We start from the raw sequence: 72,089 nt of genomic DNA, 5'->3' as shown, positions 1-72,089 counted from the left end.
GAGATTGTCTTTATGCATTGCCTGGCAGGCATCTAATGAAGAGGGAGATGAGTAGTTGAATGAATGGTAGTTGATTGAAGGAATTGCGTTAAATTGAATGGGGGATATGAAATGCATAAGGAAAAAGATTCTCCTCCTCCTTTACTCTTTCTTTGGTCTAATCACTCATCTGGCTTTATATATGCACTTTTTCCAATTTTCAATGCCGGTCATTTTCTTATGCTTTATTAGGTGGACTCTACACATTTTCTGCTTCCTAACCTAACGCAAACCTTGGATCATATGAAACATGTTTCATACTTTGACAAAAACATGTCCTTTTTCACAATTGAGATCGAGGAAAAGACGACTGTGATGAACTTTAGATGGTCCTTTCCCTTCGTGACTTCATATTTCTCCATTGTTTGTTCAAATACCATCACTAAAATGCCTTCATTTACTTGACTTTTATTTGCGACTTTCAAACGTTTCTCGAATCACATCTCAAGAGCTCGCGAATGTCATTTCAAAGACTTTTCGGATGTTTGACATGGGACCTTTTTGTGCCCACTAAATTTTGATATATTTATTCTACATATTTAGATAGCCCTTGACATGAAGCAACATCAATCTACATGGATCTCGAGAGGACTTAGTAGGGTTACTCTCATCACTCAGTAAATGTCGACATGGGCACTACATGCACACTGCTAAAACAAAACAAAAAAATGCTAAACTTCAAAAAACCAAAAACAAATGCGCACTGTTTCTTTTACAATAGCCCCCTATTATTAGATACCTTGATCCCCATTGTTTTGGAGCTTGGAAGGCCGATGACATACTTGTCAGTAAAAAAGAAATCCTTTAATTTAATCATAAATGATGCTAACTAAGTTGGATTATTATCAACATTAATTTTTTTTACAAGAAATAACAGAGTGGTGTTCCATCAATCATCACAAATAAATATAATGGGAACATTACTTTATTGACCAATAAATTGATCTAGAGTGATTTTGCACAATTAAACAGAGTAAACACCTAAATAATTACCACAAGCTCAAGCATACAATAACCACTAATAATGACATGTCACAATAAACAATAGACGCAACATAGTTATACTGGAAGAAACTTGAGTCCAAATGAAATTGTAGTTGATTAGGTAACTGAAAAGGCTACGTAGACACGAGTGGTGTGATCTCCCACTCCCACCAATGAGAAAAATAATTCAACAACTTAGTTGAGAGCTTTAGAAAAGATGCTAAAAGCAAGGGCCATCCATATTGTCAATAAAAAAGTGAAAATTATTTGTGAGTGTAGAATCCAATGACGACCTAATGGAACTGCTTAAGAATCTTCTGAAGTGTTGGAAAATAGCAGCAGCAGCAGCTGAGGGTCAAAAGAAATGATCATCCGTGTAATGATGAAGGGAGGGAAGCAAAGAACATTTGACACTTTTATGAGTGGTCTGCTCTGAAACTTCATCACCTCTCGACCAATGGCCGGCCATAGTATTCTCATTATGTTTCAGAAAGACTACTGACATTGATTTCAGGTCGTTGGCTGCCAGCAAAACTGTGTCAAACAGAAAATGTTTTCAGAAGTGTCCGAGGTGGATAGTGCTACTATGTCCGTTCACTATTTTTTATTTATTGAAAACATCATTTTAATCCTCGGTAAAGATGAATTTTTGATTAAAACCATGAGTAAGATCAAAATCTAATTTTAGTCCCTTGATACATTAATAATCTCATTTACTAATTATATTTTGATGTTTTAATTATTTATCTTTTTCTTTCTAATTTTTAATGTATTAATTTCATTTCATTATAATTTTTATTTTCATTTCATTCATCGTAATATATTTTGTTGTAAACATTTAGATAAACTAATTTTTGTTATACAATATAGTTCGATATACTTTATCTTCTTCATTTAGGTATATTAAATTTATTATAATACATTTCGGTGCATACATTTAGGTACACACATTTCGGTACATGCATTTCGATACAAACATTTTCGGTACTAACATTTCGGTGCATACATTTCGGTACACATATTTAGGTAAATTTAATATTAATACATTTCGGTGCATATATTTAGGTACATATGACACACCCCGACCCAGAAAGTCCACTTGGACCCTGAATCGAGCTGTGTTGGTCGACGCCTGAAAGGTGACGAAACCATAAAATGCGAGAGTGTAGAAAAATGTGAATAATTTGAACCTAAAATTTTTAAATACCAGAGTGCGTTGTGAGCAGGAGCGAATCCATTTCGCACACGACGTCAGAGCATAAGTAAGGTACAGTGTGGGTAAGAATCATACCCTCAAAAGTATCCATCAATACTAAGATTCGCCACAGATCCTTGTCGATACAAACTCAGCAGCCAAAACCTGAAGGGCACCAAACAGAGAGTGTGAGTGAGCAATAAAATCAAGCTTCCCAAAGTTATTACCTCTCTAAAAGTAATGCCCCTCAATGTAAAACCCATATCGTTTTCCATAAGACAATACAACATATATATACATATATCCAAACCATACTAAAAAATGGCCAAAACCACGGTTTGCTATGTCCATCAACATCACCATGCATTAATAAGTAGGCCAAATGAACTTAATCAATACAAAATGATATATCAGTCGGAGTCATCTAATGTGACCTATACGACTGCACCCATATCTCATCAATCAATGCTAGCACATAAGTCGGAGTCACCTCTAGTGACCTGTACGACTTATTCATATCTCATCAATCATGGCTAGCATATAAGTCAGAGTCACCTATAGTGACCTGTACGACTTATCCATATCTCATCAATCATGGCTAGCATATAAGTCGGAGTCACATATAATGACCTGTATGATTTATCCATATCTCATCACATATCTCATCAATCATGGCTAGCATATAAGTCGGAGTCACCTATTGTAACCTGTACGACTTATCCATATCTCATCACATATCTCATCAATCATGCTAGCTAATAGCTCAATAACATGCTAGCCAATAGCTCAATAAGTATACCTGCACACGAGTCGGAACCACCTAAAGTGGTCTGTACGACAAGACTGGGTGTAAATAAATACGCTCAAGTGCTACGATCACGTGAAGACTGTGCGAATAATCGCTTGTCACCTACGAGTCGGAACCACGTAAAGTGGTTTGTACGACAGGACTGTGCACCTACCTTGGATCCATGGTGAGTGTAAGGTGCGGGAGGTGAACATCACGTAAAGGACTGTGCCCTGGCCACGAGCGGGAGCACTAACACCGGGGTGTAGGTTTATAAGCTATAATATATCTCAACACAATCATACTCACTACCATCACTATCATTAACATGTACTCACCTGAAGCTTACCTGGGCGTCTGCGACGTCATTTAGCACTTCAAAGCATTCATAATAGTTAGGTTCAGGTAATATCCATATGAATATGCCATGATGCAATCTAAACCCAAACATTTCATGATATTCCCAAAATATATAATACGGCGTAACATGTGCAATTAATAACACCCCACTCCCAAACTATTTAATTTTGAGAGTAATCATCAGTGATAAGCCCAATTAGACACTAGTTAAATTAACTATCATTACTTACCTTTCCTTACTTCAATTTCTTGATTCTTCACACAGTGATTTATGATCAACATTTAATCACCAAATCATAAAGCTAAATCTCACACTTCCCATCAATGTCCCTCACATTGCTGAATTCACTAAACAAGGCTATTATCTCAATTATTTAATCTCATTTATTATACGTACCCTAAACAGGGATCAAGCCATTCGTAATTCGTAATGATTAATTGTAGGTAACAAGAATATATCACTTTAGAAGTGCTTGTGGAACTATCAATTATATGCCTATGAAAGAAAAGGATCCACTCACCTGGAGTCCACGCTATGATTATCTTGCACGCACATCTAGACATCACGATCTATCATCGCCTGTGACCAATTATCAAATCACGTCTCAAAGTTCTTACTAATAGAATACATAATTTACATAAAACATATCCTTAAGGACCTTCAAGAATAATTTGAGACCCATTAACCAAAAGTTAACCATCGATCTTTGATCGACGGTAGGGTCTACAACCCTGTATAACTTGATTCGGAAGATCCGCATATCAGATTTCCAATCCGTAACTTCGAAAGATCCAAATTATGCTTCTAGAATAACATACTAAATTTTTATTACGATCCAACGGGTGAATCCTCACCAATTCCCAAAATTGATTAGCGGTTAACATTTTATTTTATGAACTTACAAATCCAATTCGGAAAGATCTGTACATCGGATTCCCAATCCGTAAGTTCCTACATTCTTCAAATATTATGTACTACAATGTAACAAAGTTTGGTGACGATCCAACGGTTGAATCGTCAATTCACATAAATACCTATTAACGTATCGTAGAGAATTTAGATTCCAACGATCAACCTACATCATTCAAATATCAAGACTAAATTCAAGACATTTAACATAGCCAAAAATAGCATTGGCGGCCTACTGGCCATGCGCCACCGTGGGTGGCGGTCGACCGCCCCGACTCGTCAGAAAATCCAACTATTTCCAAAAATTACCAAAATTTACAGGAATGAAGACCTCAAAGAGAGGAACAACTTTCATACTTGCCACAAAGTCCAAAAGTGGACGAAAGGGGGTCAATTTTGCCCACAAAGCTGACAGGTGCCTAAAACTTCCCGATGTCGATTTGTCGTCTACGGTGGTCCAACGGGGTCAAGGTTGGTTCGGATTTTCTCCTGGGATGATGGGCTACAAAGCTCAAGTGGTGGCATCGGCCATCACTTTGCCAATTTGCCAGAAATTTGAAAAAGGTGGTTAGAGTACTATTGATTTTCATTGACTTTCGTGGCCTCAAATCGCCACATACCGTGGTTAATCAAGATGGTTCATAGGTGGGTTTTGTAGAGGGGAATGAGAGCTTCAAGATGGTGGTGGTGGCGTCGAAAATCTCCACCGAAATTGGCCGAAATCGGCCTTGGAAAATGGGAGCTCGTGGTGGGTATGGGTCGACGGGAAGGCTACTCCCTTTTTTTTTTTTTTTTTTTTTTTTTTTTTTTTTCTGATTTCTCATTGGTCCTCTTTCCCTTTTAATTTGATTGGTCCTTTTTTCTCTTTACTTAAGGCTGATTAGTTAGTCTTCCCACAAGGTGGGAGTTCAAATAATTTAACTAACTTTAAATAACCAACTTCAAACGTCCGTAATTATATCGTTATAATTCAGACTCACAAACGGCTTTCGCTTATGCGTTTGTAGTGGCAAGTACTACGAGGATATGCTAAAAGAATAAGTCATACGTCACTCTAACCGATGATCAACGGAAGTCAAAGTCCTTGCCTCTAGGACATTTTCGTAAATTCATGCTTCTAAAATTAATAAAAACGTAAAATTTGGGATGGGTTGTCACACATACATTGTGGTACTAACATTTAAATATGTTAGTTCAATATAATATATTTCGGTACTAACATTTAGGTACATTAATTGAGTCTTTCAAGTTTGAAGAATGTTAAATAAAATTAATAAATTAAAAAACTCTTTGTCGGTCAAAAAATAAATTAAAATTTGTGTATTAATAAATTTAAAATTTTAATGGGAGACATTAAATAAAATACACATTAATTATTTTGAATTAAGGACACATTAGGGACTAAAATCAATATTCAATCTAACACCAGGTTTTTTTTTTTAAAATTTTAATCTTCTTAAAGGATTAAAGTTCAAAAACCCCGTTTTTTTTTTTCACTCACATTATATTGTTTCGTCATTCATATTTTGTTAAGTGAGTGAAAAAGATGACATTTGATGGACCATAATACATCGTTTTTTTCATCAAAAAGCTAGTAGAAGACAAAGGAAAAATGGGCTATGTGGTTTATTTGATGATGAAGGCGTTTGGCATGAGGACAAGAGAGGCATGGAATCCATTATCGTCTCTTATTTTCACCAAACATTTTCCTTCCCAGGGGCATGAGGAGGCATCTGTGGTGCTTGACTTGTGGAGCCTAAAGTAACGCCAAATATGAACAGGGAACTCCTTGCACCATTTTTGAATGAGAAGATTTAATCGGCACTGTTTCAAATGCATCCTACCAAGGCTCCTGGTTTCGATGGTATGTCTCCCGGATTCTACCAAAAGCATTGGATGATTGTTGGTGAGGATGTATGTGATGGGGTTCGGTCTCTTCTAACTTCCGGAAATATGTTACGGAAGATTTGTTGGACTTTTTAAGGTATTTCAAAATACAAATCAATTTACTTCCTAAAAATTATGGTTGTTAATATTATCAATTTGGTTGGTATCCATCACTACTAATGTGCGTTACTTTCATACCTCGTGTTTTAAACATTTTAATGTCATACCTTAACTTACGAATTTGTAGAAATGTCAGACCTCTGTCAACTTTTCTGTAAATTTTTCTATTAAATGCGTACGTGACAAGTGCAAGAGTCTGAGACCCACCCCTCGCCCAACTGGATTGAGAAATTAATTAAATATTAGTAAATTAACTATTTTTTGTAGAACAAAATTAAAATTAATGAAAAACTCCCTCTTCCTATTCCTAGAATCCCAATTCCCTTTTCCCACCACCACCATTTTCATCGTCTTCTCCTTCCTCCAACTCATCTTCACTATGTTCCCTGCTATTTTTCTTATTGTTTTGCACATACCTAATACACAATGAAGCTAAAACCACAGTGGCAGTCATTAAACCGATAATAATGCCACCAATTGCCCCGAGACTCTACGCAAAGCTTTCACTGCAACTTTTCAAAAGTGCCCTACGAAGTCTAAGGCTGTTGTGGAGCCTAAAATAATTCCAAAAATTCTAGAGGTGACACATGGACTTTTACTCAAGAAAGACACGATTGCCCTCATCAAATGGGCAGGCTCCTCAGACACTCCTACGAGCAGTTCAACACCCCTGAAGGTTCATGCAGCTGAATACGACTGCCCACAGCTCACCTGCCCTGGGCAAGGAAAAGTCAAAGAATCAAAGATAAGGATTAATTACCCAAATCCTATCTTTAATTACATTTCCAATTGAAGCTTGACTCCATTTAAGTAAGTAATCCCTATTTAAACCAATTAGGAATATTTACTCCATTATCTTAAGATATTATTTCCTATTTAATATCTTGAGAGTATTTCTCCATAAAACCTTCACCAATAGGATGTCGCCATGTGTAGGGTAAAACCCTAACACCATGGCCGGCCACTCCCCTATATATACCCCCAATTCTACCAAATTTTGGTAAGTTTTTACAACCCTAACAAGCCTTAAACACTTATTATTTTTTAGAGAAACAAACTTAGGCATTAGAGATTCATTAGCCTAGCCCCCCACCTCATGGGCGCGTGAGGCTTAGGTCCTTGATCAAAGGTGTTGATTGTTTTATAGGTGCATTTTCGTCAAAGCTAGAGACGGCAGAAATTTGCATTGACAGCTATTACCCTGAAAAGCTTCCACTCCAAACTTTGATCCCCCAAAAACATGCAACAACCCACAAAAATTATTATGGAAAGGTTCAATTTTTTAGGTTTACCTGTGCTAAACCCTCATAAATCGGTCCCGAAAACATGTTACTCCCAATATCAAGCCCTTTAAGCCCACCAAACTAGGTTACGTATTTTGGGAAATTCCTAGAAAACTTGTTCCTGCCAAAATCAAGACATTATAAATTCTTGCAACTTGAGTTTCACAATGCATGTTTAGGAATTGCCACGGATAGGGAATTCTAATGAACCCGAAGCGAAACTAGATTATAACACAAGTTCCAAATCGACGACGGTAAAACCTTGTTCAACAAATTGCCTCTAAAATCAATGTTAGAATTGTACCCAAGATCCAATGCGACGATGCCATTGAGGAAATTGATACCCACAACGGATGATGATCTCAACTGTTAGATGATACCCATAACAGCACATACAAGAATATGAGTGTAGGGCCCACGACAACCACTAAAGATGAAGATGCCAAGTCATGACAGATTAGTTAGTATAGTCAGCCAATCATTTAGTTCATGTGTCTGTAATTAGTTAGTTTGTTATAGTTGTTATGTAAATAGCTTTGGCTATATATATCAGAATAATGTGTAATTATTTTATTGATTAAATGAGAAAAGGAATATTCAGAGAAACAAGATTATTTAGTTTATTCATGGTACCATCGCCAACTGCTTCATAGCTTATTCAACCTTCATTTCTTTCGCTTCGATTCTTTAGCTCTGAAATCGCAAATTGCATCTGTCTGTAAGAAATTGATTGGATTTCTTCTCCATTCTTGATTCTTGATCTTTTGGAGGAAATGCCAAAGAAAGATAAGAGAGAGAGAGAGAGCGCTATGGGTGACCCCCAAGGGGGGCTTGCGTAAAAGTGATATGAAACCCTAGTATTTATATGCTAAATGGGGATGCAGTTGATTGTAAGGTGATGCCAACCATTAAGCCAACGTTTTGAACGTTTTTCCTTATTTGGCTCCTCCAAATCAGGCTAGATAATCCAATTCCTTTCCCATTCTACTCTTCGTCTCCTAACCAGCCATATTCGCTTTGGATTCTTTATTTGGGCTTCAAAATAGGCCATTAAACTTCTTTCCACGTTTGAATAAGGGTCAACCCTAAAAATGGCACGTTTTCACTTCTTTTGCCTTCAAATTGATCCTATAGTACATGTAACTGCACATTAACACAAAATAAGGTAAAATGAAACTAGTTTAACTCAAAAAGTCACAAAGGGACTAGAAATGGATGGTATAAATGCATGAAATATATGAGTTATCAAAGATTAATAGTGAAGGAGATGTCGGGTCTAGTGCATTGAGCGAAGTACTATAAAGCACCAATTGCACTTAGGTATGGAACTTCAAGCTCCAAAGTCTCATCCTCATCCTCCTTGGAATGGAAGAGATCTCGTTTAGTATCTAGAGTCCGAACGACCATAGGAGTACTCGAAGGATTCGCTTTATCTTCATTAAAATGTCGTAACACCTTTTGGGAGTAGTTTAATTGATGTACTAGGATTCCATCCGAACAATGCTTGATCTTCAGGCTGAGACAATATCGAGGTTTTCCAAGATCCTTCATCTCAAATTCTGATTTCAAGTGAACGGCAATTTCCTCAAGCTTTGCAGGAGTTTCGATGAGGTTCATGTCGTCGACATGAACTGCAATGATAGCAAATCCGGAATGTGACTTCTTGATGAATATGCATAGGCATATTTCATTGTTCACATAACCCTGACTTGTCAAATATTCACTCACACAGTTATATCACATCCACTCGGATTATTTCAATCCGTAGAGTGATCTCCTCAATCTAATAGAGAGTATTTCGTGGTCTAGAACTATTTGAACTAGTCAATGGAAGTCTTTCTGGAACTTTCATGTAGATTTTCGTATCTAGATCACCATAGAGATATGCGGTTACCACGTCCATAAGCTGCATATTTAGTTTTTCGGAAACTACAAAACTGTTAAAGTAGCAAAACGTTATGACGTCCATTACAGGGGAATACATCTCCTCGTAATCAATCCCAGAGCGTTGAGAGAAGCCTTGCGCTACGAGGCGTGCTTTGTATTGCATTATTTCATTCTTCTCATTACGCTTCCTCACGAAGACCTACTTGTAACCCATGGGCTTCATATGTGGTGGAGTAGGAGCTACATGCCCAAACACCTTACGTTTCGTAAGTGAATCGAGTTCAACCTGGATTGCTTGTTTCCAATTTGACTAATCCGCTCTACGTTGACATTCATCAACAATATGTGGTTCAATGTCATCGTTAATCATAATGTCGGAAGCAATTGTATACATGAATTCATTATCGAAAATCATCTCATGTCAATTCCAAACCTCATCCAATACTGCGTAATGGACCGAAATCTCACGATTCTTGGGAGGACGGTATGTATTATCTAAGACATCACCGTAATCTAGAATAACCTAGACTAGGATTACTAGTTTGTGCTGTTTTCCTTTTCTAGGGTTGTGAATCATTTGAACCAAGGGTCTGCCACGCTTTAGGGTAAGAGCAGGTGATTGGCTGGCTGCCAGTGTACCGGGCTATGTGGGAGGTGTGGCCACCCTACCCTTCGGACGGTCCGACCTTCCAAGGCGATGATACATCATACGTTGAGTACGTCCACCCTTGCAGGTGCATTTGTAGAGGGTATATGTGATTTCGTCACCTTTGCTAGATTAATAAAAGCATCCGACATGCTTTGAGCGATGCTTTGAAGATCTAGAATATGTTGCACTTCAGTTTTAGATTGAGGGGTGCAGGGATCTAAATAAGACATAGTGGGAGTAATCCATAACAATTCACGGTGCTCTACAGGAACGTTAGTGATCTTACCTCCCTCTGATGGCGGGAAGACTGTCTTATTAAAGTGACAATCCGCAAAATGTACAGTAAAGAGATCTCATGTCAAGGACTTTAAGTAGTGAATAATGGATGGCGAATCATAACCGACATAAATTCTCATTTTTCTCTAGACGTAATGGTAGTGCTATTAGCACATAGATTGCACACCCTAACACACATAAATGCTAGACATAAGACTTGATCTAGTAACTAATTGTAACGGTGAATGAGGTTGGGTAACAGGTAGACCAACATAGTTGTGTGCAATATTGCATGGCCCCAAGCAGATATCGGCAAGTTGGAATGCATAACCAAAGTCTGAGCTATCGTTTGAAGGCACCTTATGAAAGCTTCTACCAGGGCGTTTTGGGTGTGAACATGGGGTACATGATGTTCAATTTCAATCCCAACAGACATGTAATAATTGTCAAAGGTCTGTGACGTAAACTCTCCAGCATTATCCAGTTGAATCGACTTGATCAGATAATCAGGGTGGTGAACCCTAAACTTAATAATTTATGCTAGGAGTTTCGCAAATGCAGCATTGTGTACGAGCAATAAATAGACATGTGATGATATGAGCATATTTATGCGACTTTGTTATCTTATTTCTTTGCATTTACTTCGTTAATTTCCATTTATTTTGGTAGTTTATGTTATTTTCGTATTATTGTAGGTCCAATTGGTAAAGATGACAATAAATGGCAAAATGGAGCAATTTGGAGCAGTTTTGGACTTGGGTTGGATAACAGGCGTGGATAACATATCGGTTGGATGTTTTTGGTGTTTAAATGGTGCTAGATATGTGCCAAAATATGGAGAAATTAAAGTTAAGGCTTGGAAGGCAAGGAATTACACAAGAAAGAGGAATCCTAATTGGGGAGGAACATTTCTTATCCAACCTTATCCTATCTTACCTTATCTTATCTTATCCAATCTTATCTTATCTTATCTCCAGCTGCAAGGAGGAATCCTAATCATATTCCAACAATTTCTACCTGATTTTTAGAGTCCTAAAATAACTCAAAAATGCCAAAACCCTTTCCTCATTGGATTCAGTCATTTCCCCTCCCATATATATATATATGAATTCTTACAGAGATTTAGAGGGTGCCATGCCTACCATTCATCCATTGAAGTTAGTGGAATTTTCAGATTTCTTTCTATCTTTGTTTTAAGTTTCAATGTTTATTTTAGATTGCTTTTCAGTTATGATGAACATGTGTAACTAAGTTTCTTTTTAGCTAGAGGTGAATTCGAAGCCATGATCATATGTTTTATATAAATTGATTACATCCAGTTATTGTTTCATAAAACATGAATGCGATATACTTATCTGATTTATAGAAAACTTATTCTTATATGTTTATTAAGGGTGCACACTTAGTTTGCATGCAGGGATTTGATGCAAGAATATAAGGGAATTTCACCTAATCGTTATGAACTTATATTTGCAAGAAGTAAAAGTCACTAGTCATGATTGAGTTAAGCAAATTCTTGGCAGGAGTATCATGCTTTTCATAGTTACGAATGCTTTGTTAATGTTTATGATTTTCACATAACTTAATGATCTTCGAGATGTATCTCTATCATGCTTTTCAGAGTTAGGGAACTTGAGAAGAATAATTTGGTTGCGTCACTGAGTCCAATTCAATGAACCTAGGAAATCTGAGAGTTAATTTGTGTAGTTCATAATTAATTTGGGGCATTGTCATTCATGGTTTATAGAAATAATAAATGGAAATCGATTTGTATGCGTATGTTTCATGTGTGGAGAAGAATCCTCTAGCTAGCCTTTCACCTATATCTCGTACAAGACCTAATTGGTTTGCTACAATTTACTCTATTGTTGTTAAAATTCGTCCAAAAATCCCCCTTAGTTCTTATTTTGTGTTAGTCTAGCTTAGTTTTCAGTTTTTAAGTTTAATTTGTGTTGATTAGCATCTCTCCTAATCCCTGGTCTAGAATGATCCCTACTTCCTAATCCCCGGTCTAGAACGATCCCTACTTGCTCATACTACAATCGTCTAAATTATAGGGTTTAATTTGTGTGCTAGTTTCTATCATATCAAATTTTGGCACCGTTGCCGGGGATTAGCAAAATGGCTAATCTTCCCTTTTGTTTCTGTTCATGTCTTTTCTTGTGTTTCTGATTTAGTTTAGTTTAGTTTTATTTGTTTTAGGTACTAGTTTATGACTCGAAGTTCTCAACCTGTCCGTGGGCATATATTGGAATTTGACAACGATTTTAAACAAATTTTGAGAAGGAAGAGGAAGCAGCCAGAATTCAATCCACCTAGTTCTAGCTCTGAATCCGAATTTGAAGCTGAAATTGAAACGGAATTGGAAGAGGAACAAGACATAGCTGTTGACAATAAAACAATCAAGGAACTTTCAACCTCGGGATTGGAAAATGTCGTTCCTCTTTGCATTCAATACCCTGTGGCAGTTCAAGGCAAAACTGATGAGTTTGAACTGAAGTTTAGTTTGCTGCATCACATTCCCAAATACCATGGGCTGTCCATGGAAGATCCGAACAAGAATCTTAAGGAATTTGAAGTAGTATGTTCGAGTATGACACCAATTAATGTGGATGGGAATATTTTGAATATGAAAGCCTTTCCATTTCTCTTTTAGAAAAGACTAAATATTGGCTATTTGAATTAGCACATGGAACCGTCACTTCTTGGGAAAGCATGAAGAAAGCATTCTTAGAGAAATTCTTCCCAACTTTAAGAGTCATTCTTTTGAGAAAGAAAATTAGTGGAATTCAACAAGGCCCAGGGGAATCCTTACCAGTTTATTAGCGTTTCAAGACTTTAGTTGCATCTTGTCCACAACATCAAATGAAGGAGGAGCATTTAATTCAATATTTCTATGAGGGACCACTTCCACTTGAGAGACATATGCTTGATGCTTCAGCAGGAGGTGCTTTAGTTAACAAAACCCCAGTTGCTGCAAAGATTTTAATAGCGAATCGAGCCTTGAATGCACAACAACATGAGGGAGTTGGAGAAAGAGAACATGCACACCTAATCCAAGTCAATCAGGTAAGTGGTATTTTAGAACTCCAATCTTAAATGGCTAATCTCTTTACTTTATATCACAGGTTGTTGAAGGATCCAAAAGTGCAAAGTGTAGCTGCATGTGGCGTGTGCTTTATGCAAGGACATCCTACCGATCAATGTCCTCAATTAATAGAGAATGGGGGATGGGAAAGTGCCAATGCCATAGGTTATCAAGGCCAAAATCAACCAAGGAGTGACTCATTCTCCAACACCTACAATCCGGGCTGGAGAGATCATCCAAATATGAAGTGGAGGGAACCTCAACAAACTCAACAAGAAGGTGGATATAGACAGCCACCTCCAGGGCTCTATCAAAGGCCATTTGCACCACCACAGCCACCTCTACAACCTTCCCAACCAAATTCAGGTTCGTTAATGAATTGTGATAAAATTCTTCAAGCACCAATTTATTTGACTCAGGGTTTACAAAATCAAGTCAAAGAGATGAGTGAAGTGAACAATCAAATTAGGCAGATGGCATAATTCATGGGACAATTTAAAGAACAAGGTAAACTCCCTAGTTCAACCATTGTCAATCCAAATTGAGGTTTTGAAACTGCTAAGGTCATCACTTTGAGAAGTGGTAAAGAAATTGGAATCAATCCAAAAACGTCCAAACAAAGCCAAAAAGAGGACGAACAACTGCTGCCCGAAGAAAAAGTGGTGGACAAGGCCACGGCAAGAGAAGAACAATCCTTGCCTCAGCCTTCTAAGGCTCCTATGCCACCCAATTTAGGTAAGGTTGGTTCGAATTCAATTCCTTCTAACCTTATTCCACCAAATGTGCCTTTCCCTCACAGGTTTATGCAATCTAAGAAAGAAGAGAATGAAAAAGACATCTTAGAAACCTTCAGGAAGGTACAAGTCAATATCCCGCTTCTTGATGCAATAAAGCAAGTTTCGATGTATGCTAATTATTTGAAGAAGCTTTGTACAACAAAGAAACAGATATCGAAGAAGGAGGTGGTACATGTAAGTGAAAATGTCTCTGCAGTTTTGCAAAGAAAGCTGCCACCCAAATGCAAAGATCTAGGTAGATCCACTATCCCTTGTGTTATTGGTAATACAAGGTTTGAACATGCTATGCTAGATTTAGGTGCTTCCATTAATGTCATGCCATATTATGTTTATGCATCTATGAATCTAGGAGAGCTTAAAAATGATGGTGTCATTATTCAATTGGCTGATTGATCTAATATATATCCGAAATGAGTTTTTGAAGATGTTTTGGTGCAGGTAGACCATTTGATTTTTCCAGCAGATTTTTATGTGCTTGAGATGGAGGATTCAGCCCACTCTACACCATTGCCAATCTTACTTGGAAGACCTTTCATGAAAACAGCCCAAACCAAGATTGATGTGTCCAAGGGAGTGTTAACTATGGAGTTTGATGGCGATATGATTAATTTTAATGTTTCTGAATTTGTTAAGTATCCTAATGATGTTCATTCTTGTTTTTCCATTAATATGATTGAAAATATAGGGCATGAACGTTCAGCAGCTATCATGAATGACGTATTTAGAACCACCATTGAAAAGGGCATTGGAGTGGATCACAAGGGACAAGCCACTGCCCTCAAAGCACCCAAGGCTGAGAGCACCACCTCTGAAATTGTTGACAATGCTGCTACTTTTGAGTCTTTATCGCAGTACATCAGTGAGCCACTTATTCCAATTCCAATTCCCATTTTAACTAATAGGTTGTTACCTTCTTTGGTTTAGGTGCCCAATCGAATCTAAGCTGGTGGGAGAGTTTATATTGACTTTAGGAAGCTCAACGCTACAATCTGGAAGGATCACCATCCCCTTCCATTCATAGATCCAATGCACGGAAGTTTTAAGGAGCATGTTGTGAAAGATGTACCCTTCCATGCCACTGGTCCTAGTGAGGATTAAATAGAGGTATTGTCCGGCTGGAAGACGTTAAAGCAAGCGCTTCTTGGGAGGCAACCCATGTGTTCAAATAAAGAGACATTGGAATTTTCGGCTCCTACAATCAAATTTGCTATCTTTTACCCTTCTTTTTATTGTTTTTACTTTGCCATGATTGTCTTGTTTGCTAGTTATCTTTTGTTGCTTTCTTGTTTAAGTTTATTTTTGAAACAGTGAGGACAATGTTTAGTTTAGGTGTGGGGGGGGGGGGGGTAAACAGACTGTTTTTCATGACTGATTTTCGAATTTCACCACCTATCACTACTAATATTATTATTCACTGTTACAAAGTGTTTTATTGTGTCATATAACAAAATTTTGTGAAAAAAAAAAACCAAAAAAAGTCATTTTTGTTGCTTGTTTGTGTCTTAGGGTACCTTCTAACATAATGATGAGGATTTGGTTTTTAATTGCATGACTGTTAAAGAAAGTTACAAACATGGATGGAAGTTTGATATGCTCTTTAGTTAATACTTAGTTGTAGTTGTCATTTACGAATTCACATGTAATCACAAAGAGAAAAAAATCAGGTTTTTGTAACACGCTTGAAGGAAGAAACTCAAACTAACGCTACAACCCTGTGAGACTTAAGCCTATTCTTTGTTTGGAGAGTCATTAATCTGTGATATTGTTGTTTTCTAAAGTCTTTGCATGATCTCATTATTTCTTTGCTTGGTTGCTACTTGGAATGCTTTTTCATCATTTTAGTTCCAAATACTAGAACTCATGCCTGTTTCATTCAAAGCCTAAAATTGATTGCATAACAAATAACAAGATAAAGTTGCTTAGTTACCACCAGAGCCAAAAAGCTTTATCCCTTGCATATGTATTGTAGGTTTAACCCATTTGAGCCTTATTTAGCCTATTTTCTTTGTTAGCTTACATTATCCCTACCTAGCCTAGTATAGGAATATCTATACCCTTGTTCTTAAAGAATAGTGGAGCATGACTTATTGGGAATTCCTTTTGATCTATGATTTGCAAAAAAACAAGTGTGGGGGGAAGAATTTGTTCTTTTGAATCCAATGAAGTAGTGTGTATGTTTCAAAGAAACAGAAAAAAAGAAGTAAAAATAAAACGAAAAATAAAAAATAAAAAAAAATCTTTAGGAAAGAAAAAAATAGGTTGAAAAGAAGTGAGCATGAGTTCATAAGTGTTGGTTGTTGAAGAAGGGTCCAAAAATGTGAATCTGACCCTAAAGTTGTACGAATCTCCACGTTGTGTTTAATGTTGGGTGCTGCAATCAAAAGTTGAATTTTAAGTGTTGATTTCATTACTTTGCTTACTATCGCTTTAAGAACATTTGTTTATCCTTAACCTTTCTTTGTTGGCCAATACCTTAGCCCCATTACAACCCTTAGACTTTTATCTTGATTGGTATATGTTTCAATATGTGGAGTTTGAAATTGGTATGAGCATATGGAATCCCTGGTTCTCACTTCTAAGTAATGGCATTCCATTCATGAGATCATATACATGTTTGTATTAATAATTCCAGAAAGTGCCTTCTTTGTTATAACATATGTGAGTGCTAGTCTACATGTTTACACCAATCTTCTCACATATATTTAGTATAGGGAGTGTAGTCAGAAAATCTGTGTGAAAATAGAGAGTATATCCGGTGAGGAATTGAGTGAATTCTCTAAGGCAAGTTACTACTTTCAAATGTTGTTTTAATTGATTAAATGTGAGCTAGTGAGTGGTTATTGCGGTTAAGTATAAGCTCAAGAGTAAGGATCGCTAAAATCTATGTAAGTATTGATTTTTAACATGTCATGTTTCATTGGAAATGTGACATCCCACATCGCCCAGGGGAGTGATCCTTATATGTATATTCTCATCCCTATCTCACACGAGGCCTTTTGGGAGCTCACTGGCTTCGGGTTCCGTGGGAACTCCGAAGTTAAGCGAGTAGCGCGCGAGTGCACTCCCAGGATGGGTAACCCATTAGGAAATTCTTGTGTGAGTTCCCAGAAACAAAACCATGAGGGTGTGGTTGGGGCCCAAAGCGGACAATATCGTGCCACGGTGGAGTCGGGGCCAGCAAGTGGTCCCGCCCGGGCTGGGATGTGACAATTTGGTATTAGAGCCTAACCTTGGTCGTGGTGTGCCGACGAGGACGTCGGGCCCCTAAGGGGGTGGATTATGACATCCCACATCGCCCAGGGGAGTGATCCTTATATGTATATTCTCATCCCTACCTAGCACGAGGCCTTTTGGGAGCTCACTGGCTTCGGGTTCCGTGGGAACTCCGAAGTTAAGCGAGTAGCGTGCGAGTGCACTCCCAGGATGGGTGACCCATTGGGAAGTTCTCGTGTGAGTTCTCAGAAACAAAACTGTGAGGGCATGGTTGGGGTCCAAAGTGGATAATATCGTGCTACGGTGGAGTCGGGGCCGGGAAGTGGTCCGGCCCGGGCCGGGATGTGACAGGAAATCCCTGAGGCAATTGTTGGAAGATTTAGCTTTTGTTTTGTTTTCTTCGTTTTGCTCGAGGACTAGCAAAAGTTAAGTGTGGGGGAATTTGATAGGAGCATATTTATGCAACTTTGTTATCTTATTTCTTTGCATTTACTTCGTTAATTTCCATTTATTTTGGTAGTTTATGTTATTTTCATATTATTGTAGGTCGAATTGGTAAAGATGAAAATAAATGGCAAAATGGAGCAATTTGGAGCGACTTGGATTGGATAGCAGGCGTGGATAACATATGAGCTAGACATTTTTGGTGTTTAAATTGTGCTAGATATGTGCTAAAATCTGGAGAAATTAAAGTTGAGGCTTGGAAGGCAAGGAATTACACAAGAAAGAGGAATCCTAATTGGGGAGAAACATTATCTTATCCAACCTTATCCTATCTTACCTTATATTATTTTATCCAATCTTATCTTATCTTATCTTATCTCTAGCTGCAAAGAGGAATCCTAATCATATTCTAACACTTTCTACCTGATTTTTAGAGTCCTAAAATAACTCAAAAACGCCAAAACCCATTCCTCCTTGGATTCAGCCATTTCACTTATATATATGAAATTCCTGCAGAGATTTAGAGGGTGCCATGCCTACCATTCATCCATTGAAGTTAGTGGAATTTTCAAAGTTCTTTCTATCTTTGTTTTAAGTTTCAATGTTTATTTTAGATTGCTTTTCAGTTATGATGAACATGTGTAACTAAGTTTCTTTTTATCTAGAGGTGGATTCGAAGCGATGATCATATGTTTTATATAAAGTGATTACATCCAGTTATTGTTTCATAAAACATGACGCGATTTACTTATTTGCTTTATTGAAAACTTATTCTTGTATGTTTATTAAGGGTGCACACTTAGTTTTGCATGCAGGGATTTGATGCTAGAATATAAGGGAATTTCACCTAATCGTTATGAACTTATATTTGCAAGTAGTAAAAGTCACTAGTCGTGATTAAGTTAAGTAAATTCTTGGCAGGAGTATCATGCTTTTTATAGTTACGAATGCTTTGTTAATGCTTATGATTTTCACAGAACTTAATGATCTTCAAGATGTATCTTTATCATGCTTTTCATAGTTAGGGAACTTGAGAAGAATAATTTGATTGTGTCGCTGAGTCCAATTCAATGAATCTAGGAAAATATGAGAGTTAATTTATGCAATTCACAGTTAATTTGGGGCATTGTCATTCATGGTTTATAGAAATAATAATTGGAAATCGATTTGTATGCGTATGTTTCATGTGTGGAGAAGAATCCTCTAGCCAGCCTTTCACCTATATCTCATACAAGACCTAATTCGTTTGCTGCAATTTACTTTATTTTTGTTAAAATTCGTCTAAAAATCCCCCTCATTTTTTATTTTGTGTTAGTCATAGCTTAGTTTTCAGTTTTTAAGTTTAATTTGTGTTGATTAGCATCCCTTCTAATCCCCGGCCTAGAACGATCCCTAATTGCCCATAGTACAATCGTCTAAATTATAGGGTTTAATTTGTGTGCTAGTTTATATCACATCATGTGACCATTGCGTCGATGTATCAACCTGTTGGAAATGTGCCCTAAAACCAATCATATGATGATACTTTACGGACATTTCAAACTAATGTAGTTTAAATGTAAAGGGCAAAGATTATTGTTTGAGCCGTCTCATATAAATGTTATATGCTTAAACGATAAGTCCAAGGAATATGTGATTGGAAGAATGCGATCTAAAGAAGTTAGATTCATGAGACCATTCTTTCGTTGACACATCCTAAACGTTCCTGATCATAGGATTGTCAATTGGGCATTGACAGTCCGTTAAGATCAGTACGTGCTATGTCTTCTCTCAGGGAGAGTGACTAGTCTCGAGTCATTGGTGTGTGTGACATCAAGACAAGTACGTAGGTGCTCAATAGAGAATGAGTTCACTGAACACGATCAACGAAGAGTTCTCATATTCATGTCGCATGAGAACTCATGGTTGGGATAATGCAAATTAGTCTTTTGACCTGAGGCATCACAGTTGTCTTGTGGTTAGGTCCTTAATCTTTGATTATGTCAAAGTCACTCCATCAGGAGGGTGTCCATGGCATCGTTGGGGTTAAGCCACTTAGCCATGGAGGCAAGTGAATGCGCAACAAGGGATCTCTAACCTTCAAACTGTTTGAGGGAGAATACTCTATGATATGATTAAGAATCTTTGGCCAAAGTATGAATGAGATTTAGGAATGTGTTCCAAATCACATTCAAGGTAATCATATAAGCACAAGACTCACATTGGATAGTAGACATGAATAAACTATCAAACCAAACAATGTGGTCAAGAGTATTGTATTAAAGAAAGACCGTATTGCATTTGTAATCCTAAAACTGAATAGGTTCTCCACCTCTTCTGATTAGCTTGGGTAACCATGACATGCTGCTAGGCGTCAACCATGGTTTGTGGAAGCCCTAAAAGTGTATTATCACTAACGGGAGAATTGAAAGTAAGTTTCAATTCACAATCGATTTGAAAGAGTTTGAATCGCCCACTGCCTCGCTAAAAGGAACCTAATGGATCGTACACCGTGTAAGGTAGAGATTGAAGATTCAACGGAGATGAGTAAGAATAATTAAATGGTTTAATTATTTATGGCAAGGATTAATTAATATGATTATTAATCAAACGAATAAGTTCGTTAAAAGACCTCGGGATAGTTTTGGACCTTAAGGCCCAATGGGCTTCGAACGTCAAGTCCATTGACTTAAGTTGTATGACAACTTAATGAATAATGATTCACAAAGGCCCAAATAGCCCAATAAATCCCTAAGGCCGGCCATGTTAGAGAAAGAGTGGGTTTTGACTTATTTACAAGTTTGCCACTTAAATGAATTAAGGTATAAGTGTGACTTAATAGCCAAAATTGATGAAGGGGTAATTTTTGGGGGAAAGGATGAGAACACAAGCTCTCCTTTCTCTCTAAAATTTCAGCCACCTTAGAGGGATCATCTAGCAATCAAACTCCTCCAAGGTCACTCATTTCTTCTACAATATGCCTTGGTGTGGAGACTTAGAGGTTTTCAATTTTGGGAACTTGGAGAAACCTTTTCATCCATCCAAATCCATGGATCTAAGATGCAAGGAATGAAGGCCCTCTCTTTGGGTGATTAGCCTTTGCTTATGCAAAGAGGAATCTACAAAGGTATTGATTTCTCAACTCACTTTGTTTTGAGTTGAGTCTTGGTTCACCTATCTACTAGGCTTTGAATTTCATGGGTAAATGTTTTGTTTTTGAGTGCATACAAGCATGATTCCGCCTTTAATTGTTAATTGCATGTTGTTGATGTTGCTCAAATGAACATGTTTTTCACAAATCTTCCTTCAAGTGGTATCAGAGCCTAAGTCTAGTAGTTGGTGAATCCTTTTGGGTTTTGTAGTTCATAGTTTGTGATTTGAATGTTGTAATTGTTACAAGCTTTATTCTTGCTTCTTTGAATGTAAATTTTGTTAGAAAATTTGCCATCTCAAATGTTGTAGATGTAGTTCATATGAGCATGAATTTTGGAGCTAAAATTTGGTGCCATGGTTTTTTGGGAAATTCGGCCAAATCCAAAGGGTGGATTTTTGGGTTCTTGTTTGACTTGTTAAAAGTGTTTTAAAGTGACTTTTGGAACCCCTATGTACCCTAGTATGGTTGTATGTTATTTCCCTTAAGATTGAGTGGTTTTGGTATGTTTTTGGGTGAAGAATGTTCATGGAGCTCTTATGGGTTTTCATGAATGTTCTTCATTGTTCTTGATATGTTCTTGCCAAGAACAAAAGGTTTGGTGTTTTGATTCAAAGTTTTGATTTATTTCATAAAGTTTTTGTTTTGAAATATTTCTTATGTTTAAATATATTAGATATTTATTTTGAAAAATTAAAGAAATTTTAGTGGGTTGGTGTGTAATGATTTATTCCATTTCACACACCCCACTTACAAAACTTTGAAATTTTTTTTATACTTTGTTTCAAATGGCCGGCCACCCTACTCAATTAGGGTCTTTGTGGGGCTTTCATGCAATTACATAAAGTTTTGATACTTTTGTGTATTTGTACTTTGACCCAAAAGTTTACGTTTTTACGTAAAGGTCCAAAATCACTAAAAGGACAAATTGTTTTGCTCCTTTAATGAAGTTTTAGCTTTTGTGGAAATTTTTTGGGTTCTAGTTGTAATTACATGAAGTAGTGGACTTTTGTGTTTTTACAAAGTGACCCCAAAAGTTTAAGTTTTGCAAAATGGCCCAAAAGTTGAGGTCATAGCATTTTGGCCCAAATTAGGGAGAGAACAAAATTGTTTTGTCTCTTTAAATGAGAATTGGATTTTCATTTCATTTAGCTCCATTTAAATCAATTCTATGGATACAAAAACCAAATGAAAATGTTGCATTCAAGTTTAATTAGTTAAAGCGTTAATTAATTAAAGAAAGGGTGATTATGAACCTAAGCCTACTATAATTGAGCTATGTGAAAGGCCGTTTCAAATTTGTTTGAACCATGGGAATGTGTAGATTAAATTTTGGTTGTAATTTGATATGATCAATTGTTGTAAAAGAGCATAAGCTCTTCTTTACTTTAAAGTAATTTGATTTGATCAATTGTTGTAAAAGAGCATAAGCTCTTATTTACTTTGAAGTACTCCTTTCTTGTTTTATTCGATATGCATGAAATTGGAGTAGTTGGGTCCAACGCCCAATAAGACAACACGCCTTAATGTGATTAAACGCGTAACTAAAATCAATCACCATCCCTAGACCGAGATTCAACACTAGGCTCGTGTTGAATCGAATCAAAGGTTCATAGTCATCCTAAGGCCCTAAGGCAACTATATAGTCCATCAATGAATGCAAATCTTATGTTAGTAGTACCATATAGTCTTGCTTTAAAAACCGTTTTAAAAGCATAGTGGGAGTATTATATACTAATAAATCAATCATATGGACCAATAGTTGTAATAGGACCAAAATGTTTTAATTGGATTAAAATGTATGTTTATATGTGATGAGACCTAAAAACCCTCAACCAAATCAATATTAAGTTGATAAGCGAGAGATGCTTTGAATATCTCTTCGTGGCCTTCCACTGTGGTAGGCTCCAATCGTTTGTGACTTGTACACCGGCTTCACCCTATCATGGGGGAGTACAAAGTGTATGCTTACATTCAGGAGGAGTCTATACGCATATGATGAGGTGAGTGTAGGCAACGAGGATGGCCAACATCATATCATTGTGAGGCTATTCTTGAACCCCTTCATGAACTAAGCATGGTGGGAATAACTTAACTAAGTGCAATAGTGCCAACATCGTATCATCGTGAGGCAACATTCTCTAGAGGCCAAACAAGATGGGTAATTACAAACGTTGTAAATGAGTAAAGCGTTATTCTCTCATCATTATTTTTGCTAACCAACATCGTATCATCGTGAGGTGGGCTTGGTAATGGTGAGTCTCCCATACCCCGCTAAGAGTTCAATTAAACTCTCGAATTCCGATGAGGGATATGGAATTTGCCAAAAATAGTGGGTGGTGCTATTTGATTTAAAGACCCGAATCAAATGGCTTAAAATCAATCAATTTATATTCGTTATGTATTTGTTTACCAATATATATTTGCAAACGCTATCCAAAACTTGACAAAGAAAAGCCGAATGCTTTAATTTCCGGACTTAGTTCTACAATCCCATAGATTGTCTTTAATAGCTTGTAGATGTAACTAAGTAGTCTCATCCTCACAATCTTTCTATTGATAATGTATCATTGGAAGAATATGTTAGATAAGTCTAACATGAGAAGGACAACACTTTTAATGTCATAATTCTTCAAATACAAATTGTTGTATGAAGAAATAAGAGTTGCTTTGAACAACCCTTAATCAACACAAACTTTGCTTGTCTCTTTGTTACACGAACAAGGAACTTGAGAAGTAAGCACAAGGGCATGGACACTTTATGTGCCATGATTCTTCACTTACAAAATGTTGTATGAAGAAATGAGAGTTGCCTTGAACAACTCTTGAAGGTTTGTTATTATGTTTAGAACATAATGGTTGGTTGACAAAATAGTCCATTTATATGGACTTATGATGATTTTGAATCATTGAGTGTTGAAGTGTTAAACCACTTAACGAGACGGAAACTAGGCAAGGACTTCACCTTTGTGTCCCTATCCTATAGTGAACAATAACCGCACGCTCTCCAAATCGTTTGATGTGTATAACACATTTGAAATAAGTTTCAAGAGAGATAGTGGGAGTTTAGGGACCATGACTATTGTAGTCAAAAGGGAAGTCAAATGAAGAAGGCAAAATAACTCCAAGGGAACAAACTTTCTTTATGAAAGGATGGACATTGGAAGGGGTATTTGCAAGAAATGTCTTGCAAGTGTCAAGAACACACCTTTCGAAGGTATTGTAATATGTTCTTGAAATAGTTCAAAACAGTTGGTTCTTCTACTTGAATGCTTGATTCCGTATTAGTAACTATGTTTTACAATTGTTGTAAAAGTGTGCTAATAAAAAGTAGAAGATTAATGAGAGAAGAGAAAGTACTTCACATTCGGAAAGTGAATAAAACATAGATCTCTGCGAAAGCGGATTGTACTTACTTCCTCATATGAACTACCAAAGAAATTGGAAAATACTAAAGATTGTCTTTACATTCAAATTTTAAGGAACTTAAATCCGTCACTATAGTAGAGATGGATAAATGTTTTGTTTGACAAAACATTGTTCTTTATTAATCAATAATTAGATTATTGTAATTTAATTGGTTGTCTCTATAGTAGAGATGATGTGGTAGTGTTAACTGTTTAAGAATATAACGATGCTTAAAACCCAAAAGGTTGCAAGGTAGTGACTAATCCCAACTGAGTTGTGATACCTCTAAAACATAAGTTACGAGTTGGTCATAGATGGATGCTTTGGATCGTTAGATCCGGATCCAATACCTTCTTGTTAAAATTGTATAGAGACGAAATGTTCGAATCTTTATTCTTTTGGAAAGAAGAAAGAATCACAAAGTTGTTGAGGTTAATTCACTTAGATGTTAGTGGCACTTGTCCACAACATAATACTACTCATGTTGTATGACATTCACCGAAGATCACTCTCGGTTGGACTATAGTTTATTTTGAATAAACACAAGTCCGAATACTTTGCAAAAGGTTTCAAAGAATTCAAGAAATGTAAGTAGATGAGTAAGACGTCTAAAGTATTTACCTCCTTAGATTTGATCCAAGGAAAAAGTAACACATTAGATTAATTTCCTTGAAAGACATCAAGGAAGGTAGCATCGTAAGATAATGAATTTCTCCATTAGGAGAAGAACGAACATGAATAAGATTTAGTTCGTTGGACATTATCAATTACCCATATATATATGATATATACTTCTTAGATTAGTTCCTATACAACTAAATGGTGATTTAATGTTTGGACATAATATGGGTTTCCGAAACCATTATTAAGATAGTCTTGATAATATATGTCTAAAACTATAAATCACAAGACAGGTTAGTTGTAGAGATCCATCCATCATGGATCTTAGCAAGCTAGAGGGAGCTATAAGCGTCTTATGAGAAAAGATCAATTGTTTGATTTCTCATAAAGATGTAAATGAATCTTTTGTTTACTAGGTTTACAAAAGATTAGTGGGAGTTAATCATATTCCTAAATTTGAATATATATACATGATATATATTAATTTTGAAAATGAAAGGAATTCTTCATCGTTAAAGTTATGACTTTAAACATTCTATAATGATAGAATGTATATGGGAGACATAGTCTATACACATGGGATGGAAATCTATAATGATAGATTTCAAGATATAATTGGATTATATCAATCCCTAAAATAGACAAGAGATGCTAGGAAGTTTCTCATATGATGATAAACTTCAATTAGAATGACAATTCTAGTGAGACTAGGAAGTTGTTCTTCTCAAAGGGAATGTACCTTTTGACTCCCAAAGAAATAATGCGTAAATAGGATCCTTTATGCATAAGCAGAAAGGTGATTTATGTATTTCATATTGTATGAAAAACATTGATATAAGATGTACCTAGAAGGGTACAAGACAATATCAGTGCAAGCCCAGGATCAGAACCATGGCAACTGTCAAGTGAATCCTTAGGTATTTAAGAAATACTAAGGATGGATTCCTCAAGAATGAGGAAGAATTAGAGTAATGTAATGGAAGCGTAAATGTATTAGATTATGAATCTAATCCATCATAGAATATCTCTTCATTATGAATGAAGTGATAATGAGATATCTCTTTATTATGACTAAAGAGATATTTGGATGGAAACGTTAAAAGTAATGACTTTAATGTGTTCCATCATGTATGCAAAATATATTGCCATATAGAAGCTTACAACATTGTTGTTTGGATGGGAAAGTTCATTTATGAACTCTCCATTCGGTTCCAACCAGAAAGTGTATGACACTAATGGGGCGATAGCTCAAGCCAGGGAATCAAGGTCTCATCAAGGTCCGAACTCAAATGAGAGACTGAACCACATGATTGAGAATCATGTATAATGGTGACGTCGTTATTCTCAAGGTTGCTTCTATGGATAACATATAGATATCCATTGTTTAGGCCTACTACTCAGCCATTTATGAAATGAATTACAGAAGAGGTATCATCACTGATGAACAAGCTGATTGGCTCTAGTGCAAGTGGGAGATTGTTGGAAATGTGCCCTAAAACCAATCATATGATGATACTTTACGGACATTTCAAACTAATGTAGTTTAAATGTAAAGGGCAAAGATTATTGTTTGAGCCGTCTCATATAAATGTTATATGCTTAAACGATAAGTCCAAGGAATATGTGATTGGAAGAATGCGATCTAAAGAAGTTAGATTCATGAGACCATTCTTTCGTTGACACATCCTAAACGTTCCTGATCATAGGATTGTCAATTGGGCATTGACAGTCCGTTAAGATCAGTACGTGCTATGTCTTCTCTCAGGGAGAGTGACTAGTCTCGAGTCATTGGTGTGTGTGACATCAAGACAAGTACGTAGGTGCTCAATAGAGAATGAGTTCACTGAACACGATCAACGAAGAGTTCTCATATTCATGTCGCATGAGAACTCATGGTTGGGATAATGCAAATTAGTCTTTTGACCTGAGGCATCACAGTTGTCTTGTGGTTAGGTCCTTAATCTTTGATTATGTCAAAGTCACTCCATCAGGAGGGTGTCCATGGCATCGTTGGGGTTAAGCCACTTAGCCATGGAGGCAAGTGAATGCGCAACAAGGGATCTCTAACCTTCAAACTGTTTGAGGGAGAATACTCTATGATATGATTAAGAATCTTTGGCCAAAGTATGAATGAGATTTAGGAATGTGTTCCAAATCACATTCAAGGTAATCATATAAGCACAAGACTCACATTGGATAGTAGACATGAATAAACTATCAAACCAAACAATGTGGTCAAGAGTATTGTATTAGAGAAAGACCGTATTGCATTTGTAATCCTAAAACTGAATAGGTTCTCCACCTCTTCTGATTAGCTTGGGTAACCATGACATGCTGCTAGGCGTCAACCATGGTTTGTGGAAGCCCTAAAAGTGTATTATCACTAACGGGAGAATTGAAAGTAAGTTTCAATTCACAATCGATTTGAAAGAGTTTGAATCGCCCACTGCCTCGCTAAAAGGAACCTAATGGATCGTACACCGTGTAAGGTAGAGATTGAAGATTCAACGGAGATGAGTAAGAATAATTAAATGGTTTAATTATTTATGGCAAGGATTAATTAATATGATTATTAATCAAACGAATAAGTTCGTTAAAAGACCTCGGGATAGTTTTGGACCTTAAGGCCCAATGGGCTTCGAACGTCAAGTCCATTGACTTAAGTTGTATGACAACTTAATGAATAATGATTCACAAAGGCCCAAATAGCCCAATAAATCCCTAAGGCCGGCCATGTTAGAGAAAGAGTGGGTTTTGACTTATTTACAAGTTTGCCACTTAAATGAATTAAGGTATAAGTGTGACTTAATAGCCAAAATTGATGAAGGGGTAATTTTTGGGGGAAAGGATGAGAACACAAGCTCTCCTTTCTCTCTAAAATTTCAGCCACCTTAGAGGGATCATCTAGCAATCAAACTCCTCCAAGGTCACTCATTTCTTCTACAATATGCCTTGGTGTGGAGACTTAGAGGTTTTCAATTTTGGGAACTTGGAGAAACCTTTTCATCCATCCAAATCCATGGATCTAAGATGCAAGGAATGAAGGCCCTCTCTTTGGGTGATTAGCCTTTGCTTATGCAAAGAGGAATCTACAAAGGTATTGATTTCTCAACTCACTTTGTTTTGAGTTGAGTCTTGGTTCACCTATCTACTAGGCTTTGAATTTCATGGGTAAATGTTTTGTTTTTGAGTGCATACAAGCATGATTCCGCCTTTAATTGTTAATTGCATGTTGTTGATGTTGCTCAAATGAACATGTTTTTCACAAATCTTCCTTCACAACCAACATCATGAAGTATCTAAATGGTCCACGTGTTGGTTGGATAGGTCCACAAATATCCCCTTGAATCTTCTGAAGAAACTTAAAGGGGTCATGAATAATCTATGTAAAGGAGGGTTGAATGTTCAACTTCCCCAACGAGCATACTTTGCAAAGTGGATGGCTAGGATAAGATTTCAAGTGATGCTTATGTGATACTTTGAGATATGGCGCATCATATCTCGTCTGGGGTGTCCCATTCGATCATGCCAAAGTAGGTGAGTGCTTTGGAACCCAGCCATAGGGACGGCCACGTGATGGGTCTCCATGAATCGAATGGTTGTTATGTACAACCCACTCGGGAGACATTCCAGGTTCTCGTGAATACGCTTATGGCCACATTTGTAAGAAGTGATACAAAGAAATTCAGAATCATTCTCTTCAGTGGTTTCAACCTAATATTGATTATATCGAATATCTCTAAAACTCAGCAACGTTCTGCCGAAATGTGGGGAATAGAGTGTCTCTTTAATGGTTAATTCAGTACCATTGGACAACATTATACGGGCCTTTCCGTATCCTTCTATTAGGTTGTTTGGGCATGAAAGAGTTGTCAGAGGTGCATTTTTAGGTACGAAGTTAGTAAAATAGTGTTTCTCATGCAATATGATGTGCGTGGTGGCACTATCAGCCAACCAATTAACTTCCCCACCACTAGTCATACCTAGAAATAAATTAATTGAATCGGTCACATGCATAAATATAATTCCATTCATTCAATTAATCAATTCGAGAAATAATATCCATAAAATAATTATCCATAATTTAAAACAAACCAAAACCAAACAAATAATTCCAAAAACTTAGAAAAAATGTCCAAAAATTAAACCATAAACCAAAAATTTAGGGGAGGGGTTCGGTCACTAGGGGTGTAAAACGCCTTAACATGTCTTAGAAAAATAAAACTTTATTCTTCCATGGGAGCGGATGCTTCCTGAAATCTGAAACCTCCAGAGTTGTTGTAGTATATTAGGGATGTTCTACATGGGAAAGTTAGACTCAAGACGGGAATGATACTTGGCAATAACCTCAAGGGTAGCTTGGAATATGCGTGACCAATGGTCTTTTGATCCACAGCGATATCACATGTCTAGTTCAGTGGCAGCCAATTAAACGGTAGCTTTTCCATTGTTCTTGAAGTTTAGGGCCTTAGGGGCAAGGGGTTGGCGCTTCTGGGTCAAATTTCCTCCCTTAGGTGGGCCTCTGTTTTGTTGACCTTGTACCCATGGTGGGGCTTGCCGTCCATTTCCAAGACTACGACATGGTTTCCTTTGGTTATGGCTGCTAGAATTAGTCGTATACGCTTCAGGTGGAGCGTTCAAGCCAGTGGGTCGAGCTTGATGATTCCTCATCAAAAGCTGGTTTTGCTTTTCAACGAGAAGTAAAACATATATCAAATCCAAAAATTTGGTGAACTTTTGTGCCTTATATTAGTGATGTGAGATAATATTGGTGGCATTGAACGTTGAATAGGTCTTATCCAAGAGATTCTGCTCGGTTAAGTCTTTTTTACCAAACTTAAGTAGTGATCGGATTCTACAAGCTTCAGAGTTGTATTTATTCATAGACTTAAAGTCTTGGAAGCGTAAATGCTGCCAGTCGTGTCTTACTTTAAGCAAGTAAATGTCTTTCTAGTGATCGAAGCGATTGGCTAGAGCGAGCTAGATGGTGCATGGATTCTCTTCTGCAAGGTAGTCGGTCTGTAGTGCATCATGGATGTGTCTGTGGATGAAGATCATAACAGTAGCTTTCAGAGCTTTGTCGACGGGTTCATCGTCGGTAAGTTCCTCAATAGTAGCTCTAAGACTATTTTCAGTAAGATGAAGCTTCACGTCTTATACCCACTTTAGGTAGTTTCTTCTAGAGACTTCCAAAGTGGTGAAATTGAGCTTGTTCAAGCTCGACATGTCCCTAAAACGGAGGGTACAACAAAATGTGGTTAGTCGTATGGAAAGCCATAGACATATATCGTAGAACATGCAAGTTCTATAGACATGTGTCGATTTAATTTAAGCATGAAAGCTACGGGTTTCATGTGGTAAGTTTTGAATGAAAATTGTGGGTTTCAAAGGCACTAAATTTGAAACTACAGACTCGATTTAGTTATGAACGTTCATTTCATATATAGGGGTACCTGCAAGAACACAGAAGACAATATACAATAAAGCGTTGTGAATTTGTGGATTGCTTTAGGAACCCAAGTGTGAGTGCATCGGGATTACGAAAGATAGTCTGGTTCAAAGAAACGAAATAATGTATTGAATCGTTAATTGCCAAAAAGTGAACTTTAGGCCAATAATTTTGGATTAATTATCAGATTAATGAACTGCTGGTCACTTTAATTAATTCAATAGATCGTAACTATTCAGGTTTGATCGTAGAAGCAAAAATAACAATAACATTCGGGTTAAAATTATAGAGAATGCCAAAAAATAGCATTGGATTAGCATAGCCCAATATCGGTGGGCTTGGGTGCTATGTGCAGGGCTAAGCTTTAAAAGGGTTTAGTGGGCCATGGGTTGGCTGCGGAGCAGCCCAATCATGGTTGCAAGCCACAGGCTGGGGTTTCAGGATAGACCTAGCAGTGCAGGGGAAAACGGGCCCAGCTCAGAAGCTAGCCAAGGGTGTGCGAGTGAAGCCCAATTGCAGACAAGCTTCGGTTTGGGCTTCGATGCGAGAAGCCCAGCTAAAAGGCTGGCTTCGGATCGCAGGCTGAGGCTAGGACAAAGCCCAGTTGCAGGCGGGCCAGGTTGTGCGAAACCTATCAAGGCTTTGAAGGCTTGCTGGTGGACTTAGGGCTTGAGGCCTGTATGGAGACCAACCCAGGGTGAGGCCACGTGTTATGCAGTAAACGACACCGTCCTAGTGATTGTGTGGCTGCAGGCCAGCCATGTTGGCTTTACGGTGAGGCGTGGAGCCGCGACTCAATCCCAATTTATTGATTTTTTCGAATTATAGGGTTAAAATCCCCAATTGCTTCTAAATTAATTTCGATGCTCTGAGTCACAAATTCCACATAGCATAATTGCGTATTGCATGAACAAAAAAAAAAAAAAAAAAAAAAAAAAAAATATATATATATATATATATATATATATATTGACAAAATTTATGAACACATATGCAATATATATATATATATATATATATAATTGAAATGAAAATATAAATATTGGGGTTCATGCATCATGAGAAATGTTTTCATACTTCTAGGTTGTTTCAAATATTTTAATTTATTTTAAAAGAACATGATTGGAAAAAAATAATTGAAAGCCTTTGATGTTGTAGAAGAAAGCCTCCTCCATGATCATTCAGTTCCTTAGCTTTCGGTAAGAGTGTGCTGATAACGTGTTGTAGGCCTAATTTATTGCAAGATAAAAGAGAGATGTAATTATGAGGTGTAATTATGAGATGTGTGTTGTATCACCCAATTATATCTTTATTTATAGTAGTAGGATTGGTTAAATCCTTAATAGGATTAACACTCTAATATGAATTTAACTACTAAAGGAATATACAAATATACTTCTAGATACACTAGGATTTACACAATTATATTCTTAATCTAATACAATTGCAACAATTTTATAATTTTTTATATTTTGCCAAAAAATATATTTGTATACTAGTATGAATAAAAAAAGAAAAAATATTTTTGTTGAAAAAAAAAAGAAAAAATATTTTTATATTACTATAAATAAGAAATAAAAGAAATAACAGATGTTATAATTGGAACCGCAGCAACAGGAAAGTGAAAACACAGATCCTAAACCCTAAACCCTTAGCCCTCTCCTCGCCGGCGGTCTCTGTCCCTCCATCTCCATCTATCATCAACCTCCACCACCTCAGGCCTTGTTTCCCTTCATCTCTCTCGCTCATCGATCTCTGACCCTCATAGTTGCTACCGTCAAAGCCATCGCCGCCTCCACTGAAGCCCTTGCCGCTAAGATTCAGCCTCTACCACCACAGCACCCCGACCGAACCGATCGGAACTTCCCCTTCCGAGCCTATCACTAGGATTCCCAAGGCTAAAATAGGCAGCAGAGAAAGCCAAACAGCAGAATGAAGCTGGATGTGAACATGTTGAGATACCTCTGCAAAGATGATTTTAGGGTTCTAACTGCTGTGGAAATGGGGATGAGAAATGTAAATAAACCCCTACTTGTTTTTTCTTTTTCCTGAAATCGGTTTAATTTCTCAGCATAACTATAGCTGATTGCTTAATTACGTATATCTGTTTGAATTTCTCTTGCAGCATGAAATTGTTCCCTGTGAACTGGTGGATCGCATTGCTTCGCTCAAGTATGTAACATGTATCTACTTTTTAATTTTTTTTTGTTGTTGAATTTGAATCATTATCTTTTATTTTTTGTAACTTTGATGATCTAATCGTTAAATTTATAGGCATGGGGGTACTTATAAGGTTCTCAAGAATCTGCTCAGGCATAAGCTCTTGCATCACGACTCATCTAAATGTAATGCACATGTTGTAATTGATTCAATCAATCAACAATAGTTTTGTTATGAAATTTATCTTATTATGTCTTTGCTATTGTGTTCATGTGCACCCAGATGATGGGTTTCGCCTCACCTATCTTGGTTATGATTTTCTCGCAATTAAGACTCTGGTCAATCGCGGAGTCTTTGTGTCTGTTGGCCGTCAAATTGGCGTAGGAAAAGAGTCTGGTACGCTACTCTTTTGGTTTATATTACCAATTGAGACTGTTGTCAATCGTGTAGTAATATATTCCATCATTGTAAACGAACTTATTTTTCTTTTCAAGATATCTTTGAGGTGGCCACAGAAGATGGTACGGTTATGGCAATGAAGTTGCACAGGCTTGGTAGGGTTTCTTTTAGGGCTGTAAAATCTAAGCGTGATTACTTAAAACATCGGAGCAGTTATAGTTGGCTCTACTTGTCCCGCCTTGCTGCACTAAAAGAGTTCGCTTTTATGAAGGTTAGTTGTCTCTATCTTTTGGCATTTTTATCTTTTTGTGTTGCCATATTGTGGGTTTATCATGTTGATTACGTGTATGGATGATTTTGCTCTGCTTGAACAGGCTTTAGAAGAGCATGGCTTTCCTGTTCCTAGTGCTGTGGATTGTAACAGGCATTGTGTGATTATGTCACTTGTACAAGGCTACCCACTGTAAGCTTCTCCTAAAAACTACTGGTTCAAATAATTGAATCATTTAGCATTGAAACTTCGTTTCTTTTGCCAAAAATAATAATAATTGAATGAGAAACCCTGGAAATAGCATGTTACACAATGAAATTACCAGACATAATGTGTTTCTTTACGTTTCTTTTGGAGCTGGCTTGCCTAAGAATAAAAAAGATTAGAAAATGAATGAGAATGGTAACGATCGTGCTGCTTCATGGAGGTATGGAATTCACTTCTGTCTTATAAAGTGTACAGGTGAAGCAGTTGCAGAACCCAGAGGTAGTCTTTGAAACAATCATTGGACTTGTTGTTCGCCTTGCAGAGCATGGTTTAATCCACTGTGACTTCAATGAATTTAACATTATGGTATGCATTTGAGGCAGTCTCTGGTAATTTAATTTTACAACACTGTTTCTCCTACTCCTGCTCTCACTTGGTACAGTTTTCCGATATGTTCTATCAGTATTTCAGTTAATATGTGCACTCCAAAGGCCTTATTATTTCTTATTTCAACTCATAGGTAAACTCGTAAATAATTTCCAATTTTCTGTTATTTTAGATTGATGATGACGAGAAGGTCACCATGATTGATTTTCCACAAATGGTATCTGTATCACATCATAATGCACAGATGTAAGATCTGCTTCTTAAAAATGGCAGTCATTTATTGTTGATTATCTAAGTGTTTGATTTGTTTACTTGCCCAAAAATTTTGTTTATCAGATACCATATTCTCATTTTATGAAATTCCCATGTTTCAGGTACTTTGACCGTGATGTTGAATGTGTCTTTAAGTTTTTTAGAAAGAGGTCAGTGTTCTTTTGTTTCAACTAGCAAGTTAGATGCAATTTCTTTTCACTTTCTGATATTTTATATATAATATTCAAGGTTGTGAAACCCCTGAACAGCATTTCTAGTTGGGTTGACAGAAGGAATGCATCCAGATGATATTTGGCACCATTTGCTTGATAACATTAGTTTAACAGCAACACACTGAACAATAACATATAGGTTATGTGCAACTGACAAACTGCTTATTTATTGCCTCCTCCGATTTCATTATTTTCTTTAAGATCATTAGTATATGGTGGTGTCTACTTACTTTTCATTTATCCGCCTGAGGTTAGGGTACGTGTCAGTGGCATGTGAATAAAAAATGTTGGGGATAAATGTTCTGCCTAGTTTGTTAAGATTCTTTCTTTTTCTCAGGTTCAACATGAATTTTCGAGAGTGCAGAGATGATATCGATGGAACAGAGGTAGACACAGATGAAAGTGTGAGGCTTTGTTTTTCTTCCATAGCCAAGGATGCTGTTTTTCTGGACAAGGAACTTGCTGCCAGTGGGTTTACTAGGAAGGATCAGGAAGACATTGAGAAGGTATCATGTTGACGTGAAGCATGGTAGATTCATATACATTCTCAATTTGTATTTGTGGAGCCAGACACTCATATTGTTCTTGCAAGGAAGATGTTACACCCTTTTGGAAAAACTTTTCATTGGGTTATCAAGTGTATAGTCCAATATACATTTCTATTTATGATCAAGTTCATTTAACTAAAAATGCCTTTTCAGTCGTATGCAAGACATCTCTGAGTCCAATATCGTTCTATTTATTTTTGTTGTAATGTTCTCAATATTTTGTTGTTACATGCAGTTCATTGAAGGAAGTTTGGATAAGGATGGTAGTTCTGGTGATGAAGGTGCTGAAGATGGCACGGACGTATCTGTGCTAAATGAAGCGAACATAGAGGGTGTTGATTCATTGCATTTGGTAGATCAGGTACATTTTTCACTTGATGTTGATGTCATGAAGAAATGGAAGTGATCTGAGTCACAATCTGAGATCTTAAGTAATTCTTTATGTGCAAGATGAAAATTAGTGAAATCATAACTGATAGTGTATTTGCAGAGTAATATAGAAAGTTCTTGTGTTTGTATAACGAATTAATAATAACAAATCGGCTTGTGAAAATAACTCTGACTTGTATAATTGTATCTTACTTAGAGAGACATCCTTTATTTCGGTGGTCCTTATTTACTTGGAGATGCTTTCTTGCATCATGCATTGTAATTTCATACTTATACTTAGTTTTTTTTATTTTTTTATTTTTAAATTATTATTTTTAAGGAGGGGAGAAGGGTTCAAAACTATTATAATAATTTAGAGAGTTTTTAGGAGGGGGGGGGGGGGGAGGTAGTTTTGAACCCTGGACGCATGGTAGAAACCCAACACACTATCAATTAGGATATTGGCCCACATGCTAATTACACTTTGTTATAATAATTCAGGATCAGACTTCAAATTTAAAGCAGGAAGAGGAAGGAGTAGAGGACAATCTAAGAAGCTGTGAAGCAGGCCCGAGCAGTAAACCCGAATGTGAAGATGTGAGTGACAAGGTAAGTCTTGAAATTGTACTTCCTACATGGAATTGAAGTTAGGATTATTTAGGCCTTGTAGTGCACGGTCAATCATGGCCTGGCAGATATTAGGTAACTTATATTTACAACGTCATGGGTTCGTAGCTTGTGGATCCATACCTTAATGCAGCTGTAATAGGCTAATAGCAGTTGTCTTTCCTTGTGCTACTTGGGTTAATAGCCCAATCAACTAAGTCAAGATTGTTGAAGTTTATTGTTTTGCTAATGAAATCATGTTTTTCTTAATTAAAGTTAAATGTAATTAGTGAAAGTGCATATAAACTGAGATGTAATTGTCCTTCAATCCAATGAGAAATCAGTTTCTTTTACATTACACTGTAATGATATGGAAAAGCACTCTGAATAGTTTTGTTTCCGCAGGAGGGAGATAATGACACTGAAAAGGACAATGATGCGGAGCTGCTAAAGCGCTTGAACAAGCAGAGACGACGTGCCATGTCAGCAGCCCGTGGGCGACGGAAGACTCTTTCCTCCAGAAATACCTACAAAGATAAGGGCGGCAGATCCTCAACCAGTTGCAAAATTCAGCATCAATTAAGCAGCTGGTAGAATATGTGAAGTCCCACCTCAAAATCCCAGCCTTGGTATCTATAAGTTCCAGGTCTGGGCTTGTTTGGTATTTTATTGAATCAGAGAGTTTTATCTAAGTATCGGGTATTTAAGCGGTATTTTACATGTCATAATACACGTGGAGGAAATGTTATAAATACTCTTTAGTTTCAAAAACAAAAAATGAGATCCAAAAAGTGCTACCATCTTTCTTATAATATAAGAAATCCGCAACCCTAACCCGTCTTTAACCTCAAAGACTTCACCAGATTGTGGAAAACTTGACTTCTTTTCTTTCTTTTGTGGTTCATTTAATTATAATGGTTTAGCCGACTCTCTCTCTACGGCTTGACCTAATTATTATGATAAATAGAATAAATGATCCCTCCACTCTATGGCTTGATAAAGTAGAATAAATGATTTCTTTTGATAAATGGATGTGGACACGTAATAAAACCAAAGTAGATAGATTTAATCAAATTTGTCTAACAGTAGTAAGCGAGATGATGAGGGTCACAACTACTTAAGGTTAAGATTGGTGGGCAAATACATATGACAGCTTTATTGTAACGTAAAATGACAATCATGTCTGTGCATTTTGATAGCGCGAAAAAATATTTTCGTAAGAAACAAAAATGTTGTAAACACACAATTGAAGGAAAGAAACGCACGCGCGCAAACACCAATTTTTTCAAGTGAAAAACCAAGTCCCCGCCAACTTTCTCTCTCTTCCGCCGATCCAGATCGCCATGTACTTTTCTAAAAGCCCAAATCCAATAAAGCGCGTATAATTACACGTTTCTGTCAACTCTCCTTTCTCCGACCTCCGACCACTCCCTCCCCGCATGCCACCGAACAACGCTATCAAACGCTGGTGGCTCACCGCTCCTCGCATTTGCAGCGATCGGGTCGTCTGATCCAATTGACCCGTTTCACAAAACTGCGTCGTTTTTTTTCTAGAGAAGAAGAAGAAGGAGAGATGTGGGTCTTCTACCTGATCTCTCTGCCCCTGACCTTGGGCATGGTTCTTTTCACGCTCAAGTACTTCGCCGGCCCGGAGGTCCCTCGCTATGTTATGATCACCGTCGGGTACACCTGGTTCTGTTCTCTCTCCATCATCGTCATTGTGCCCGCCGACATCTGGACGGTACTTTTTCCATGACGTCGTTTCTTTCAGTTTATGGCTGTTTGAAGTCGATTCCATTATTAGGATTTTTCATATTTCTGAATTTTGAGGCGTTTCATTCAATTGGATGCATTTTTTTGAAACTTTTTCAGCTGGTTGTTTATACATTTCTCTGCAGCTCAGTTTAGCTCGCCTAACTTTTTTGGGATTTCTGTTTCTTTTCTGTAATAATGCAGAAGCCTTTTGTTGTCAATTTCGGAGGGCTGATTTTGTTTTCAGCTAAAGCATTTTGTTTTTCGGTTTCGAATATTTGAAATGGTGTAAAGTTAGTTCATTGACTTACCCAATTGCATATTTGTCATTCAGGACTATCTGTTACTTTATCTACTGGTTCAAGTAATTATTTTGGCTATGCAACGATTGGTGGTTTCACGAATGTTCCTGATTGTTTTATTACATTTGCAGACGATAAACCATATTGAGAGTGGAGGAATATCTTTCTTTTGGAGCTGGTCATATTGGAGTACATTTTTACTAACTTGGTATGGAACATGGAAATTCATCGACTCTTTTAGTTGCCCCTTTTGTATATACTTGAGTAGCCTAAGGTTCAAAATTCCAGTTAGTATATTATCTGGCTGTTACTACTCTCTATCTCTACCTTGGTGATTAACATTACTGTCAAGCATCTCATATTGTGAGCTATTGGACATGCGTATAATCCAAGCAATTGCTAACAATATTTTGGTCGAATAAGCTCCATCAAATGACTTTTCTGTGTTTGTGACCTTTTACTCAAAGTTTATATGTTCTGTTCTCTCTGTCCTGTTTTTCGTTTTCGCTTTTCCAGAAGATTAATTTTTGGTACGAAATAGAAATCTTAGGAACATTCTACCCTATTGTTGAGTTTCTTTTAATGAACTGTTAGTTCTGCGCCATTTCTAATTTTAATCTTTGCAGTCATGATTATATGATTATCTGCCCTTTCAATTTGCCTTTGATTGGATAAATAATAGCATTATGTATATATAAATGGGTTTATAGCTAACTTGTAAATTTCCTCATATTTCTAAGTTATCTCTAAGCAGGACTGTGGTGCCCCTTATTCAGGGTTTTGAAGACGCTGGGGACTTCACCGTGACAGAGAGATTGAAGACTAGTGTACATGTTAACTTGGTTTTCTATCTAATTCTGGGGTTTATTGGTCTTATTGGATTAATTCTTCTCATCAGTATGCACAAAAACTGGTTTGATCCTTGTCCTCCAAATTTGATTTATATCCATGTCGATAGTAACTTCTTCTTAGGTTTTGCCTATTAGGAGTCTAGAGACATTAAATAAGTTGTTAAATTCTTATTTCAAATGGCCCTGCTCCCCATTTATGCGATAAATACTGAATTATTGCTCTATCTGTTTCTTTTGTGTTCTGAAATGATTTAAGGAAACATCGAAGAACTTTCGATTTTTTAGGTTATTGATTACTATCAAGATGTTGAACGTAGTTTATAATTGACAGTAAGAGCAATTGGATACAGTAGCAGTTTATTTAAGAACAGTAGAACACACATTAGAGTTTCACATCCAAGATATGTCTATGTAATTTTCTCTTTCCTAAAAACCTATGAAATAATCATTTCTGCTACAATAGATGATTGGACCGGATAACATTGAAGTTAAAAAAGAGTAAGTACCTTGTAACTCGAGTGTGGGCACTAAGGTGGTAGGACAATGGTTCAATTCATTTGGCAGGGCTTGCTGTTGTATTTTACTGGCTGGCCCCCTTCCAAGTTAAGTTGGGTCATAAAAAAAGTATGTAGTGCAAACTAGATGTAAAAATTTGCTCAATTATAATTACAGACACAGTAGAGAAGGCTATAAGGAGTAGAAAGAAGATAATGTTGCAGCCAGTATAACAGGGCTCATTTTTTTTCTTTATGATTTTCCTTGGCTATGTGAGCTGTCCTGTAGCTTGCTCATTTCTTTCCATTTTTTCCCTTTTTTTGCTTAATTAACAGGGGTGGAGGTGTTCTTGGTTTTGCCATGGGCTGCTCGAATACTTTTGGACTTGTTACAGGTGCATTTCTTCTTGGATTTGGTTTGAGTGAAATCCCGAAGGGCCTTTGGAAAAATTCCGATTGGACTATCCGCCAAAAAGTTCTATATCATAAAATTGCCAAAATGGCTGTGAAACTTGACGACGCTCATCAAGATCTTTCAAATGCTATTGTGGTAACTCTCAGTTGTTAATGCAAAGACTTCTGTGTTTTCTTTTGCTCTCTGCTCTCTTTTTCCTTGTCAGAAAACTATGCCATGCTATATTGATCAACATTTTCGGGTTGTTTAAATTTGTTTTAATGCATAAAAGTTGATTTTTCAGCATGTTTGTCTGAAATTCTGAGTTGTTATCGTTGTTCATTTACCTTTCTGTAACTTGTACCTATGTACAAATTACAGGTGGACATTTTTCCAGCGAGCTGTCAAATCCGATTGGACGGCCTTACCAGATTGGCCCGGTTTTCTTTTCTTATTCTGATTGAATTAAGTGAATACCTATTCAACCTGATAGATCCAGTTCTGTGTTGTTTTAAATGATTAACCCTAAATATGAACTCAACCCAATTTGAATAATACAGTATTGAAATTTGTGGTGTTCGCATTCAGTTGATATTTGAACCAGTCTTGTGTTAAACCAAATGTACCAACGCCTGTACTAAACCTGGTTTTCAGATAATATAATTAATATTATACATAAACTTTATTCATTTACTTCTAATAAATATGTTGACTAAATAACAAATCATATTTTGGAATTGCTTCCATAGCTGACTTGGCCGAGTGCATGATTTTTCATTTTTCCTAGCAGAAGACTGTTACACTGTAACTTTGTTCATGCTCGAACTTTCCCATTTCCGAACTGTACGCTTCCTCTCCTGTGATATCTCTCTCCTTCATCAGTTAGAAACTGAAGACTCACTTTTTTTTCTTTATCAAAGTCATGGATATCTCTCAAGGGCTCACAGTTCTAGCAGCTTATGTTGACCACGCATTTGATCTCAGACCTACTTTGGTGTTTATATTCTAATTTTGTCTAATGCTGAGAGTCAATCTCAGCTTTTTTTTGTGCAAGCTCAATAGAATATTTCATGTCTGTTCAGCTGTCTTAACCCAAGAGCTTTGTATGCTTTTATCTTGTATGCTTCTGTTATTCTCAATGAAATCTTTACCCTTGTAAAGATTCTAGAAGAGAACTTTCAAGGATTACATATGTTCATATACACAAAAGGGGTTGGGGGAAAGGAGGAATGGAGTATGGTCCCCAACACGTGATCTCATATTCCCAACATATGTTGTATCTATGACAATGGGGAAATGCATGCAAGACTGTTAAGTTAATGTATTTGTGGGAAAAGAAGTTACATTATTTGCCTTGTTTCCTTTTTGGCTGTGTGTTTGGTTACTCCCTTCAGAAATGTTGTAATTTTCTGATCTTTGCCTTTGTGAGAAATTCATGTCTCATGTTTCCTTAAAAGTTGAAAGTTCTTCAAAGATTTTAACCCCCTTTGTCTTCTTGGCATGAACTATGCTTTCCAGTTTTCACTGTAGTGTTGTAACTTGTATCTTTGTAGTTTCTCACAGTATGATTGTACTTCTATATAACTTTGATTTGATATTACTTTTCTCTAAACTTAATGGTTTGCTCATTAGGTTGCCCAAGCAACATCCACTCAGATGTCCAAGCGCGATCCTTTGAGACCCTACATGGATATTATAGACAACATGTTAGCTCAAATGGTATCTATTTACTTATTTACGCAATTGAAAAGAAACAAAATTGATCCTCACTATCTGTAATTTTTCCCTCTCTTACCAGTTCAGGGAGGACCCATCCTTCAAACCGCAAGGTGGCCGATTAGGTGAAAACGACATGGACTATGATACTGATGAAAAGTCAATGGCAACGCTTAGGCGTCATCTTCGAAGAGCCCGGGAAGAGTATTATCGGTACAAAAGGTAAACCGCTTTGCTGAATACATGTCTGTATGTTCATCATCTTCATCTGCATGATATTCACTTAGTTTTTTTGCATTTGTTTGTGAGTAAATCGATGTTTATTCAGGCTGTAAATGTTCTATATAATCCTTAGTGATCAGGAACTACATAGGTTGCAAATTTCTTGTAGATGGCTGTCTTGCTGCTTGTAAAACAATCTTATGATATGTGCTCCTTTTAGTTGATCTTTGTTGTAGTTTTTCATACTGAAAAAATATTACTCTTAGAAAGCATTGTTACACGTCAATGTTTTTGCACATATTGAATTAGAATTTACCTTTCTGCTTAATAATGGAAAAACTTATTCGTTGGAATTGTATGTTTAATTCAGTCTATGCAGTAATGCATTATCAATCAGGTTGCTGATATGTGAATAAGTTTGTTGTCCTGTAATTTTTCCTTTCTAGTGTTGCTTTGCTTTAGTGTTGCCATGCTCACCTTTTGTATTATAAATCAAGATATAACTGAAGGTTTGTGTACTGTTTTCTACTGGATGCACGCTGATGGAATAGGCGTATATAAATGCTAAGTACTGGTATTTACTATTTATTGTCACAAATAAGTATATGATGTATTTAATAATAATGTGGGATTCAAGTTTTTATTATGAATTTAGGATCCAGAGTCAACTACTATTTTCACCTTCGGATTCAGTATTCTACTGGATTTGTAATTATAATAGTTAGGTTCGTTTTATCTAAAATTTGCCACTAGTTTTGCAGTGAGTATATGACTTATGTTTTGGAGGCCCTTGAACTTGAAGATACTATAAAAAATTATGAACGCCGGAGTTCTACTGGATGGTATGCCTCTGATCCTGCTTTCTCTATTCTTATTCCATCGTTACATGTATGCTACAAACACGCACCAACTTGCACACACTTATATATATATGGGGTAATGTTCTCATCCCAAATATCTTAAATGTTATGTTGCTAAAGTGTCAATATTTGATCACACATGCAAACAAGAATCCGTTTGATTATTGGTGCAGAGTAACAATCAGACAGCATAAGATGTTAGACTGACTGGAAAGAATATATGCATATATATACACACACATAAATTGGATCGCTGAAAAAACTTACAGAATGATTACTATCTCAAATATGAGGGACCCCTCAATGGAAGGGGGAGGATCCGTGACACCACTTTTTTTACACAGCTTTTAGAATATTAAAAGTGGTGCCACGGATCTGCCCCCATATATAAAATATAATTATGTTATATTGATATATGTTCTTGACTATTAATCAAAAGAAAAAGAATTCTTGACCTTACAAGTACATGCTACCATTTCAGGAAATATGTCTCAAGCTTCAGACCTACTCGAACTGGCACATTAGGATCTCCTGTTGATACAATAGGTAACATTCAGATCAATAAATTCCTTTCTACATTAAATTTTAAGTACTTGGTACGGCTGAGTTATGAATTCCATCTTTTGTTAAGTTGCATGTAGGGTCTTGTATATGCTTTAATGTAAATAGGATACATACATGTGAAGACAGAACTTTATATTGTCTTATCTTGGCTATAGAAATACATTCTTGATAAACCCACTATATATAGTCTTACTTTATTTTCATGCATCTTTCCACCATAAAGCTTCTCAGAGTATCTCCAAGGGAGTATACAAACCAAGTTGGCAAAATTGTACTATATGAACCAATGTGGCATGTTGCCTACCCATTGGTCTCATAAAACAAAAAGGGTCACTCCATGGGACTAGGCAAACCAAGTTGGCAAAATTGTATTATATTGTTATAATTTTTTTTTTTTTTTGAACCAAAAAAGATGTAAATGGTAAAACTTGCGGAATGATTACTACAAGGTGTCCCTCAAATAAAGTTATTTGCCTGCTTATATGCCTACGCATTTGTATACTCCCTCGGAGATGCTCTTAAGCCTCAATATTATATTTTTGGTAATGGAACATAAAATTAATGTAAATGAAGCTTTATCTTGTTTGAATATTAAAAAGTCAATCTCTAAACTGAAATCAAGATTAATTCCGTCCCTTTGGCAGAATTCTTATGGCGCTGCATACTAAGAAAAGAAGTTGAGAAACTTTTGGCTGTCATACTTGGTATCATTTCAGTTGCTATTCTTTTAGCGGAGGCAACTCTTCTTCCTCGAGTTGATCTATCTCTCTTTTCAATTCTCATCAATTCTGTTGGAAAGCAAGAGGTTCTTGTACAGGTGGGTGATATGTATTTTAGTAAGTTGTAGTCTTTTTGTTCTGTCAAATTTTGAAGGTCAATATTTCTCGCCCAGGTTTCATTGCTGGACATAGTGTTTAAAAGGAAAAATTGAACGAAGCTAGTTGCATGTGTTCATTGGACTAGTATGAATCCACATCTTTGTGACAAGTTGCACATAGAAATGATTAGAAGTGAATTGACCTTCTTATATAACATGTCTGGTCTTCTTATTTGAAGGAATGCTGTTTCTTTTTATTACTCTAGCGCTCACTGATGTAAATTTGTTTAATCAACTATTTCCCAGGTATTTGCCTTTGTTCCTTTGCTGTATATGTGCATCTGCACATACTACTCCTTGTTCAAAATTGGTATGTTGATGTTTTACTCATTAACACCCAGGCAAACAAACTCAGTCAATTTGCTTATGATATGCTCGTAAGTTTTGATCTTAACTCTAGTTTTACGACTTGAAGGTCTTACTCATCTTTTGTTAAAGCAGTACTCACATTCCATTTTCATCATATCTTCCAGGATGGTTGCTCGTTATGCTCCTCCAGTTTCATACAATTTCCTTAATCTCATTCGTCTTGGTGAACATAAGACCATATTTGAGAAGGTATTCTCTCATCCATCTCATCTGTTCCTCTCTTACTTTTCATCCTTTCCATTTATAGTTATAAGGGTTTCTTGCTGCAAAGCCAATTTAAAAGCTTTCAAACTTTTGTCATGATTTTAATTTAAATCTAAATACTCTTGGGCAACTGCAAGTCTAACAAAAATAAAAATAAAAATCTTTGGTACCTTGTGTATTTGTTTTTTTTTGTAAGTGATGTCCTCTTTTCTAAACATAATAACATTCATGGGTAGCATCATTTTTCCCTGGTTGGGTCTTATGTTTTCAAAACTCTTCTTGATTGATGTCATAGTTTTCTCACATTTGTAAATTGTTGACCAAAAAAATTGGATTTTTCATCAATTGTAAATTCACTCTTAAGCATTACCATAAATTTCCCGTGTAGTTAGTTATATTAGATTTTGGCTTGTTTGTATAACTGTTGAACTACCCTTCCTTTAGTTGATAACTGACTATTCCATTGTATTTGGGGATATTTTATGGCAGCGAATGGGAAACATTGATCAAGCTGTCCCTTTCTTTGGGAGTGAGTTTAACAGAATTTATCCACTTATCATGGTTGTGTACACCCTGTTGGTTGCGTGCAATTTTTTTGACCGCATAATTGATTTTTTTGGGAGCTGGAAGCGATTTAGGTTTCAAACCGAGGCTGATGATATGGATGGTTTTGATCCATCTGGATTAATTATCTTACAAAAGGGTAAGCTTATGCCATGATCTGCTCTTCTTGCAAGGCATAAACTATTATTCACTTGGGCAGGCCATCTGTGAATTTAGCATATTTTTTCTCTTTTTGGTTAAAAATTTCCGTATCTGTTGTGAATGACTAATTAACTTGTTCTCATTTCCTCAGAACGATCTTGGATTGAACAAGGTCTGAAAGTTGGTGAACATGTTATACCCCTAGCTAGGAATTTCAACAGCACGGATGTTGAGACAGGCAGCAACAACATGGTACATTAATAGTTAGCATGCAAGATGTTTGGATTTACTGAGTAAATTATTTGGCATACTGTAGCTATCCTAATATGTGATTTCTTTTCCGGGTTCATATTATCCTTTTTCTTCTTCACGCTTATAGTTCGTTTCCCAACTTAAAATGTTGAATTTTCAGGATAGGACTCATGTTGAACTGAAAGCAACAACCAGTCTAGGCACTGAGGGTGCAAACGGAACTGCCTCAAAATCCTTGAGAGATGAATCTCCTATTAGATATGGCTCAAGCAAAGAAGCTATCAGCAACAAGTATGCTGCCATTAGAGATCAGAGCAGGCAATCATCTTCGAATACAAATCAGAATATTTCTGCTGCCAAGGTCTCCTTGTTTGACGAAGGCAACTCTCACCCTGATAGCATGGCAGGAGGGTTACATACTGGTTTGTCCTCAAAGTGGGAATCAATGAAAAACGGTTTCCAAAATTTCAAGGCAAACATAGCGGCCAAAAAATTCATTCCCTTGCACCAAGTTCAAGATACTGTAGAGCTATCTCGTGCTTCATCTAATGAGTCCCTCGATGAGATATTCCAGAGATTGAAACGGCGGTCGGTAGACCATGTGAGTTATGTTGACGAGGATGAAGATGGCATGGAGGGGAAGTCTGGTCCCAGCAGATAATATTTATAATCTGTTCTAGGTAATGAACTTTACCCTTTTGGAATTGGGAATTATAAAAGCCCAACGCTGCGATTTTGTCTGCGAAGATTAGTCCGGCCTGGGAGGATATTTTGCGATGCTGAAACTACATACATTTAGCAGCTGCTAGTCGGAAGACTCGAACAATTTGACAGGTAAAATAGGAATACTTCAGTGATCTGTAAAAAACAAAAAGAAAGAAATGCCAGTGTTGGGGAATGTTTGTATTTCAATTATACGTGTAATTGTAAAAAAATGTCACCATTTGTTTCTCCACTGCCAACGCCTTGGAGCCGATTAGTATTCATCAGAAATGCACTTTCTTTTGATATGCAGTGCAATATTTCGAACACTAGTTACAATTTTGTATTTTCCATATGACAGTATATACATTTTCATTACAGTAGGAGCGTACACATCAAATTTATTCACCAAATAATGTGTCTGCTCCGATGCCTTTATATTCTTTATAGCATTTATTAAGCAAGTAAACATGCCAAAATGTAAAAATTCGAGATGTGTTGGCTGACACCTGGAAGGTAATGAAGCTATAAAGTGTAGTGATGTGGAAAATGTGAATAAATTTAAACCTAAAAGTACCTAAAGACAAGAGTGTGCTGTGAGCGGGAATGAACCCATTTCACACGCGACGTCAGAGCATAAGTACAATAGTGTGGGTAAGGATCATACCCTTAGAGGTAGCCATCTATACTGAGATTTGCCAAGAATCCTCGTCGATACGAACCATTAACAGCTAAAACCTGGAAGGGCGCAAAAACAAGGGTGAGTGGGCCCGAAAATAGAGTTTTTAATGAAAACCTTTTGACAATGTTATAACTCTTCGCAGTAAAACCCGTATAATTTTCCAGAACATAATAATACATATGTATATAGAAATCATGCTCGAGAGTAATGAAAACCGAGTATATGCCATGTCAAGTATCACAGTAATAAAATAAGTAAGGCAGGTGAAATAAATCAATGTAAAATGATATGCCAGCCAGAGTCACCTAACGTGACCTGTACGGCTGAACCTATAGCTCATTAACCAATTCCTGCACACGAGTCGGAACCACCTAATGTGGTATGTACGACAGGGCTGTGTGTAAATAGGTACGCTCAAGTGAAGGCTGCGCGAATAGTCGCGGGTCACCTACGAGTCGGAACCACCTAATGTGGTATGTACGATAGGGTTGCGCACTAAACTTGGATCCAAGGTGAGCGTGCGGTGCGGGAGGTGAACATCACGTGAAGGATTGTGCCCTGGCCACGGGCGGAAGCACTAACACCGAGGTGCAGAATAATGAGCTCTACATGCCTCTACGTATAACCATAACCAATGCAACCACTAACATCATACAGTACTCACCTAAAACTTACCTAGCCTCCACAACGTCATACAATAGTATGCATATAATAAAATGAAATGCAAGCATGACATGGCATTTAAAAGAATACGCTCGTTTCAAAACAGTTTCTGGGAAAATGTAAAGCATATATACGTACATATATATATATATATATATACGTACATATATATATATATATATATATATATATATATATATATATATATATTGAAAACCAAAAGCCCACTCACCTGGAGTCCGAGCTACAAATCCCTAGCACAAACATCAAGGCGTCACAAACGATCGGCGCCTAGAACAACTATCAAATCATGTCTTATAATTCTTATCAATAGAACATATAACTTACATATCCTATTCGGAAAGATTCGTACAGCGGATTCCCGATCTGTAAGTTTCTAATATCCTCAAATATTATGTATTATAACGTATCAAAGTTTGGTGACGATCTAACGGTCGGATCATCGATTGCTATAATAATCAGGCGGCAGACTTTAATAGAACTACGTTCAAATGACGAAAATTCGTCAATCGGACTTCACCAATGGAATTAGGATATTCAAATTTAGCCTAGGAAGGTTAGGAGATGCCTCGCTCTACGCGCCGTTGGACATGCTGCCGTAGGTGGCGATCGGCTGCCCCGACTCGCCGGAAAATTCAACTATTTCTAAAAATTCTCAAACTTCACGGAAATGAAGATCTCAATGAGTAGAGCAACTTTCATCTCCCCAAATATTATGTATTATAACGTATCAAAGTTTGGTGACGATCTAACGGTCGGATCATCAATTGCTATAATAATCAGGCGGCGGACTTTAATAGAACTACGTTCAAATGACGAAAATTCGTCAATCGGACTTCACCAATGGAATTAGGATATTCAAATTTAGCCTAGGAAGGTTAGGGGATGCCTCGCTCTACGCGTCGTTGGACACGCTGTCGTAGGTGGCGATCGGCTGCTCTGACTCGCCGGAAAATTCAACTATTTCTAAAAATTCTCAAACTTCACGGAAATGAAGATCTCAATGAGTAGAGCAACTTTTATACCTGTGACCAAGGCCAATTTGGCCGAAAAAAGCCTCAATTTCACCAAAACCCGTCGACACCCTAGAAATAGGTGGTTCTTGATTCGACTCCAAACAAGCTTCGACGCCTCAACCAATGCATGGGCTTTGTTTCTGGGTTCATGGAGAGTCTATTAGTGGTGTTAATTGAATCGAAACATTTTAGGTTTGCTGGATCTCGGCTTAGGGTCCTCACGGCACCCATTGTTCCCCTCTGGATGTTTTCCCCAAAATACAACCAAATTCATTATAATTTTAGGTGGAAAAGGAAGAGGGAGGGTAATGGAATGTTTTCTAGGTGATGGAAAGCGGCGATTCGCTGGAAAAATCGCCTAAAAAGGTGTCGGAAGGTGTGGAGGAGCCGAGTTGGGTACGGGTCAAGGGGAACCCGGCGGGTTCCTCTCCTTCTCCGCTTCTCTCCTTTCTCTCCTTTCTCTCCTCACCCATTGGTCACCCTCTTCTCTCTCATCTTCTGAATGGGCATCCCACCCCTCATTTCTCTCCTTTATCTCTCATCTCCACCGCCCATCTTTTCTTCCTTTTAATATGGGTCACACACGTGGCTTTCTAGATTTTGCTCTAAAAATCTGGAGCTTTCTTGAACTTTATTAATTTACTAGAATGCCCCCAACTTAAAACCTTAATATGTCCTTCGTTATAACTCCAAATTGCTCTCCGTTTGCGCTCACACATCCATAACGACGAGTACTACGAGGATACACCAAGAAAATGAATCTTACATAACTCGACAAGGCGGTCAACAAAAGTCAATGCATTTGCCTTGAAGGGCATTTTTGAAATTTCACATTTAAAAATTATAAAGACTGTAACTTTTGGGGACAGGTCGTTACATTTAATGCTTAACGAAATTCATAATTGTTGTAGGTAATAATAAAATTCAATAACATAATTAGGGTATTGTTGTGGCATAAGTTGTAAATAATTTATAATAATAGGTTACTTATTTCCCACATTCAACAAGTTTAAATTTTAGGTTTTATTTGAATGTTGAAAGAAAGATGAGTTTAAGTTTAGGAAACAATAGTTACAAGGGCTGCATCCTAAGGCCATCTCCAACCGAAGGAGGGCCAGAAGGCTCCTTTTAGCCTTATAGCCCTCCAAGAAATTAATATTTTAATGAACATTGCCAGGCCATATTTCTTACCATCTCTAACCGAGGGACCAAAGGGACATAGGCCAAACATAGCCCTGTGACAAAAAACCATCTCCAATCGAGGGGGCCAAAGGGCTATAGGCCAAACATAATTTATTATTTTAATTGAATTAATATGGTTACTTAAATTAAACTACCTCAATACTTTTTCGAGATGGAATCTCAATAATTTTACGTCTAGGATTTCGAGTGTCACGTGTCGATATGTGAGTAACTTTGCAGATTTCTTGTCGATAAGGAATCTCAATAATTTTACATCTCGGATTTCGAGTGCCACATGTCGATATGTGAGTAACTCTCCAGATTTCTTGTCAATATGTAATCTCAAAATTTTTTTGGATAGGATTTCGAGTGCCATATGTTGAGATGTAATTGGCTGTGGGAATTTTAGATAGGATTTTTATCTGCGTGGCATTTCTTATCTTTAGCTTCCAATGTCTACAAATAAGGTGGATATTAGCTTATAATTCACATACCTTCAGCTTTGCCTTCTCCAATATCTCTTTCAATTCAATTTTGCAATGAATTCCAACTTTGGATCCTCTTCAGATTCCAATTGGGGGTCCTCATCCAATTCCGAACTGGAACTAGAAGATAAATGGGCGCATATGAGACGAGAAGATGAGGAGTCCGATGAGGAAGATGAAGCATGGTGCAATGCATCATATATAGCAGCCATGGTGTTTAAGTTTTATGTTGTTAAATGTTTTTTATTTTTTTTATTTTTAATGTTGTTTAAGTTTCATTGTGACAGCCCGTCCCAGATTTTTCGTACCGTAGGGGTAAAATGATAGTTTTGCCCCTAGTGTGTTGTTTCGTTGTGTGGTCATTTTGGGGGTTTTGGTTGGTTGTTTTGGACCACACACACACACCCACACTCACCCTCATCCTTTCCCTGTCCCGTATCTCTGTCTCTGTCTCTCTTTCCCTCTTTTCTTCACTATACGTACGGAAAAGACCCATTGTGCTCGAAAACATCATGGATCGAGGAAGAAAACTACATATTTGTGCTCGTGAAGTCCTTAGGAGTTCAACCATACCCATTTCAGGTAAGGGAACCTTCATTTTCACGTTGAACCCGAGATGCTCAATTCAGGGTACTGTTCATGCACACGTAAATTCATGTGTTTTTGGGAATTTCAAGCTTGTAGGAAGCTTGGTGAGGTCCTTAGGAGGCTTGGTGTGGTTCGTTTGAAGGTTTTGGACGTCGGGATCGTGAGTTGCAGGTTTGGGCGGATTTGGTGGAGTTTTCCCGGTGAGATTCCGTTGGTTTTAGTGCTTGAAAGTGGTAAGGATTTGTTCCTCTAGTTGTAAGCTTCATTTTGGTACCAATTTTGTGAAATTTGGGTGAAAAACGAGTGAGATACGAAGTTTGGAAATTTTCTCGGTTTTCTGGCGATGACGACGGCGCCGGAGTTTGGCCGGAGAAGATGACGGAATATTCCATCAGTTTGGACGGAATATTCCTAACGGTGTTAATGGAATCTGTCAGACTTAACGAAATATTCCTGACAGCGTTAACTGACGCCGTTAGTGTGCCAGACACGTGCCTGCGCGTGGGCGGTGCGTGTGGCCGTGCCTTGGCTGACGCGTAGGGGTGTGTGTGGTGTCAGAAAATTATTTTAAAAATATGGGGATATTCGTGAGGTTGAGTAGATCAGGTTGGTGTACTCACACACCCCATTTGAGCATTGTATGAGAAGTTATTTCGTAATGTTGGTTATGTGCTTTAAAATTAACGTTTTTATAGTTGTTTCGCATATAGGTGAGACCTATCCCGAGGACAAGCACAGTCACTCGAGGCAAGAGGGTTACGACCCTTCTACATACCAGTGAGTGGGCTTTTGGTTTTCCGTATATACCTATATACTTGTGATTTTTCCAAAAAATGAAATGAAACGTTTATATGTTTTAAATAACTAACACACCCCGATCGAGATCAGGGCATACTAGCTATCACGTGAAGGTGACGTAACCATGTGCATAGTGCGGAAGCTAAGAATAATAATAAAAGTACGAATAAATAAAAACCAAGCTATACACTATGTAAATCACATACATGTGCAAGCGTAAGTGTGAAACACAATATTCAGAGCACAAAAGACCTAGTGCAGTCCGGGAGAAACAACACTAAATAAACACACCCAAAGGTGGTCCTACACTGGTGATAATCTGTCAGATATGCCGTGAATTCCTCGAGAGCCACCAACAGAGCTATCCAAACTAGAACTTGGAGGGGCGCAAAACAGAAAGCGTGAGTGGGCAAAACAAAGCTTTTCAAAATCATTTCAATAACAAAGTTCTAACCCCTCGCCGTAAAACCTGTATACTTCCTAGAAAAAATAGAATATATACACATATATAGAAAACATGCTCAGAAATGTGCCATGTCGAATGCCTCTAAATAAAATGCAAGTACTCAGGTAATGTCAATCAATTCCATGTAATCTGTCAGCCGGAGTCACCTAACGTGATCTGTACGGTTGAATCTAGAGCTCAAATCCACAACTCATTAACTATACCTGCACACGAGTCAGAACCACCTAAAGTGGTCTGTACGACAGAACTGGGTGTAAATAAATACGCTCAAGTGCTACGATCACGTGAAGACTGGGCGAATAATCGCTGGTCACCTACGAGTCGGAACCACCTATAGTGGTCTGTACGATAGGACTGTACACCTAACTTAGATCCAAGATGAGCGTGTGGTGCGGGAGGTGAACATCACGTGAAGGACTGTGCCCTACTCTGGACGGGAGTATTAACACCGGGGGTGCACGTTATGAGCTCTCTATGCATCTCAAATCACTACTAAACATAAACATAAACCATAACTTACCTGACACTTACTTGTGCGTTCGCAACACCAAACATATGTATATATGCAACTAATAATGCATAATTAAACGGGCAAACATATTGCATGACACATAAAACATATAAACATTTAATTTCATTTTCTGGGAAAATCACAAGTATATAGGTATGTACGGAAAACCAAAAGCCCACTCACTGGTATGTAGAAGGGTTGTAACCCCCTTGCCTCGAGTGACTGCGCTCATCCTCGGGATAGGTCTCACCTATATGTGAAACAACTATAAAAACGTTAATTTTAAAGCACATAACCAACATTACGAAATAACTTCTCATACAATGCTCAAATGGTGTGTGAGTACACCAACGTGATCTACTCAACCTCACGAACTTTCCCATATTTTTAAAATAATTTTCTGACACCGTACGTGCCCCCACGTGTCGGCCAAGGCACGGCCACATGCGCCGCCCACGTGCAAGCACGTGCCTGGCACACTGACGGCGTCAGTTAACGTCGTCAGGAATATTCCATTAAGTTTGACAGATTCCGTTAACGCCGTTAGGAATATTCCTTCCAAATTGACAGAATATTCCGTCGTCTTCTCCGGCCAAACTCTGGCGCCGTCGCTGTCGTCGGAAAATCGGGAAAATTTCCAAACTTCGTATCTCACTCGTTTTTCACCCAAATTTCACGAAATTGGTACCAAAATGAAGCTTACAACTAGAGGAACAAATTCTTACCACTTTCAAGCACTAAAACCAATGGAATCTCGCCGGGAAAACTCCACCAAATCCGGCCAAACCTGCAACTCACGATACCGACGTCCAAAACCTTCAAACGAACCACCCCGAGCCTCCTAAGGACCTTACCAAGCTTCCTACAAGCTTGAAGTTCCCAAAAACACATGAATTTACGTGTGCATGAACAGTACCCCGAATTGAGCATCTCGGGTTCGACGTGAAAATGAAGGTTCCCTTACCTGAAATGGGTATGGTTGAACTCCTAAGGACTTCACGAGCACAAATATGTAGTTTTCTTCCTCGATCCATGATGTTTTTGAGCACAATGGGTCTTGTCTGTACGTATGGTGAAGAAAAGAGAGAAAGAGAGAGAGAGACAGGGATACGGGACAGGGAAAGGATGAGGGTGAGTGTGGTCCTGTTTGACCACACAACAAAACAACACACTAGGGGCAAAACTGTCATTTTACCCCTACGGTATGAAAAATCTGGGACGGGCTGTCACATTCATGTTGTTAAATGTTGTTTAAGTTTGATGTTATTTAATGATCATCCATTTTGTTTAATGTTGTTTAACGGCTTAGGTAGTTATAGGAAAAAATTAGAATTTTTTTAAAAAATTTTGTCCCAAAAAAAAAAGGGCAAATCCAACGGCTACATGGCGTCAGCTAGTTGGTGTCATGCTGACGTCAGCTAGCCATTGCAGTTCAAACCTTGGGCCGGCCAGAGGCTGGCTGAATTGGGTCAGCCGGTTGGCCTGATTTGGTATTTTTGGCCTGGTGGGGCCCACGAGCCCTTTGGCCTAGCCCTCGGTTGGATACGGTTTTCGTGTCATTTTGGGCTAATTTTAGTCCTAAGACCCTTTAGCTGGATCGGTTGGAGATGGCCTAAAGTGTTGCATCTTACAAGGTGGGCCTTTGAGTTTTCAGTTCATTAGTTTTTCGTGTATAATAGCAAGGTAAGCTTGTTTGTGTTAAGGGTAAAACTAAGGAAATTAAATTTATAAACTAAATGATGTGTCACCAATATAAATAAGCACATTTAATAACGCTTAAGTAATAAATTAATCATCAACTTTCATAACCTTTAGTTTCCAAATTTTTTTCTACAAATTTAGTTTTTGTAGTATTATTCTCGTGTTAAAATACTAATCGGGGCAAAGTAGAAACAACCCGGCCAATTAAAAAGAAAAAAATAAATTAAATTTTAAGTTTACATTTCTTTCATCAGAATAAAACTCACATCATATCATTGGAAAAAAAAAAAAAAAAAATAGAGATGTGAATAGGACGTGAACGGATTTGGTTGTTGGAGCATGTGAACGGATTTGGTTGTTGGAGCATTGCTCTTAATATCTTTACGTAAGCAAATTATATAAAGACTACGTTTAAGAGATGACACGACACAATTGTTCCCAAATTTTAGTCAAACAAGCAAACCATACAAAACAATTATTCAAACTAAATGATGCAGCATGTTCATAAAATAAAAAAAAATCTTCTTGTTTGTAGTTGTTAAATGAAAATTCAACTGTCCATATTGTTTGATCAAAATGATCCTCTCTTGGGCTGAGGAGAGGATCCAAATCCCAAAGAAAAAGCCACGATGGTCCAATTTCCAATTATATATACATCAAATCGATTATTTGGACATGACCAATGAATAAACATGTCATGCACGTGGTCAAACAAACAACCATTTCAAGTCAAAGTATCAATCACCACTCAACCCCAAAAAAGTCTTTTAACTTCCCAGAAATCGCGTTGTAGATAAGTGGGTGACAATCCGGGTTGCGGGATCGATGAAGGATGGAGCCGATCGGAAAGGAGAGGGAGTGAATTGGTGAAAATCGTGGAGGTGAAAGGAAGAGAAAAACGGAAGTAGGGCCAAGAACAGTTAAATCAGATAAAGGGGTTTGAGGAAGGGGGCCAAAGGGCAGGGGATACCAGAGGCTAAAATGACCGCCACTGACCCTAGCCATAGCTAGGGCCGACGGCTATGAGAGAAGAAAGCGAAGGGAAGTCACTCATACACCAGTAAGAAAAGCTCTCACAGAAAGAGAATCTCTCTCATCAAACGGGAGAGAATAAATTTGGATTTATGATTAAATGATCATAACATATAATACTTCTCATTCGATGAAATTGAACTATGAATTTGAACGTAATTCTAACTCATACATCACTCTGAGCACCACTTGAACATACATTAAGAGCTTTCAGTACCTCCATACATTTTCAAATTGATTCAAAATTCTTTCTGTATTTCAGTAGAAAACGTAAAATAGCCCTATGTAGATTTCGAATTCCCACCAAATGATTTCGAACTAAACTTAAAATTTGGCATACATATTATTGTAAGGAGGGGATCATTGTGGTGAATTTTCCTGAATTAGGACCAAAGATGTTGAGCGTGTGAATCCATCCCACACCGGGAAATTGAGGAACCTTACGCGCCGAGTTGGTCTATTCTCCTATTGCTAATTAATTTTCAGGTGAAATTTCAACTTTCTATTACATATCGCACGTTATCATCCACATATATGAAATAAGACAACAGAACATATAGCAACTTAAAACCCAGCAAGAACAACCCACCTCCCATAAACTCTTTAATTCTAAATATGACTAAGATCAACAAGACAATATCAAGAAGATTAGTTTCATACTTATATTTCACATCGTATATTATCTGATACCATATTACAAAGAAACATATACTAATTATTTTCTGTGATCGATCGATCCTAAGAGAAATATATATAGTTCCTAATTAAGCAATCGAATGAGATCCAACCAAATTCAGTTTGTTCCTTTTATCTAAGACTAGTCTGTGAGTGCTTGAGAACCTCCTTGCTTGATCTACTCCCCGTTGTCCGTAGCAGCTTCGACCAAAACCCTCTTTTCTTCTTCTTCCCACTACTATTCTTGTGATGATCACCGGAACGATGATGACTTGTCTTCGAAACGACGGCAACCGATCTGCTCTTCTTCATCAGCCCATGACCACCACCACCAGTAGTAGGAACAAAAGTCGTACTACTACTCCTTATCATAAAAGAAACCGAACCCAAAACATTCATATGGGAACTATTACGTCGACGATGATCTCGGCCGCTGCCCGCCACCGGCGGTGGAGAGTTACAAGTGGAGGAGGAAGCAGAAGAGAAGTCGGGTTGATCGTGTGAAGAAGGACCATTAACTTGGAGTCTATCTGTGAGATATGTTGAGGAGGGAGCGTAGAGCTGAGAAAGCTTCTCACTAAGACAAGCGGAACAAACGCCTGGTGAAATTAGGGTTTGCTTATCATCGGCGGCGTAGTACTGGAACTGTTGGTGCTTCTTGCATCCTCTCTGTGATTCTGACCAACCCATAGTTTAGAATTTGGTCTGAAATTCTATGCGCTTAATTGGTATGCACGAGAGAATTCCTCGTTTTATAGGGAGAAGAGGATTGGGTTGCTTTCTAGGTACGATTCATTTGTTTATATAAAAAAAAAAGACGCACGGACGTAGTAATTTGCCACGGACATTCGTTGTGTTACTCCAAGGTGCTTAGGCCTTGTTTGCTAGTTTGGCGGAGACATAATGTGAAATAAAATGTTTACTTTGAGGTCTTAGGAAGACAAGTCTCTTTTTTCAAAATTTTTTAAAGTTCTATTTTCTTTTACATGTGAGAAGACTTAATTAATAATAATTTTTTTTTTTAAAAAAAGACCCTAACCGTTATTTAGAGAGAAAAAGAAAAGAAAAAAATTCAGTAGCCTCGACATTGATTATGACCTTGGGATTGGCGACAATCTTTCTTGATCTTTTCTATCTTTCTCTTATGTGTTTCTTCAATCTTCAAATAATCTTTACTCTCCAATTGTGAGCACTCTTTTGCTTTGGCGAGAAGAGTTTTCATGGTTGTGGCTGCTTTCTCATTCAATCGATGAGAGCCTTTATGGCTTCCATGGTTATGGATCAAACTTCATATCTTTGAGACATAACTATTGTTCAGAGTTCGGTTGGTTTGTGCTTTTCTTCTGGTTTGTGCATATGGCAAATAATTATGAAAAGGAAGGTCGGTGTTTGTTGGAGGTGGCATATAACAATGCTTCTTTGCCGACGATTGCAAAATCATCAAAGGGTGGTGTGGTCTTTTCCTTATGATGCCGTTATAGTGATTCTACAACTTGCAAAGTTTAGTCCTAATGAGTTTATCTTTCTAGTTGATCAAATGTAAGTTATCTGTGATCGTTGAGAAAGTATATTCATAAAGAATTTGTAATTGTGAAATTGTGTGGCGTTTATTGTGGCATGTGCGATTTCTTACTCATGTATGACATGAATATCCTATGTACATTCTTGAAGGGTTTCTTAATAAAATTTTTTCATCTCAAAATTCTTTTGAGTTATATGACAGCAAACAAATATAATACATTGACATAAGAAAGATTATTTGACTAGTATAGGTGTGCACGTAAAGAAAAATGTGTGTTGAATGAAGGGTGGGAACAGGTGTGTGGTCCCTGAAGGTGGGCTGTCAAACCGATGGACGGCTGTGATGTCAATAAATACAAAAATGTAGGACCCATGTTTGGGTTGGAACTTGGAAGGTGTTCAGAAGTCCTGATAGTTACTTGGAAAGGCAGGCAATGAGGAGAGAGAGTGAGTCAAGAGTCAAAACTGGGTGCCGTCCGTGCGTGCGTGCGTGGGTGCTGCGTGTGCGGGGCCAAACGACAGAAACCACAAACGACGTGAGTGATGAGTTATGGGACGGCCGTGCACGTGAAAAGAATACACGTTTCTCTCGAGCCAAGTAGGCTATAACCTAAATTACTTTTAGATATAAAATTTGATTATTTAGGATAGACTTGATATTCATGTTGTGTTTTCATATTCGTGTTATTTTAAAGATACGTTCGGAGGTCGTGTGTGTAAAACTCGTTAAAATAAAAGAGTAATACAATCTGATCCGAACTCGATCCATTAATATTAACAAATAATAAAACCCAACATGTTTTTGTAGATTATCAAATGAAAAACGTAATACTACAAACATATGTGAAATCAAAGAATCCAACAGTAAGGATTTAATTTCACACAAGTGAGATTAAACCCTATAGCTAGTGTTGTAGTAAAGTTTTTCAATTAATGTAGAAGTTTGAAAAATATAATATATATATATATATATATATATATATATATATATAAACTCTCGTAATGACAATCTCTACAACTTTTGTAAAGAGGTCAACTCTGAAATTTACGACTATAATCCATAAACCATAGATTTAAATTTAACCGTTGATTGCTGTTTATGTTTACTCTCCATTTTTCTCAACGAATTTCCTTTTTTTTTTTTTTTTAGATTTTCTCTTTTTAAAATATAATTTTTTAGCAGATGCAAAAAGGTAAACGGTTGGATCGTTGATATCATGTTTAAGTTTTTACAGTTAGTGAAAATTTTGCTCGAAGTTTATAAAATCTCTAGAAATTATATAACATCGACTCATATTTCAGTCAACTCAAACATCGGAACGTGATATCAATGATCCAAATTGTTCATTTTTCTTTGTCCGCTAAAAGATCATGTTTTCGAAAAAAAAAATCTAAATCTAGGGTTTATGGATTATGGTGTCGAATTTTAGAGTTGATTCCTTCACGAAAGCTGTAAAGCTTATCATTGTGACTGATTGTGTGTGTGTGTGTGTGTGTATTTTCACAATTCTACATTAATTATTATTGATTTTCCACTCAAACACTAAAGACTATTCATGAGGGTTTGGAGGGTTATAAAAATTTAAACGACGATGTAATCATCGTCTAAGTGTAGATGATACAATCACAAACGTTTGTATATTCTTTTCACATTTCTCACACTTTTATGTTATTATCGTGGATTTTTATTTATTTTAAACTTTCCCCTAAAAATCCCGTTCACCAGGGGTTGGAAGGTTTCAAAAGTTCAATTTATGATATACTTATCATTAAAGCGTAGATTATGTGATCATGACTGATTGCATATTCTTTTTCACTTTTTTCACACTTGCAAATTAATTATTATGATTTTTAATGTGCTTTGATATTTTAAAATTGCGTTGATATTTTTGATTTGCTTTGAAATTTTTTTAATCTCACTTGTGTGAGTATAAATATTATGGCTATTGTAATAAGTTTTTTTTTTAGTAGTTTAAAATTATCAAATGACTAACCGTACGATATATAATAAAAAAAACTATATATTAAGTTTACTTATTTGTACAATATATAATAAGTTTACTTATCCGCCTAGCCTAGGCCCCGCTAGATGCTAAGCTCTAGTCCGTCGCCCGACTAATGGTTAGCATCTTTTAGAACCTTGACTACAATAACCAAAACTGGATGACTCAATAACTGAGGGTCCAGAGATACATGATTGACTTTGTTTTATTTTATTTTATCGAAGGTAATTATTATTACCAAGCACACACACATACATCGGGGCCTACTTACAATAAAAGCACAAAACAAATATATAAACATGATTGGCTCTTAACTTAATTGAATTGAATCCAATTCATGTGACATATCTTTTAGCATGTTAATTTTACACCAGCACATTCATATATGTGAATTCTAATCTCTATGAAAGTATAACTCTTTATTTGTACATTGTTTACCACTTTCGGATTATAAATAAAATTTTCTACAAAAAATATCGATTAATATATCTAAGCACGCCATATTGACACATTGTTGATGCAGGAAATGATGTCTAGGTTTAGAGAAAAAGGAGAGACACCGCTGCTTCTCTTCCCTGATAGGAGAGGGTTAGTGTTAAGGCAAATTTGGGATAATATTTAGTGCCTTGGTTCTATTCTTGCGATAAATTTCACTCAAGGTTGTCGACGTAAGCTAATTAAGTAAGGAAATGCTTTACACATGTTGGAATCAAATTCGCGCACCGTTGTAGAAGGTGGAAATGCACAATTCTAACTAGCGTGAGCTAGCCAAAAACCAGTGGGGGGGGGGGGGGGGGTGCCCATCAAAGGGCTATCTGACAGTTAACTTAGTAAGCAATAAAGACTCAATCACCAGTAAGAGAGTAAGTATGCAATAATTGCATTACCACCGTTTAGGATGGTAGAATCCTTATTAAACTAGGAGAAACGAAGATGGTATGTAAGAAGTAGATATTGCATCCTTTTAGGAGTGTGATTACTTGTGGCGCACGTCAAGCTTAAGATTGTAAGATTCCAATATTATAGGAAACCTGCTGATTCCTTGTTGGATTAGGTTTCCGTATCTTGTGGAATAAGCATGGTCAATCTTGTCAAAGTCGTCAGACTTCACCCACTGATTCCAGAACAGGATAATGGTGGCATCGCTCCTCCGTTTATTCATCTTCGCAGCGGAGGCTGTCAAGTCATGACTGGACTTCTGAGGTATGCTTATTCCGATTCGTCGTACTCCAACCTTGAAAAATCATGGTCCCACAATTGCCCTTAACTATGTATTTGAAAGGACTTGGTCCCGTTGAGGATGCATAGTTATTCAAAGACCATGTCTTTTGGAGTAAGTCAAAATTAGTACACTTTTTAGTTCCTCTAATGTGTGGAATCTTAGCTTTGTAATCCACAAACCTTGTGAACGTGGCGTTGTACTCGAGTCATTCCACATTCAGGCATGTAAATTGGAAGTATGTACTGATGTATATTTAAACTAACCTAAATAATAGATTAATTTAAATCAAATTAAACTCGCAAGCGCACGAATCAATTGTAGAAATATTTGTAAATACGAGGTCGATCCCACAGGGATTGCTTTTAATACCAATTCAACCAGTTATAACGTGAAACTTAACTTAGAAACGAATGATTGATTAATTGATTATGAAAAATAATTAAAACTTAAACTTAAAATTAAACCAAGAATATGAATAACCAAAAACACACAACGAATGTAGTTGTTTGGGCCCAAAATATTATTGCTGGGCCGAGCAGCAGGATGTGTTCGGCCCAAGGTGATGGTAAATACTATGGGCCGAATAATAAATCCCGGGCCAGCTGGCAGGATCGGCCAAATCCTATCCCAAGTAGTCTGGATGGATAGGAAAGGTCGAGGAAGTCCTAGTGCAACCAGGATTCTCGACCAGCAGGGAATGGAGTCCCGAAAAGAAGGAAGATTCAGAATCCCAGTAGGAATAGGTTTGCTCGAGTTAGAGGCGAAATGGGACAAGGACTCCCAATCCAAATCAGAATTGGTTTCACGGAATGGGGCATTATAAATACAAGAAATCATGCAACACAAAAAGGGTCTCCAAAATCAGCATACAATTGCCCTGCGCAAAACCTCTCAAACACCTTGAGATTTTTCCTTTTCTTTTCCTGCCGACACACCTTCAGTTTGGATAAACAGCACTGTGGAAGCACCCGGCGAGCATCTTCAGTTTGGATAAACAGCACTGCTGCCGCAGAATCAGCCGACCAAGAAGCACCTTCAGTTTGGATAAACAGCACTGCGTTGAGGTCGACCGGTTACCTATCTAAGTCTCGGTCGAGAAGGGTTTTCGAACCTTTGTTGGCAGAGGTCACCTTACTAGCCTTCTCGGCATAGTCAGGTGTTACGAATTGCATTACTCGGCGTACTGGACGCCGAGCAGTTTTATGATTGGATACTCGCAAGTGAGTTTCAGGGTTCGGCATTCCGACAACCGAACTACATTCACCATCAAGACATACATCACGTTTGAGTACCTGTGCCCATATAGTTTGGTCTCGATTCGACGTGCTTATACTCTTACGAATATAATCACAGTGACCGAATCGGGCTCGGACGACTTGTGAACTCCGCAGAATTAGCAGCCTTGTTTTCAGGCTGTAGAACTCAGAGACCGAGAGTGTTCCTTCCTCGGTCGCAATCGCAAGATAGAGAAGTCAACAACGCGCTCAAAGCTACATCAACAAATTTTTACTCCTTGGCCAAGCTCGGCCGACGAGTTGGCACGTCCCGCATTCGACCGAAGGACGTAGTTAGCTTATTAGTTACTCGGCCTGCGCGCCACGTAGGTTTTGTAATTTTTAGGGTCAACATTTTGGCACGCCCGGTGGGACCTTTGTGCTAAACCTTCGGAGTTCATGCCCGTTGAAACACGGTCTACAAAGAAGAAAACAACCATGGGAAAGTCAACAACTGACTTGCCAGTGCAAGGCCTTGGGCAGGATTTGCACTTTACAAAAAATCCGATCATTGTTGCGCCGCCCGAGGCCACAAGTGTAACACGCCGAGAGAATGAAATCTGTCTCGGCGGGCAACCTCACAACCCAACAGTCCCGAATCAAACGGCTGGAATGTTTGCAGAAGGGATTGTGGAAGATTGTGATGACGATGGTGGGGAAGGTTCCGATCCACCAACCAGGACATTCCTTCGAAGACGACTGGATGAACAATATCGTCAGGTCGAGCAGTCGATTGGTCAGAAGATGAATGATTTGCTAGAAGCAATACGAAGTAATAGCGATACACAAACCAGGATGCTTGAACTATTGGTTAGTAAAACCTTCGAAGATGGCCAGGCTGGCCCACCTCGGCAGCTTTCGACGAATATGCCAGTACCAGCCGAGAGAGGATCTACCCGGCCGCAACCAGTCACCTTAGAAAGAAGAGGTGGACCAGGAAATAAATCCGAGGGACCAAGCCAGGGAAAAGAAGTCGTTTTCGTGAACGTGACCGAAGTCCAGAGAATGATTGATTCGGCCTTGAAGAAAGGGCCGAAGTTCCCAAAATTCATCCATCCATACCCGGCTTATGTAGAAAGGTTTGAATACCTACGAGGATTTAAGATCCCTGATTTCAGCCTCTTCGCTGGGGAATCGTCTTTATCCTCATTAGAACATGTGGCTCGGTTCACAGCGCAGTGTGGAGACGTCAATAGCGACTTCTACAAACTACGTTTGTTTAATTTTTCACTGACAGGCTCAGCTTTCGCCTGGTACATTAATCTTCCACCCAATTTTGTGCAGAGTTGGGAAGAATTAGTCGAAAAGTTCCATGAACAATTCTATCGGCCAGGGATGGAGATGTCCGTATCATCCTTGGCTAGGATGGCTCAAGCATCCGACGAATCTCCAATGGAATACTTAACAAGGTTTAAGTCGGCCAGGAATTGGTGCCGAGTACCACTCCCCGAAGTGGAATTCGTCAGGATCGCCCTTAACGGATTAGACGTGGAGTACAAAAAGAAGTTCCTGGGGGCAAATATTCGAGATATGTACGAACTTGCTCAACACGTTGAACAATATGATTATCTGCTCCGAGAAGAAAAGATATCAAAGTCACCATCCCGGGGAACGTTGTATAAGAATCCCACGGTTAGCTATGCATCGGCCGAAAGTGAAGACCCTCAGTATGTTAGTGTGGATGCGGCCGAGATCGTAATAGACAAACCCTATGTTTGCAAGGCTTTGGCGCAAGTAAATTCCAAAGACACCAAAACCCGTTTGGCCGCCGAGGAAATGAGTAAGTCATCAAAAGTATACACTTTTGATATCACCAAAGCTGATGCAATTTTCGATCAATTATTGGCAGCAAAAATCATCAAGCTTCGGCCGGGGCATACTATCCCTAAGGCCGATGAATTAAAAGGAAAGATATACTGCAAGTATCATAATTCTAATAAGCATGCAACCAATAATTGTGTTGTGTTCCGAGACACAATTCAAAGTTGGATCGAAAAAGGAAAGTTGAAATTTCCGGAAAAGTAGATGGCAGTCGACGTTAATCCTTTCCCTTCAACAACGATTGGTATGGTGGATGTCCACCTTCCAAAAAACAAAGGGAAGGCTGAATACGTCCCGGTGCAACATGTCCGTCAACAGAATGGCCGCACAAGATTAAGGCTTGATATATTTTCAAATGCACCACCAACCGAACAAGCGGGGCCACCCGCCGATGAGCCTATGACGAGGTCAAGTTCCGACGAAACTCATGGATCAGAGGTTTTATGCGATCATTGTAAAACACCAGTTGAACCTGGGAAGAAGACATCTTCAACAACCTCCACGGCCCCTGTAACATCACCGAAGAGACTTGGTAACGGTCCACGACGTCAAGTGTTTGATCGACTCGGCCCACAAGTACGGCCGAACGACCAGACCTCGGTCAGGCAGCGCCTGGATTTCGACGCACCTTTCTACAACGAGGATTATTACTCGCGCAATACCAATAGTTCGGGCTCACCAGCCGATCGCAAAACTTTCAAACCACCCAGGACATCGGATCAACGCTGGTATAGTTACAATTCTTCGACTGGCTTATATACGGCGCTGTCCAAATCCCAAAAACGTCGTCGTCAACGAATAGATTGCATGGCTCGGCGACGAGAAACGCAGGCCAGCCCGGTCAACCAGTGGAAGCCAAAGAAGGCCGTGGAAGACAGTAGCGAACGGCCAACCCCGACTATCATGACCGAGTTAGCCGAAGGGAAGAAAGTAGCGGCTGCTGATTTCGAAACCACCATTGAGGAATCTGAGAAACGTATTAAGATCCTTCTCCGGCCTGGGGAAACGAGAGCTCGTCTAGAGTATTTTAGACAAGAGGCCGAAAAGAAACTTTCTCCGTTACCACCGCGCGAGCCGTTTATTAAAATACGGCGCAACTTACACCCTCCATTCCTCGGTGAATCCTTGGAATACATGCGAGAGTTTCATAAGAAATACTCCGCCAATGACTTGTACGGATTACCCAAGGCGTGTCAGGAAGCCCTCGACTTAGCTTTAACTTGCCCTGATGCCGAGCAAATTATCCAGAAAACTTCCGACCCAGCAATTAAAGCTAGGTTCCAACATATACGGGAGGCTCGGGTCCTTGGTTTTGAGGTCGATCCCTATACAGACATCGACACCGTCGAATTACCCTTTTCGCTTAAAGACCTTCAGCATTTACGCTATCATTTCGAAGTTTTCTCGGCTGTATCGTTTTTCGGCCTCACGACCGACGAGGAACAACGGATAGCACGGCTGGATACATATCTAGACACGAGGAACGCCCGTATTGCCTATGAAGAACGAGCCCGTGTAGCCAAGGACCAACGTAAATCTTCGGCAGTCAACATCGTCGAGGGAAATAGCCCACCCGCACTCGATTTGGTTCCCACGTCTCAGATACCGGTTCTTACCAAGGAACTCAAAAGTTTAATCGAGGATGTTCCGCCAACTACTACTGAGGATAGTTCTGCAGAAGACGACGACCAGGATCAAATGGGTCCCTCGGTCCTCGAACATATGGAGATCAGTATGGTCCACGTCCTACCAGCTGAATTCCAGCCAGGTACCCACCAGTCGAATTTCTTGGACGGAGATGTGGTTGCCGAGGAAGCAACACAAGTAGACTTCGTCGCAAACGACGACGATAGAGAAAACCGAAGCGGGGACAACCTTAAGGCAGCTTTGGCCGAGCTATTTCCCCGCTCCCCCTCGGTTAATCTCCAACACCTGAAGCCGTTGTATGTCACGGCTCACATCGAAGGATTTCCCATTTCCAAAGTGTTTGTCGACTGTGGAGCCACAGTCAACATTATGTCAATATCCGTCATGAAGGCTTTACGCCGTTCTGATAATGAACTCATTCCATCAGGGATCACTATGAGCAGCTTCGTTGGGGATAAGTCTCAGACCAAAGGGGTGCTCCCGTTGGAAGTTACCATTGCCGGTCGTCAACACATGACGACATTCTTTATCATTGATTCCAAGACCGATTATAACGCATTACTTGGCCGCGACTGGATCCACCAAACCAGTTGCATCCCTTAATCACTCTATCAAGTCCTCATTTTTTGGGATGGCAAATCGGTCGTAGTACACCCAGCCGATAACCAACCATTTGAGACCAACATGATTCAGGCTCGCTATTATGATAATCACGTCGGCTACATCACCCTCCAAGGCCTTAACGAGGATGGACGGCCGACGAGAATTTCGGTACAGAAAGTGATTGAGGTCGGCGCCGAGACTGTCCAACAGGATAAGGCGAGACTTGGTTTGGCAGATTTAGTCACCAATGCCGATGATTGAGCACACCACGCAAGAACGGCGACAGGCCGCGGTTTCATCCACAATGGAACGTCTGCTGGCCCATTGGTATGCCATTACCAAGCAACCAAATTCCGGCATCAATTTAATCGAATTTTTGGCCGAAGCAGATAACGGCCCCGCTCTATCTTTCGATAAAGTTCAAGCTGCGCCGGCCGAACTCGAAGACCATCGGCCTCAAGTCAAGGACCCGCTAGAGGAAGTTAACGTAGGCATGGCCGATGATCCTCGAACATTGTTTATTAGCGCGTTACTCCCACCGTCCATGAAGGTCGAACTCCGGAAGTTACTACACGAATTTAAAGATTGCTTCGCGTGGAGCTATCATGAAATGCCAGGCCTCGACCGAAACCTTGTAGAGCATGAGCTACGCATCAAGGAGGGGTGTAAGCCTTTTCGACAGCCTCCTCGCCGATTTTCGAACGAAGTACAACTCGGCATTAAGGAAGAATTAGTTCGGCTTCTAAAAGCCAGGTTTATTAGGACCGCTCGTTATGTCGAATGGTTGGCCAATATCGTCCCCGTGTTAAAGAAAAACGGTGCCCTTCGCATTTGCATCGATTTCCGTAATCTAAATCTGGCTACTCCCAAGGACGAATATACGATGCCGATCTCAGATTTATTAATTGATGCCGCAGCTAATCATGAACTGCTATCTTTTATGGACGGTCATGCGGGTTACAACCAGATTTTCATCGCCGAAGCTGACGTCCACAAGACGGCTTTCTGTTGCCCGGGGGCACTTGGTACTTACGAATGGGTAGTCATGCCTTTCGGCCTCAAGAACGCCGGCGCCACATACCAACGAGCCATGAATATGATCTTCCACTACTTAATCGGTACAATCGTTGAAGTTTATATCGATGATGTGGTCGTAAAATCCAAACGTCGTCAAACACACCTGGACGACCTGAGGCAAGCGTTCCTTCGCATGCGCAAGAACAACCTCAAAATGAACCCGGCCAAGTGTGCTTTCGGTGTTTCGGCCGGTAATTTCCTAGGATTTTTGGTGCACCATCGCGGCATCGAGGTTGATGAAAATAAAGCCCGCGCCATCATTAGCGCCCCACCTCCGACGACAAAGAAACAGCTCTAGTCGTTACTCGGGCAGATAAATTTCCTCCGACGTTTCATCGCCAATTCGGCCGGTAAAATGAAAGCATTCTCTACGCTCCTTAAACTGAAGGAGACTGACCGATTTGAATGGCGCGAAGAGCATCAAACTGCATTTACGCAAATCAAGGTGGCCCTTTCCACTCCGCTCGTTCCACCTTGTCGCAACAAACCCCTTAAATTATACATTTTGGCAGCCGCCGAATCCATTGGTTGCCTCCTCGCGCAAGATAATAATGTCGGGCGTGAACAAGCTATCTTTTACCTTAGCCGAAACCTGAATTCCCCAGAGATTAATTATGCACTTGTCGAAAAACTTTGCTTAGCGTTGTTTTTTGCCGCATCCAAGCTTCGGCATTACATGCTCCCAACAGTTACGCAGGTCATCGCCCAAACAGACGTAATTTGTTACATGCTGACTCGGCCCATTGTCAAAGGCCGAATCGGGAAATGGACGCTCGCCTTATCCGAATTCAGCCTTCAGTATGTACCCCAAAAGGCCGTTAAGGGGTAAGCCCTCGCCGACTTCCTGGCACAACACCCTTCCCCTTATGGTTTTGAGGGAGGCGATGTTGACATCGGTTTCGTTACCACCCGCGATACCCATTGGACTATGCATTTTGATGGTTCCAGTACTTTGACCTCGGCGGGTATCGGTATCGCAATTCAGTCGCCTAACCACTGCCGATGGTATTTTTCTCTCAAGTTAGATTTCAGCTGTACCAATAATCAGGCCGAATATGAAGCCCTCATTATCGGCCTCCATGTTTTACACGATCTGCGGGCCCCCCGCGTTCTCGTCCTCGGTGATTCCGAACTTGTAATTAATCAACTGAACGACGTTTTTTGTTGCATGAGTTGTACTTTAGCTCCCTATCACATGGTCGCTACCTACTTGGCCGAGTCGTTCGAACGGATCACATTTGAACACATCTCACGTATACACAATACTGACGCCGACGAACTCGCCCAGATCGCCTCCGGAGCACAACTCATGGGGGGAAAACTAGTTCGAATTGTGGGAATTGCGACCACGGGTCAACGCTCATACCCCGCCTTGATCAATCAGCAAACTCTCCAACGCGCGCACGTAATACGTACAAGGGTAATGTTGCTCCCATCCCTACTAGAACGAGGAGATCCCGTAGAAGTATGTGCCGTCGAAGTAGAACCAGATGATTGGAGAAAGACGATGTTACGGTACCTCGATAACCCTAATGGGAAACACGACCGAAGAACGACGGTGCTCGCCACGAATTACGTGTCGTATCAAAATGAATTATATCACAAGGGCAATGATGGTTTACTACTATTGTGCCTCGGCCCACACGAGGCTGCCCAAGTAATGGCCGAGGTACATGAAGGAATTTGCGGAGCACACCAATCTGGACGAAAGATGCGCTGGTTGCTCCGATGACACGGTTATTTTTGGCCCAATATATTAAAGGATTGCATCGAATATGCACGGAGATGCGTATCATGCCAAATTCATGGACCCGTGCAGAGAGCCCCGGCCGAATTGCTACACTCGGTTACTAAACCGTGGCCGTTCAGGGTTTGGGCAATGGATGTAATTGGCAAAATCACGCCATCATCGGGGGCAGCGAAACACGCATGGATAATTGTAGCGACTGACTATTTCACTAAGTGGGTCGAGGCAAGGTCATACGCCGAATTAACTGCTAAAGAGGTATGCAACTTCTTAGAGGAGAATATTGTGACCAGATTCGGCGTGCCGGAAACGATCATAACTGATAATGGCACTATATTTACGGCCGATAAGTTTAGGGAATACGCGGTAAGTTTGAATATCCGACTCGAGCAATCTACGCCGTACTACCCACAGGCCAACGGGCAGGCCGAGGCAAGCAATAAAGTGTTGATCGGCATCCTTGAAAAGACGGTAAAAGAGAAACCTGGTTTGTGGCATTTGAAGTTAAATGAAGCATTATGGGCATACCGAACTTCACCTCGGTCGGCCACTGGAACCACTCCTTACGCATTAACTTATGGACACAACGCTATGTTACTGGTTGAATTGAGTATAAGCTCGTTGCGAGTAATCGAGCAGAGTGATTTGTACAGTATTGAATATAGTCAAGCGATGCGACAAGAGTTAGAAGACTTAGAAGAAAGTCGAATCGACGCGGGTAACTTGTTAGTAGCACAAAAGAAAATTGCCGAGCGAGCGTATAATCAGCGTGTAAGACAAAAAACGTCCGGCAAGGGAGAATTGGTTTGGCAAACTGTGTTGCCCGTTGGGATTAAAGACCCCAGATTTGGTAAATGGTCGCCAAATTGGGAAGGGCCATTCATCGTTCACAAGGTCCTTGGCAAGGGGGCATATCATCTAAGAGATCGGACGGGTTCAGTTCACAAATTGCCGATTAATGGAAAGTTTTTAAAGAAGTACTATCCAATTACATGGGAAATGCAAGAGTAAAACCATTGTATTGATAGCAAGACGACCATTGTATTGATAGCAAAACGACCATTGTATTGATAACAAAAAATCATTACAAGAACAAATACAAATACAATGGTGAATTCCTAAGGGGTCGAGGGGAGGAAAGTCTCAAGGGCAGCTTTTAGCTCCAGCCACTTCGCTTCGCCCAGGATGATCTCAGCCTGCCTGGTCTTCCTATTGAACTGCAGCTGCTGGACATGCCGTGCACCAGCAGCGAAGGCCATCAGCCGAGCCTTGTTGGCCTCGAAGTCCTTCTCAAGCTCGGCAGCAGCAGCAGACCTTTGCCGTTGAAGGTCAGAAATTTGACGCTGGAGGTCAAAAATCTGGCGATCAAACTCGATCAGCTTCGCCTTCTTAGCTTTGATTGCCTCCATCTCAGCTCGGCCGGCCTCTTGCGCGACCTTGGCAGCCTTCAAGTCATCCTCGGCTTGAAGGGCTCGCTTGAAGATGTAGAAGTGTTGCCGAGTCTGCTCCAGGAGGTTGGTGAGGAAAGAGATATTCTCCGTGCTCAGGTGACCACCGCTGGCAAGGTCGTTAAGACACTCTCCAACAAAGTCAAGGCCCTTGCATCGGAGAGCTTGGGAGGCATTAAGAGACAGGACTTCGTTCAGCTTCACGAAGACTTCGGCCTCGGGCACGGCGCCCACTGGTTCGACGGGAGCAGCAGAAGAGCCGGCCTCACCGGTCGTGCTCTGAAGAAGAGCGTCAAGCTCCACTTCCCACAATGGCTGCACATAAAAGGAAAACTTTGTGAGGGAAAGAAAGACGTCGTGATATAGTGCATAAAGAAAAAAGGGGATTGTTTTAGACCTGTCGAGAGGAGACTTCGGCCATGCCCTCTGGGTCATTGCTCGAACCCAGGGAACTTAATGGCCGAGCCCAGTGCCTTAGACCGCCACGCAATTCACGCGGCCGATGGAGGTCATCTACATTTGATGGCCACGACGGCGGCCAAGAAATATAGACAACGCCCCTCGGCGCATAAAATTGCCGGTGAAATGAATGTTCGGGCACCTGACATTTAATAGTCTTTTAAAAACATGTGCCACACACAAAAAAATCAACACAACAAAAAGCGAGACTTACAAAGGCCGAAGAGACTTCCTGTGGAGGAATGGGAGGGTCTTCGTCCTGTGGGTGGATCGACGTTTCGGCCGTGGCCTCAGGATCGGCAATAGGTCTTGCCACGATCCGCCGCAGTAGGACATGGTCGAGTGGTCGCCCCGACGACCGGAGGAGGATGGACGGGAGGAGAGTTGACTGGTCGACGACGGCGTTCCAGCGGGACTTCGTCACTCTCACTCTCGACATCCTGAACAAAAAGAAAACAATTAGTATTACGACCAGAAACCTAAAGAAAAGGATTGGAAGCAGAATTATACCTCCAAAATGACCGTTGGACTACAGGGTGCCTCGGCAGGTGCAGCCGACTTCCCCACGGCAGGCGCCACGACCGGCTTTGAAGCTGGAGCTGGTGCGACGATGGGATCGACCGTGGCCTCAGGAAGGGAGACGGCTGGAGGAGTCGGGCTTGGAGAAGCCGGGGCAGCCGGCACAGATGGAGAGCCGACAGGAGCAGGCATCCCAATAGTGTCACTGGGGACGACATGGATTTCCCGGTCGCCCTTCTTCGCCAATTTCTTGACGCGTTTAGATGGGCGAGGGGCATCATCCGCCGGCTCGACCATTCGGTGGGGGCGTTTGGCAGGGACCGCCCTCTCGGTGACAAGGGTCCTCTTTGTGGACGCCTTCTTCGCCCTTGCCACCGCGGCGACCACCTCGACTGTCTTCGACCCGCGACCCCCTGAAATAGCAAAGTAATTAATAACAAGGACAAGTGAGTTTCTCTTTTTTTCTGAAGTAGCAAAGTAATTAGTCAACAATATACCTTGGACCGACTCCTTAGGTTGAGTCGAGGGCGCTGGTCTGGGCCGGTCACCAAACACTTTGCTCACCACGTCTTCGACCGAGGCGCCGAAGAAGTCGCAAGTGTACTCGTCCCACCAGTCCCCAAATGTGTCGGTGCCCAAGGATTCCGGAACGGTTGGCCGAAGACGGAATTTCTTGCACCGATCCTGAAACTCTTGCTCCGTCGT

The 72,089-nt window shown here is 38.9% G+C and overlaps 3 protein-coding genes across 4 annotated transcripts; 2 read left to right on the top strand and 1 right to left on the bottom strand.

Annotated features, from left to right (window-relative positions):
- Window positions 1–8,650: 8,650 nt before the first annotated feature.
- LOC137719870 (uncharacterized mitochondrial protein AtMg00810-like) lies at window positions 8,651–9,182 on the bottom strand. The gene is made up of 2 exons (XM_068458868.1): window positions 8,863–9,182; window positions 8,651–8,708 (listed from the first exon to the last, which is right to left on the bottom strand). The coding sequence occupies exons 1-2, from the start codon at window positions 9,180–9,182 to the stop codon at window positions 8,651–8,653; spliced, it is 378 nt and encodes a 125-aa protein (XP_068314969.1).
- Window positions 9,183–32,139: 22,957 nt separating this feature from the next.
- On the top strand, window positions 32,140–36,865 carry LOC137719619 (serine/threonine-protein kinase rio2-like). Its single transcript, XM_068458652.1, has 13 exons — window positions 32,140–32,543; window positions 32,653–32,699; window positions 32,802–32,872; window positions 32,970–33,083; window positions 33,182–33,357; window positions 33,461–33,549; window positions 33,813–33,930; window positions 34,124–34,197; window positions 34,326–34,373; window positions 34,774–34,942; window positions 35,220–35,345; window positions 35,855–35,962; window positions 36,365–36,865. The coding sequence occupies exons 1-13, from the start codon at window positions 32,460–32,462 to the stop codon at window positions 36,551–36,553; spliced, it is 1,413 nt and encodes a 470-aa protein (XP_068314753.1). The 5' UTR covers window positions 32,140–32,459; the 3' UTR covers window positions 36,554–36,865.
- A 236-nt stretch (window positions 36,866–37,101) lies between these two features.
- Window positions 37,102–46,552, top strand: LOC137719618 (uncharacterized). Of its 2 annotated transcripts, none has more exons than XM_068458650.1 (14): window positions 37,102–37,700; window positions 38,145–38,221; window positions 38,768–38,926; window positions 39,695–39,908; window positions 41,385–41,471; window positions 41,551–41,690; window positions 42,452–42,532; window positions 43,032–43,096; window positions 43,759–43,931; window positions 44,238–44,368; window positions 44,465–44,549; window positions 45,054–45,267; window positions 45,421–45,521; window positions 45,682–46,552. In XM_068458650.1, the coding sequence occupies exons 1-14, from the start codon at window positions 37,533–37,535 to the stop codon at window positions 46,180–46,182; spliced, it is 2,196 nt and encodes a 731-aa protein (XP_068314751.1). In that variant the 5' UTR covers window positions 37,102–37,532; the 3' UTR covers window positions 46,183–46,552. The 2 variants fall into 2 exon arrangements, with proteins under 2 accessions (XP_068314751.1, XP_068314752.1); XM_068458651.1 differs by having other exon boundaries at window positions 37,657–37,700; window positions 38,790–38,926.
- The last annotated feature ends 25,537 nt before the right edge of the window (window positions 46,553–72,089 follow it).

This window comes from Pyrus communis, chromosome 16, assembly GCF_963583255.1.
Source record: "Pyrus communis chromosome 16, drPyrComm1.1, whole genome shotgun sequence".
In the NCBI taxonomy this organism is placed as follows: Eukaryota; Viridiplantae; Streptophyta; class Magnoliopsida; order Rosales; family Rosaceae; genus Pyrus; species Pyrus communis.
Note: the sequence above shows the minus strand (reverse complement) of the source record. Positions and strands in the feature narration are given on the sequence as shown.

Bases quoted from the DNA above. Each gene is read 5' to 3' on its own strand.
- LOC137719618 (XM_068458650.1), top strand. From the start codon at position 37,533: ATGTGGGTCTTCTACCTGATCTCTCTGCCCCTGACCTTGGGCATGGTT. The intron at 41,691-42,451 runs GTAAACCGCTTT...CTAGTTTTGCAG, and splicing joins GAGTATTATCGGTACAAAAG to TGAGTATATGACTTATGTTT. The intron at 42,533-43,031 runs GTATGCCTCTGA...CTACCATTTCAG, and splicing joins CGCCGGAGTTCTACTGGATG to GAAATATGTCTCAAGCTTCA.
- LOC137719619 (XM_068458652.1), top strand. From the start codon at position 32,460: ATGAAGCTGGATGTGAACATGTTGAGATACCTCTGCAAAGATGATTTT. The intron at 32,544-32,652 runs GTAAATAAACCC...TTTCTCTTGCAG, and splicing joins TGGAAATGGGGATGAGAAAT to CATGAAATTGTTCCCTGTGA. The intron at 33,084-33,181 runs GTACGCTACTCT...TTTCTTTTCAAG, and splicing joins TGGCGTAGGAAAAGAGTCTG to ATATCTTTGAGGTGGCCACA.
- LOC137719870 (XM_068458868.1), bottom strand. From the start codon at position 9,182: ATGAACCTCATCGAAACTCCTGCAAAGCTTGAGGAAATTGCCGTTCAC. The intron at 8,709-8,862 runs GTACTTCGCTCA...GTTAATGTGCAG, and splicing joins AGTGCAATTGGTGCTTTATA to TTACATGTACTATAGGATCA.